This window comes from Spermophilus citellus (assembly GCF_964194105.1).
Source record: "Spermophilus citellus genome assembly, chromosome: X".
Lineage (NCBI taxonomy): Eukaryota > Metazoa > Chordata > Mammalia > Rodentia > Sciuridae > Spermophilus > Spermophilus citellus.
The window spans coordinates 87,360,476-87,423,098 of record NC_138190.1 but is presented as its reverse complement, the minus strand read 5'-3'; the positions used below and the strand labels follow the sequence as shown (position 1 = coordinate 87,423,098).

At 36.6% G+C, this 62,623-nt stretch overlaps 1 protein-coding gene across 1 annotated transcript; it reads right to left on the bottom strand.

Moving 5' to 3' along the window:
- Nucleotides 1-3,859: 3,859 nt before the first annotated feature.
- TAF7L (TATA-box binding protein associated factor 7 like) lies at nucleotides 3,860-39,545 on the bottom strand (the record flags this gene model as incomplete). Its single annotated transcript, XM_081277719.1, has 12 exons — nucleotides 3,860-4,060; nucleotides 23,609-23,668; nucleotides 24,819-24,931; nucleotides 25,127-25,384; nucleotides 25,818-25,928; nucleotides 26,269-26,413; nucleotides 27,505-27,546; nucleotides 32,842-32,897; nucleotides 33,107-33,233; nucleotides 34,118-34,251; nucleotides 38,607-38,685; nucleotides 39,480-39,545. The coding sequence occupies 12 exons, from the start codon at nucleotides 39,543-39,545 to the stop codon at nucleotides 3,860-3,862; spliced, it is 1,392 nt and encodes a 463-aa protein (XP_081133845.1).
- Between the last annotated feature and the right edge of the window lie 23,078 nt (nucleotides 39,546-62,623).

The following is a 62,623-nucleotide window of genomic DNA, read 5'->3' as shown; positions in this document are numbered from 1 at the left end:
CACAATTTCACACAGTAACTAGTCTTGATGGAAAAACCAATGTTTATGGCCAGGTTGAAGATTCTTCTCACTTCTTCAGAAAATATTTCAATTGCTCCTGTAGGGAAATGAGCTATAAGGAGAAGCATAAAAACAGAAAAAAAATCATCTTAAATCTTAGGTTCTACTACTTCGTCAAATATTTACTTATATAAACCATAAATAACAATTGTCAGTTGATATTTATAAGGTTATCTTACAATGTTCCAAAGAACAGTTCCACAGTAAAAAAAAAATGCATGTCCAATATTTTAGTCATGATGTTGCCCTTTATTATGCCAAACTTCAAAAGCTTTAAATTGAATATGCTTTTAAAAATTGAATATGCTTGCTGTTAGGAATCTACGTTTCTGTGAAGGATATACAGAGGCCATAGTTCAAGGAGAAATGAGATGGGGGTTCATTGTAGCCATATTCTAGGTGTCAGAAGATAAGGCAGTTTGAATAGTCTCTTGTCCCAATGAACATGATTAATCTTATACTAAGTCTTATCTGCTGCTTCTTGACATGTTTTAAGAAACTAAGAAACCCAGTCAGGGTCCTGACCATCCTGACTAATCAGCAACCTGATGATGTTCTACTTATGCTTTCTAAATCAAAAGTCATGAACCTTTTGTGGGTGTAGAACGTAATGTTTTTTTTTTTTTAACTTGAACTGTACTATGACCAATTATATTTATAGATGTATACTGTTTTTGGGACAAAGGCCGTTTTTTACATTATCCAATTTAGGTCATTCCATATCAGCACAGATTTTTACTCTGTGAAGTGAAAGGAAAAGAGCCGTATAAAACAAGCCTGTGCTGCACGATACCTAAAAACCACTCTATTTGCTATTTTCAGTAATTTATATATTATTCTCACTCAGATGCTGAGTGACTCTAAAGGACCATGACCACAGCTAGTCATTGCTCCAGTTCTTTCTCCTTTGTGGGCTCTTTTTCCTACTTCCCACTAAAGGTAGTTTTTTCCCTTAAGTCCAGACTTCTTGCTGAACAATGAACCCAACCAACTTATCTAATCCCACACATTCAATGATTATTTCTGTGTATGGGCCTCTCAGATCTCCCATTTTCAAAAGCACTTTCAAGAACATTCATTATCTTTTCCATCCCTCATGCCCTCCAAATCCTCTTCCTGTTGTCTTAATTTCAATTAACAGTACACCATTTTCCAATTATACAGTCTTTAGACTCTTAGACTATTTTTCCCTTTGCCCTATAAGTCTGCTAACATTTAGATATGGAATGTACCCCACAGGCCCAAGTGTTAAAGGTTTGGTCCCAGTTTGTGGCACTACTGAGAGGTAGCAGAACCTTTAAGCAGTGGAGCTTTGCGGGAGATTTTAGGTCATTTGGGGCATGCACTAAAAAGGAATCATGGGACCCTGGTCTCTCCACTCCTTTTTTTTTTGCTTCCCTACTATGAGGTGAGTGGCTCTGTTTCACCATATGCTCCCCACTGTGATGTGCTGCTTCACTACAGACCCAAAAGCAAAGGGTCTCAATGGCCATGGACTGGAACCTCCAGAACTGTAAGCCAAAATAAACCTTTATCTTAATAAGTTTGTTATCTTGGGTGTTTTTTCAGTAATGGAAATCTAACATAATATCTAATGAATTCTTAAGTTCTGGTTCCTTCTATCACTTGCACCTCCCCATTCTAATTTTTCCTACATGCTGCTAGAAGATAAATCTTTCTGAGTTACTCTCCAGGTAAAACAAACCAAAACAAAATATGTTGGCTCTTTATGACCTCCACCCCAAATCTAAACTCTTTAGCCTGGTATCACCAACTTTGAGCCACTGTACATGCTACCCAGTCATAGAATGCCCTGCTTTCTTTATGCCCTTATTAAAACTCTACCTAAATTTTAAGGTCCCAAGTAGATACTATCTTCTCCATAAAGTCTTCCCTAATCTCCATAGACAAAAGCAAGCTCTCATTCCTTTAAATCCCCACCACTCTTGTCAATAAATCTATGTTGAATATATAAGCTAACATAAAGGTCTCTGAGTAAATAAACTTTATAGCCACATTTCTACATTGAAAATAGCACTCCCCACTACTAACTACTTACATGCAGTAATCTTTGTATTAATTGCTCACCTGGTTGACTACAAATAGTACTCGTATACGTAATTTGCTGAGAAAAAGGGAATATATAGAACATAAGAACACCTCTGGCCTTGTAGGGATGGGGGAAGGGAGCAGTTCCTCTATCTTAAGAGCTCTGAGCTAAGCCTATTGTCATAAAACAAACACTGGTTTCTTTAAAATTGTTACCTGCAACCATATAGGGCTGGAGTTAGCATACATTTTCTATACAACTACTTTACCTTCATTTATCTCACTTTTCTCTCTTCTCTTTTCACTCTGCACACTTTCTTGTGGCTTTGAATACTAATCATTCAAGTTAGAAATCTGACATGTATCCTTAACACTTCCTTCTCCTTCACCAACTAGTAACTGACCCAAGTCCTGTCAATCCTTTTAAATATATTCTCTCGTATGTAAATGTTCATGGTAGCATTATTCATAATACTCCAAAAGTAGAAATGACTCAAATGTTCATCAGTGAATGCATGCAATAAATAAAATGTAACATATCTGTACAATGGAATAATAGAAATATGGACAATTATTTAGTCTTACATGGAATAAGGTACTGGTACATACCACAACATGGTTGAATCTTGAAAACATTATGTTAACTAAAAAAATCCAGGGAGAGAAGATGGTGGATTAGAGGAAGTATGTACTTCCTAGCAGTTCCTTAGCACCAGACTTAAAAAGCAGAAGATTGCTCCTTGAGGTAGGTAACTAAGGGAACTCACTGAAATTCAATACTGGACAGTAAAAGAAATCATGGAGACACAGAAAGTCAGAAACTTCAAACATAATAAGAAATAATACTTTAGAGAAGCAACAGCTAGGTTGATGACTATGGCTGCATCCCTGGCTGCTGGCGGGAGGGAGTACACAGGCAGAGAGAGCAAAGTTCAGTGAAAAAAAATAGCTTGTAGGGTAACCTGTGTAATAGAGAGGGAGGGCGATCTTAATGGACCCAGGGTCAGTGGGGGAAGCTGTTGAGTGAAAAGTGCTCAGCCATGGGCAGACAGTTTGGAAGGAACCAGTGTCACCTGTGCAAGAATTATTTATAAACACTGTGTGGCAGCAAGCAGAAGCAAGAGATTGGGAACTCACAAAAAATTTGCAAGCAGTCACCTATATGGACCACGAGGGTGTCTAGGTCAGTGTAACTGAAACAAGTGCGAAAGAATTGTGCTTAGAAAATCTAGGCTTAAGCTACCAAGAAGACAGAACTCCCTTTATTGTTGACAACTGATAACAGCTACTGGGAAGACACCAATCACAGCCAGATAGGAATATCTGCACTCCAGGGCTGATACTGGGTAATTCACATCCACATCAGTGAATGTGAAACCTGTGGAGGTTTAGACTTTACCCCTAAAATAGAATTTGCAGAAGGCATCTGTGATCCAAATGTCCTGTAGAGATTGGCATATTCCCAGCAACTGTGGGTGTGGATCAATCTCAAATACCCATCAACAGAGTTCCTACAGGAGGAGTGCTACTTCTATGCCAATCACTCCGGTATCATCCAAGACAAGATCAAGAGACTACAAGAAGACCTTAAAACCTGTTGGAATGAACTGCAATCTAGATTTCTAAGGACTGGGCTAACGGGTGGGTGGCTCCCTTATCGAGCCAGAGCTGTTCAACTGATGGTGGTCTGGCAGCAACACGCTGTCTTACAAAATACTGACTGGGAACCCTATGAGGTTGGTCATGGCCCCTACCAGGACATGCAGGTGTAAGCCCGGAGCAGAAAGGTTTCCTTCATAGGTGATAGACATCTCCCTTCCTTAAAGTTTCCCATTGGGTCTGCCAACCCTGCAGGTGAACTGCCAGAAGAGCCAGAGTGGTAGTCAATGATGGGTAAGATCCCCAGAGGGGGACGACCTAAGACAGGCACACTCTCAAGTAAGGCAAACACCTGCTAATAAAACAAAATGAGGGAGATGTAGGGCATAATGTAACGTGGGACATGTTGCATTAGAAAAGAGGAAACTTAACTTGCTGGCTGCTCCCCGCTTCCCAGTCCTGGGGCCACATTGGCTAAGAGAGCACCTGGCGATCAGCCAGAAGAATTGCCATGGGTTGTGATGAAGAACTGGACCACCTCTAAGATAGGCTCAGAACCCCTCTGCCCTCACGGACATTACTGCCTGTAGGATGGGTGTACACGTGAACTCTCCCCACCCTGCTGACCTTTATCCTGACTGGCTCCTGTATATTATATTAGCTGTGTATGTTTTCTCATTAAACAAGATCCTGCTTTGACAGTTCTCCCTGGCGTGTCTGATTGTCCTCCAGGAAGGGAGGGCTGGGTGTGAGCGGCCAGTCGACCTTTACCTTACTTGGCATGCTCCCCCAATCTCTCCCACAGGTCAGGAGGGAACGGGCGGGGGGGGGGAGCTAAAAACCCCAACAAGAGCCCATAATACAAAGAAAGAAAATCTATCCTTGCCAACAGTTTTGAGCACCTCTGGAAATAAGCCCTTTATTTCTCATTACGATTTATCATATTTTTCCACATGCCCCCTTTTTAATTTTTAAATTTTTAATTTAATTTTAATACACATATACATATATATTTATTCTTTTTTTAAAGAGAGACAGAGAGAGAGAGAGAGAGAGAATTTTAATATTTATTCATTTTAGTTTTCGGCAGACACAACATCTTTGTATGTGGTGCTGAGGATCGAACCTGGGCCGCACGCATGCCAGGCGAGCACGCTACCACTTGAGCCACATCCCCAGCCCCATATATATTTATTCATATGAATTTACTTTAATTGCTTTCTTCATCACCCATTTATTATTTAGCTTTGGTCTGAATTAAGTGGGATAAAATTATATGTGGGTTTGAGTTGATCTTACATTTGTCCCTATTATTAGGCCTACTATTACTGCTTCTTTACTCTCTTCCCCCACTAGTAACCAAATTTTCCTGTTGCCTCTTTCTCGCTTTCAGTTTTTTTTTTTTTAAACCGAGGATTGAACCCAGGGGCCCTTAACCACTGAGCCACATCCCCAGTACTTTTTATGTTTTATTTAGAGACAGGGTCTTGCTGAGTTATTTAGGGCCTTGTTAAATTGCTGAGGCTGGCTTTGAACTCACAACCCACCTGCTTCAGCTTGCTGAGCTGCTGGGATTACAGGCATATGCCACTGAACCCAGCCCTTGCTTTCATTTTTAAAATTACTTTTAGTTATTTTTTACTCCTTCTTCATAGCCATCATCTGCTACCTATCTCCTGCCTCTTCCCTGTTAGTATTTTAAATATCTCAAACTTTATCTTGCCTTCCTACCCTATTTTCTCTTCATTTAATGAACTGTAATTGTAATATCTGATAAAATAATACAGTTTTTATAATTCCTACCCCATTTATGTTGTGATTAAGTGGATGTTGTAGTAGACACCTGGTGTATAATGCTCGATCTAGTTTAGTTTTCTTTTTTTTTTTTTTAATGTTGGAGCTGATATTAAATGCTGACCCTACCATTCCTATGCAGGTAGCAGTTAGTGTTATAGATATCAAAACAGACACCAGATATTTATCTTAAGGCTGTACATCTGTTGCTAACATTAGTGCTATTCCTGGCTCCCCTCTTCCTCTAAGAGGGGCTAGGAAGGGATTGAGACATTTCAGTTTTGTTAAGTAGAGATCCTGCTGCTGAGCAATACTCAAAACTCAGTCAAGTAACAGCAAATCTCACCCCACATGATCTAGCCACACCTGAACCCCAACAATATTTCAACACAGAACAGGGAAGACAAAACCCCTAAACTAATAACCAAGCCCCAAGGAGGAACAACCAGAGTGGGACCTCAGGTCTCATTCCTGGATACATATTCATACATCAAAAACAGGGAGAAATCTCAGAACAAAAAATATAACTACATATAAAAGGACATATGTATGAAAGAGAAAGAGGAATCCATTTCAATTGATGCACAAGTCCAGGACCTCTGAAAACATATGAAACAGGCAAACAAATACTCTCCACACAAAACTTACAATCTCCAACAAAGGATCCCACATATACAAAAGTGGATGAAATTCTAGATAAAGACTATGGAAACTGTTTATTAAGGGGCTGGGGTTGTGGCTCGGTGGTAGAGTGCTTGTCTAGCATGTGTGAGGCCCTGGGTTCAATCCTCAGCACCACATAAAAATAAATAAATAAAATTTAAAAAGAATTGTGTCCAACTACAACTAAAAAAAATTTAAAAATTGATTATTAAAATGTTCAATAAACTAAAAGAAGTTCTAAGGAATGAATTAAGAGAGCAAATACAGGAGATGAAAGATCATTTCAATAAAGAAATAGAGACAATGAAAAGAAACCAATCAGATTTCTTGGAAGTGAGAGACACAATGAATCAAATTAAAACTTCACTTGAAAGCATCACCAACAGATTAGATTGTGTAGAAAATAGAACATCAGGTCTTAAAGATGGGGTATATGAACTTGAATACCAAGTATACAATAAAGAACAAAAAATAAAAGACCATGATCAGAATATACAGGAACTCTGGTACAGCATCAGAGAATAAATTCAAGAGTCATTGGAACAGTAGAGAACATGGAGATATAGGCTAAAGGCATAAAGAACATCTTTGAATGAAATGGTAACAAAAATTTCCCTATATTAGAAATGAGATATACATCCACATACAGGAGGCATATAGGACCCCAATTAGACAAGATCAAAAGAGAACCTCTCCAAGACATACCATAATCAAACTGCTTAACATAGAAAATAAGGAAAGAATATTGAAAGTGTCAAGAGAAAAACATCAGTTCATATTTAGAGGCAAACTAATAAGGCTCTTTTCTGACTTATCAATTCAGAGTCTAGAGTCAAGGAGGACCTGAAATGATATATTCCAAGCTCTAAAAGAAAACAATTGCCAGTGAAGATTGCTATATCCAGCAAAGCTATCTTTCAAAACTGAAAAACTTTCCATGACAAGGATAAACAACACCAGCACTACAAATATCAGAGATATACTGCCATAGAGAAACAACAACAAAAAAACCTCAAAGATCCCCCCAAAATGAAGACCATTAGAAGGACAACAACTAAATGAAAATCAAGACAGATTTAAATACAGCCATCAAACCAAAATGTCAGGAAACAACACATACTCAAATAACACTGAATGTAAATGGTCTCAACTCCCTAATTAAAAGACATAGATTTAGTAACATAGGTTACTAAATGGATTAAAAACAAGATCCAACTACATGCTGTTTGCAAGAGACTCATCTAATAGGCAAAAACAACCACAGGCTGAAAGGAAAAGGATGGAAAAAAATTCCATGCAAACGGAAGTCCAAAAACAAGCAGGATTAACTAATCTCATATCTGACCAAGCAGATGTCAAGCAAAAATTAATCAGAAGGGACAAAGAAAGCCAATACATACTGGTAAAGGAAACAATGAACAAGAAGATGTAGCAACAGCAAATATATATGTCCAATGTCAGTGCACCAAATTACATTTAAAAACCCACTTCTTGACATTAAATCCCAGATATGCCCCAATACAATAATATTTGGTGCCAGGAACAGTGGCACAAACCTGAAATCCAGTTGCTCAGGAGGCCGAGGCAGGAGGATTGAGAGTTCAAAGCCAGCCTCAGCAATTTAGTGAGGCCCTAAGCAACTCAGTGAAACCCTGTCTCTAAATAAGATACAAAAAAGGGCTGGGGATGTGGTTCAGTAAATAAGTGCCCCTGAATTCAATCCCTGGTACCAAAAAAAAAAAAAAAATACTGGGTGATTTCCAATCATATATATTCCAAATAATATAAATTATTATTTATAATACTATAAATTTCCAATTTATAGTATTATAAGTAATACTATAAATCAAATGAACCGAATAAATATCTATAGAATATTTCACTCTAAAACAACTGAATTTACTTTCTTCTCGGCAGCTCATGGAACATCCAAAATAGGCCTTATTCTTGGTCACAATACAAGTCTTAGAACAATACAAAAACTAATATTGTCCTATGAGATCATAATGGAATTAAACTAGAAATCAACAGCAAGAAAAATAATAAAAACCACATAAACACAAAAGAGATTGAACAATACTCTTTAAAATGAGGAATGGATCATAGAAGAAATGAGAGAAGAAATCAAGAAATTCTTAGAAACAAATGAAAGCAGAGACACCAAAATCTCTGGGACAGTATAAAACAGTTCCAAGAGGAAAATCTATAGCATTGAGTGCCAAATTAAAAAATATATATATATATCCCAAATAAATAAGTTTATGCTCCACCTCAAGGCCTTAGAAGAAAATTAGCAAACTAATTACAAAACCAGTAGAAGACAGGAAATAATTAAGATCAGAGCCAAAATTAGTGAAATTGAGAGTAAAAAAACAATACACAGGATCAATGCAACAAAGAGTTGGTTCTTTGAAAAGATAAAGAAGATTGATGGATCCTTAGCCAAACTAACCAAAAGAGAGAGAACCAAATTTTAAACAATTAGAGATGAAAAAGGAGATATAACCACAGACATTTCTGAAACCCACGAGATCATTAGAAACTAATTTGAAAATTTATATTCCCATAAACTGAAAAATCTAGAAGACACTGTCAAATTTCTAAATACATATGAGCTCGACAAGTTGAACAGGAAGAGAGAGAAAAATCTGAACAGACCAATATTAAGTAATAAACCTGAAACAGCAATTAAATGCTTTCCAACAAAGAAAAGCCCAGAACCAGATGGCTTTCAGCTGAATTCTACCAGGTCTTTAAAGAACTAACACCAGTCTTTCTCAAATTATTCCATGAAACTGACAGAGAACACTCCCAAATACATTCTATGAAGCCAGTATAACCCTGATGCAAAAGCCAGACAAAGATACAAGGAAAGAAAATACAGACCAATATCCCTGATGAACACAGATGCAAAAATCATTAATAAAATAACATAAGCATTCAAAAGATATCAAGAAGATAATATACAACATGATCAAGTGGGTTTCATCTCAAGGATACAAAGTTGGTTAAACATGCACAAATCAATAAATGTAATTTACCACATAAATAGAATTAAGGACGAGAATCATATGGTCATCTCAATAGATGCACAAAAGGCCTTTGATAAAAATCCAGCACCCAATCATGTTGCAAACACAGAAGAAAATAGGGATAGAAGGAGCTTACTTTGACATTATAAAAGCTGTATATGACAAACCCAAGCCAACATCAAACTGAATGGAGAAAAAAATGAAAACATTTCCTCTAAAATCAGGAACAAGACAAGAATGTTTACTCTTACCACTCCTATTCACTATAGTTCTTAAAACTAGTCAGAGCAATCAGGCAAGAGAAGGAGATTAAATGGATACAAATAGGAAAAGAAGAACTTACATTATCTCTGTTTGCTGTTGACATGATCTTACATATAGAAGACCCCCCCCTCAAAAAAAAAAAAAAACTCCACCAGAAGACTTCTAGAGCTTATAAATTCAGCAAAGTAGCAGGATACAAGATCAATATTCATAACTCAATAGCTTTCCTATATTCCAACAGTGATTCTACTGAGAAATAAATCAGGAAATTTATCCAATCTGTAACAACTTAAAAAATATTTGGGGATTAATCTAACTAAAGAGGTGAATGATCTCTACAATGTCAATTATAGAACAGTGAAGAAAAAACTGAAGAAGACTTTAGAATATGAAAACGCCCATGTTCTTGGATAGGCAGAATTATAATTGTCAAAATGGCCATACTGCCAAAAGCAATATACATGAATCATCATCTAAATACCAATGATATTCTTCACAGAACTAGAAAAAAACAGTCCTAAAATTCATTTGGAAGAATAAGAGACCCAGAATAACCAAAGCATTCCTGAGTAAGAAGAGTGAAGCAGGAGGCATCACAATACCTGATCTCAAATCATACTACAGAGCTATAATAACAAAATCAGCATGGTATTGGCATCAAAATAGAAATGAACACCAAATGAACACCATAGAGACAAATCCACATACTTACAGTCATCTAATACTTAACAAGTGTGTCCAAAATATATATTGGAAAAAAGGTAGCCTTATAACAAATGGTGTTAGGAACTGAATATCTATATATAAAAGAATTAAACTAGATCCCTATCATTTACCTGCTAAATATACCCAATTAAAATGGATCAGAGACTTAGGAATTAGATCAAAAACCTTGCAGCTGCTAGAAGAAAACACAGGGTCAAAAATCTATCATATTAGTTGGGCACAGTGGCACATACATGTAATCCCAGCAGCTCAGGAGGCTAAGGCAAGAGAGTTGCAAGTTCAAAGCCAGCCTCAGCTACTTAATGAGGCCTGAAGCATTTCAGCAAGACCCTGTCTATAAATAAAATGTTAAAAGGGCTGGGGCTGGGGATGTGACTCAGTGGTTAAGCACCCCTGGGTTCAATCCCTGGTACCAAAAAAAAAAAGAAGAAGAAGAAAAAGAAAAAAATCATATTGGTATAGGCACTGACTTCCTTAAAAAGACCCCTACAGCTCAATAAATAAAAATAGGAATCAATAAGTGAGATGACATAAAATTAAAAAGCAAAGAAAATGATTTAAAAGTGTGAAGAGAAAGCCTATAGGAGAAAATCTTTGCCAGCTACTCATCTGAGGAATACTATCCAGAATATATATAAAGAACTCAAAAATCATAACACCAAAAAAAAAACCTCCAAAAAACCAAAAAGCAAATAACCCAATCAATAAATAGGCAAAAAAATGAAAGAGACATTTCTCTAAAGAAGAACTACAAATGGTCAATGAATATATCAAAAAAAATTCAACATCCCTAGGAATCAGGAAAATGCAAATCAAAATTTTTTTTATTGGTTGTTCACAACATTACAAAGCTCTTGACATATCATATTTCATACATTAGATTCAAGTGGGTTATGAACTCCCATTTTTACCCCAAATGCAGATTGCAGAATCATGTCGGTTACACATCCACATTTTTACATAATGTCATATTAGTAACTGTTGTATTCTGCTACCTTTCCTATCCTCTACTATCCCCCCTCCCCTCCCCTCCCATCTTCTCTCTCTACCCCATATACTGTAATTCATTTCTCTCCTTGTTTATTTTCCCATTCCCCTCACAACCTCTTATATGTAATTTTGTATAGCAATGAGGGTCTCCCTCCATTTCTAGGCAATTTCCCTTTTCTCTCCCTTTCCCTCCCACCTCATGTCTCTGTTTAATGTTAATCTTTTCTTCCTGCTCTTCCTCCCTGCTCTGTTCTTAGTTGCTCTCATTATATCAAAGAAGACATTTGGCATTTGTTTTTTAGGGATTGGCTAGCTTCACTTAGCATAATCTGCTCTAGTGCCATCCATTTCCCTGCAAATTCCACGATTTTATCATTTTTTAGTGCTGCGTAATACTCCATGGTGTATAAATGCCACATTTTTTTTATCCATTCATCTATTGAAGGACATCTGGGTTGGTTCCACAGTCTAGCTATTGTGAATTGTGCTGCTATGAACATCGATGTGGCAGAATCCCTGTAGTGCGCTCTTTTAAGGTCTTCAGGGAATAGTCCGAGAAGGGCAATACCTGGGTCAAATGGTGGTTCCATTCCCAGCTTTCCCAGGAATCTCCATACTGCTTTCCAAATTGGCCGCACCAATTTGCAGTCCCACCAGCAATGTACAAGAGTACCCTTTTCCCCACATCCTCGCCAGCACTTGTTGTTGTTTCACTTCAGAATGGCTGCCAATCTTACTGGGGTGAGATGGTATCTTAGGGTGGTTTTGATTTGCATTTCTCTGAAAATCAAAACTTCTTTGTGACTTTAACACACCTCTTTCACCACTGGATAGATCTTCCAAACAAAAACTTAACAAAGAAACTACAGAGCTAAATAATACAATCAACTATTTAGACTTAACAGACACAGAGTATTTTATCAATCATCAAGCAAATATACCTTCTTCTCAGTAGCACATGGATCCTTCTCTAAAATAGACCATATGTTATGCCACAAATACAAAAAAAAAAAATAGAGATACTACCCTGAATTCTATCAGATCTCAATGGAATGAAATTAGAAATCAATGAGAAAATTAAAAATAGAAGCTACTCCATCACATGAAGACTAAATAATATGCTACTGAATGAACAATGGGTAGCAAAAGACATCAGTGAGGAGATTAAAAAATTATTAGAGAACATATCAAAATACATAAATACAACATATCAAAATCTCTGGGACACTATTAAGGCAGTACTAAGAGGAAAGTTCATTGCATTTAGCTCATTCATAAAAAGAATAAAAAGTCAACAAATAAATGACCTAACATTACATCTCAAAGTCCTAGAAAAGGACGAACATATCAACTCCAAAAGCAGAAGACAGGAAATAATTAAAATCAGAACTGAAATCAATGAAATTGAAACAAAAGAAACAATTGAAAAAACTGACAACAAAAAGTTGCTTCTTTGAAAAAATAAATAAAATTGATAAACCCTTAGCCATGCTAATGAAGAGGAAGAGAGAGAAAACTCAAATTACTAATATTTGTGATGAAAAAGGAAATATCACGACAGATACTATTGGAATACAGAAGATAATTAGAAACTAGTTTGAAAATTTATACTGCAATAAATCTCTAAGACATCAACAAATTTCTAGAGACATATGATCTGCCCAAACTGAATCAGGAAGACATAGAAAATTTACACAGATCAATTTCAAGCAATGAAATTAAAGACATCATCAAAAGCCTACCAACCAAGAAAAGCCCAGGACCATATGGATTCTCAGGTGAGTTCTGCAAGACCTTCAAAGAAGAATTAAAAACAATACTTCTCAAATTATTCCATGAAATAGAAAAACAGGGAACCCTTCCACACTCATTCTATGAGGCTAGTATCACCCTGATAACAAAACCAGACAAAGACACATCAAGGAAAGAAAACTTCAGACCAATATCCCTGGTGAACATAGACACAAAAAATTCTCAATATAATTCTGGAGAATTTAATACAAAAACATATTTAAAAGATAGTGTGCCATGATCAAGTGGGGTTCATCCCAGGGACGCAAAGTTGGTTCAACATACAGAAATCAATAAACATAATACATCATATGAATAGACTTAAAGCCAAGAATCATATGATTATCTCAATAGATGCATAAAAAGCATTTCACAAAATACAGCATCTATTCATGTTCAAAACAATTTAAAAACTAGGGATAGTAGGAACATACCTCAACATTGCAAAAGCTATCTATGCTAAGCCCAAGGCCATCATCATTCTAAATGGAGAAAAATTGAAAGAATTCCCTCTAAAAATTCCCTCTTTCACCACTTCTATTTGAAACTCTAGCCAGAGTGATTAGAAAGACAAAAGAAATTAAAGAGATACAAATAGGAAAAGAAGAACTAAAATTACCACTATTTGCCAATGACATGATTCTATAATTAGAAGATCAAAAAAATTCCACTAGAAAACTTATAGAACTAATAAATTGCTAGGAGCCACAACCAAATAATATGATGCATGGCACTTTTGGTTGTAAGGTGACGCCAGCTAGCCATTGAGATGATATGATTATGTTAAGATTTACATTCATATGGAAATTGGACTCCTGCTGTTCACCTTGGCCTGCTACGGGACTCATGTTACGGGACTCCTGGAGAGTTCCCATTGGTTGGGGAAGGATAGTAGGAGGGAATTCTGGGGGAGGTCTGGGCCCCCGGTTCCGGTAGACGTGACCGCGTGGGTGGACCGCCTGGCTTGCCGGACACGTACGGGGTATTGGCGGCATTTTCAAAAATAAAGTTTTGTTCCTGCTTGAGTGGCTCGTGATTCTGTGCCCAGCCAGACTGTGGCAATTGGTGGCCCGGACAGGGAACGCCTGAAGCTTAGAGGTGAGTAAAATTGCTCGCCCCTGAGGGAAGGCGACAGAATGGGTGACCATTTCAAAAAACAATGTGTTCTTGTTTTGATTTATTTTGTTTTTATTTCAAGCTCCCTAGCCCTAGAATTTTCTCAGGCGAACTGGGAAAAATGGTTGGCTCAAGGTTTGAAGTTATTCGGCCCTGAGAAAGAGAAAATTGATGCAACCATTCTCTGCTCCGTTTTTGTTTCATTCTGTTTCAGCTTTGTTTTATCCTATCTTATTGGGTTGTGTTACCTTTATAGTAGATTAGAATCTAGTAAAAAACAAACCGAAAGACTGTTAAGTAAATTGTTAGAGGTCCAGACTATGGTAGAAAACATGTTAGGTCAAGCAAAAGAGAAGGTCTCTCAAGCTAGTCAGACAGAGGAAGATTTGAAGAAAGCAAGCTTAGAAGAAAAACAGCCATCAGGTGGAGAATTACAACAGGAGGCTGCTACTAACTCCGTTCTATCACCAGAGGGCGTAATTCAACCAACAGCTCCATCTACAGCTGAGCGGCCCTCAACTCCCATAGTTGATGGACGGAATCCTGAGGCAGGACCCCAAAGATTAGCATGCCCTGTACTTGAGCAGGCAGAAGGGCAACGAGTTCACCGTGCTTTAGATTTCGAAACAGTAAAGCAATTAAAGGAGGCTGTAACAACCTATGGTCCGCAAGCACCCTTTACCATAAGTATGGTCGAATCTATTACCAACTTGGACATGACACCAGCAGATTGGGCTAACATGTGTCGATCTGTGCTAAATGGAGGACAATATCTGTTATGGAAGGTTGCCAATGAGGAATTTTGCATGGAGACAGCTAGGCGAAATGCAGCAGCCGGTTACCCTCAAAGAAATCTAGAGATGTTATTAGGAAAGGGACCTTATGAGGGTCAAAGACAGCAAATTGAATATGACCCTGGCGTATACGCACAAATTGGCGTAGATGCAGTTAGGACATGGAAAACTTTACAGGGGCATGGGGATTTACAAGGTCAATTATCTAAGGTAATACAAGGAACTAATGAACCTTACGCTGAATTTGTAGATAGGCTTATTCAGACAGCTTCTAGAATATTTGGAAATACAGAACAGGCAATGCCATTTATAAAACAACTGGCTTATGACCAAGCAAATCGTTGCTGCAGAGAAGTCATTAGACCATGGAGACATGAAGATTTAAACACATATATTAAATTATGTAGAGACATTAATGAACAAGGGCAAGTCTTAGCAGCAGTACAACAGGCTTTAGATGCCAGGCCAAAAACATGTTACAATTGTCAACAAACAGGACATTTTAAAAGGAGTTGCCCCATAGGAGGAGGGTTTAACAAAGCTAGGTATCAAAGGAATAGAATACCGGGTATTTGCCCACGATGCCATAGAGGGAGACATTGGGCTAATGAATGCCGTTCTCAAACCACCATAGAGGGTATTCTGTTATCAAAAAACGGACAAGGACCAAGTGTTTACCCACGATATCATGGAGAAAGGTATCAGGCTCCATTTCCAAAAAACGGACTAGAGGGCCCAATGCCCCGGGGCCCCAAACCACAAATATACGGGGCAATGGAGGAACCCAGCAGCACCATCAAGGTAGTGCCCAGGACGCATTATCCATTAAATCCCTCATCAAACTAGAGGGAGCGCAGGGTTGGACATCTTCGCCTCTGCCAGAGCAGTACTAACTCCAGAGATGGGAGTTCAAATCATTCCCACAGGAGTAAAAGGACCTTTTCCCCAGGGAACAGTAGGCTTATTATTGGGACGCAGTTCTTCTACACTAAAATGACTTATGATAAGTCCTGGGGTAATTGATCCCGATTATGAGGGTGAAATAAAAATTATAGCTAGTTCTCCAAGAGGTATATCAGTAATTTCATCAGGAGATAGAATAGCACAGTTATTAATAATACCCAGCCTACATGATAAATTTTCCAGTTGTAATGTAGAAAGAGGTTCCAAGGGATTAGGCTCCACAGGTGTAGATTGAGCTATGCTGTCTTTAAATTTAGATTCTCGCCCAATGCTAAAATTAAATATTCAAGGACATGACTTTAATGGGCTGCTGGACACAGGTGCAGACCTTAGCATCATCTCTCGTCAAGAATGGCCAAAACATTGGCCATTACAACAAGCCACTCAAACGCTTCGAGGCCTAGGAGTGGCAACAAATCCCCATAGAAGTGCTATGGTATTAGATTGGAGGGATCCTGAAGGATGTGAAGGAACTATACAGCCCTATGTATTGGATCATCTTCCTGTAAATTTATGGGGACGAGATGTCCTAGATCAATTAGGATTGACATTAACAAATAACATCAATCCTAACGCGCCCGCTACTAGGGCTAGACAAGACTTTAGGAAAGAAAAAAGATTAAGAGAACAAGAACAAGGTATGACAGCACCTATTCAAATAGATCAAAAAATAAGTAGACATGGATTGGGTTTTCAGAAAGGGCCACTGAGACAATCAAAATTACTTGGAAATCAGAAAGACCAGTGTGGGTTCCTCAGTGGCCCCTGACTAAAGAAAAGATACAAGTAGCCCATGACCTGGACAAACAACAATTAGTGGAAGGACATATACAACCTTCCATATCTCCCCATAATACTCCCATTTTTGTCATTAAAAAGAAATCTGGTATGGGGCTGGGAATGTGGCTCAGGCGGTAGCGCGCTCATCTGGCATGCGTGCGGCCCGGGTTCGATCCTCAGCACCACATACCAACAAAGATGTTGTGTCCGCCCAGAACTAAAAAAATAAATAAATAAATATTAAAAATTTTCTCTCTCTCTCTCTCTCTCTCTCTCTCTCTCTCCCCCCCCTCCCTCCTCTCTCACTCTCTCTTTAAAAAAAAAGAAATCTGGTAAATGGAGATTATTACAAGATTTAAGAGCCATTAATAATGAGATGGTTATTATGGGACCTACTCAATCAGGGATTCCCCAATTGTCTGCTTTACCAAAAACCTGGTATGTTTTAGCTATAGATATTAAAGATTGTTTCTTTTCAATTCCAATTCATCCCGAGGATAGTCCACATTTTGCATTTACTATCCCTGCACTGAATCATGAAGATCCTGATCAGAGATATGAGTGGAAAGTACTCCCTCAAGGGATGGCTAACAGCCCAACTATGTGTCAAATTTATGTTAATAAAGCAATCCAGCCACTTAGAAATAAAAATCCTGAACTACAAATATTTCACTATATGGATGATGTGTTATTGGCACATAAAGATAAAAACACATTGCTAGAATGTTATGCCACACTTACAAACTTATTAAAAAATTATAATCTAGAGATAGCAATAGATAAAGTACAATTAAATCTTCCAATTAATTATTTAGGAGTTCTATTATCCTCAACCATGGTCCGTCCACCAAAAATTCAAATACGAGTAGATCAACTCAAATCACTTAATGACTTTCAAAAGTTATTGGGAGACATAAATTGGATAAGGCCTTATCTAGGCATACCAACAGGAGAGTTGGGACCTTTATTTGATATTCTAAAAGGTCCATCAGATCCAAATTCACCCCGCATGTTAACACCTGAAGCAAGAAAGGCATTAAAAATCATTGAAACATATATGGAAAATATGCATTTGGATAGAATTGATATAAGTTTGCCTTTATTATTTATTGTACTACCAACAAAAAATATTCCTACAGGAGTATTTTGGCAAGAAGGTCCATTATTGTGGATACATTTATCTTATTCTCCTAACACTATTCTTACTAGATATCCTGAGGCTGTAGGACAATTAATACTCAAAGGAATAAAAGCAGCAAAGGGAGTGTTTGGGATTTCTCCCAATAAAATTATTACTCCATATACTATGGATCAAATTGATGAGTTAGCTAATGAGTTAAATACTTGGGCAATAATCATGTGTAAATCTAGTGTTTCATTTGATAATCACTTGCCATCGAATCCTTTGTTGTCTTTTTGGTCTAAGCATCCTGTAGTTTTTCCAAAAATGACAAGAAAAACCCCTATCATGAATGCTCCAAATATATTCACTGATGGGTCAAACAATGGTTCAGCAGCATTAGTTACTCCTGATCAAACTTTTACATTTTTAGTACCCAAACCATCAGCTCAAAAGGTAGAGCTTAATGCAGTATTACAAGCTTTTATGATGTTTAAAGATTCTGTATTTAATTTATTTTCTGATAGTCAGTATGTAGTTAATGCTACAGTATCCCTTGAAGATGCTGGTAGGATTTCACTTTCTTCTACTGTTTTCTCTTTGTTTTCCACTATACAAAGTCTAATCTGGGACAGAAAAGATCCATTCTTTATAGGACATATCAGGGCACATACAGGATTACCTGGAGCCCTTAGCTTGGGCAATGAACTAGCAGATAAATCTACACATGACATACATATTTTCTCCACAATAGAAGAAGCTATAAATTTTCATAAAAGGTTCCATGTCAATGCTAATACTTTACAAAAGCGTTTTAAAATAACTAAAGAACAAGCCAGACATATAATAAAACAATGTCAAAATTGTGTGACATTTTTACCACAAGTTAATCTTGGAGTCAATCCTAGAGGACTGATACCTAACCATATTTGGCAGATGGATGTCACACACTTGCCAGAATTTGGAAAATTAAAATATTTACATGTTACAGTTGATACTTCTTCCAGATTTTTGATGGGCTCCCTTCATGCCGGAGAAAAAAACTAAAGATGTTATAGCTCATTGCTTACAAAATTTTGCCACTGTGGGCGTTCCAAAACAGTTAAAAACGGATAATGGTCCTGGTTATACTTCTACCTCTTTTAAACAATTTTGCTCATCATTTGGCATTACTCATATAACAGGAATCCCATACAATCCACAAGGACAAGGCATAGTTGAAAGAGCTCATCAAACTATTTAAATGTACTTATTAAAACAAAAGGAGGGAATTGGAAAGGGGTATATATCCCCCAAAGATAAACTTAAAATAACCCTTTTTACTCTAAACTTTTTAAATTTGGATTCATCAGGGCTTAGTGCTGCGGAAAGACATTTGTATCCAAAAAATGTACATAAGCCTAAGGTACTTTGGAAAGATATTCTAACAGGACAATGGAAAGGTCCTGATACAGTGATAGTCTGGAGTCAGGGCTCTGTCTGTGTGTTTCCACAGGGAGAACAGCAGCCGATTTGGATTCCAGAGAGGTTAACCAAAACAATTTCTACAGACCAAAAGGAAGATGATTTGACTCAAATCCATAACAGCTGATATCCAGAACTCCAGCTTGGCTATTCTTACATCTGTGACAGTGATCAACCAGGATGCTTTTTTCAATATCTATTATTGCTTTTTCCCACATCATAAAGTTCCATTTTATTTTTGAGCTCATACAGACATAAATTAATGTTTTTCTGATCAGTTTTATTTTTTGACTATGGAGTTTTTAAACATTGCAATGGAGATTTCACCTAGGTAAATCTAAAAGGCCTTTACTATTGTCTTATGTGTTGTATGTTACGTGTGCACATTTCTGTTTTGTGTTGTATGTCTGTATGTGCGTATGTCCATATATCATAAATGAGGAGCGCTCATAAAAATATGGATCCAAATTTTTTTTATTATTCACGTGATTTTAATGGTTTAATTTAATTTGGGTAAACAGCTGTTGAAGACTGTTTTAATATGTGTACAAATAAGCAGGTTAACAGATCTGTTTGTTTACTTTCACCTTTCCTTTTCATTATATTTAATAATTCTGTTCAGGATAATGTAAATTGTTCTAAAAATTATTTTCTTAATACCTGTTGAAATGTTACATTTTTTTTTTTCTTAACATCATTGTCAAAATCCCTATTTTCATCCCAGTGCCGGTGAAGACAAAGATGAAACCAAACTACAACTTCTTCAATAATTATCAAAACAAACTATATAAACTGATGCATCAATGAAAAATAACTCAACAAGTAATGCTCAATCACTGAGTCGATTTATTTTGGGAGGAAATGGACATATTGAGAGATTCCTCCACTTTGAACTGCTTACAAAACTTGCCTGGACTATGTATCACTTGTATGCATTGTGCTCTATTTGTTGATACAGCGAATTATAGTAGTGCTGGCGTATCTTAGCTGATGTGTCACCAGTGTTACAATTTTTCCTAAGGAGCGGTCAATTGACTTGATGTCATGGCATTTCTGTATCCTCCTCCCTTCTACTAGTGATGGTCTAATTTTGGGGGCCAACTGAGGTGAGGCAAAGAACCTCACCGCCCCACCGGCACCAAGGCCAAATTCGGGGGCCAACAGAGGTGAGGCAAAGAACTTCACCCCCCCCACTGGTGCATAGGCCTATCCACAGGTATGGCTATATACTGGACCGGTAGTCAGTGATGGGTATGATTCAGTTGCAGTGGTATCAACCTAAGACAGGAGGCTGACGCCTAGAGGTCAGTTTTCCGATGACGGGTAAGAACCATATGTTGAATTGGACATACCTAACAGGCATGGTCCCTAGCCACATTGCCTGTTGCTTAATTAAACAGAAGGGGGCAGATGCTAGGAGCCACAACCAAATAATATGATGCATGGCACTTTTGGTTGTAAGGTGATGCCAGCTAGCCATTGAGATGATATGATTATGTTAAGATTTACATTCATATGGAAATTGGACTCCTGCTGTTCACCTTGGCCTGCTACGGGACTCATGTTACGGGACTCCTGGAGAGTTCCCATTGGTTGGGGAAGGATAGTAGGAGGGAATTCCGGGGGAGGTCCGGGGCCCTGGTTCCGGTAGACACGACCGCGTGGGTGGACCGGTTTGCTTGCCGGACGCGTACGGGGTATTGGCGGCATTTTCAAAAATAAAAGTTTTGTTCCTGCTTGAGTGGCTCGTGATTCTGTGCCCAGCCAGACTGCGGCAATAAATGAATTCAGAAAAATAGCGTGATGTAAAATCAACACCTATAAATCAAACGCATTTCTATAAATAAGTGATGAATCCACTGCATGAGAAATTAGGAAAACTACCCCATTCACAATAACCTCAAAAAAAAAAAAAAAAAGAAAGAAGGAAAGAAATACTTGGGAATCAATCTAACAAAAAAGGTGAAAGATCTCTACAATGAAAACTACAGAACACTAAAGAAAGAAACTAAAAAGACCTTAGAAAATGAAAACATCTCCCATATTCTTTGATAGGCAGAATTGATATTGCCAAAATGGCCAAACTACCAAAACTGTTATTTAGATTTAATGCAATTCCTATTAAAATCCCAATGACATTCTTCATAGAACTAGGAAATGCAATCATGAAATTCATGGAAAAATAAGAGACCCAGAATAGCCAAAGCAATCCTTAGTAAAAGAGTGATGCAGGAGGCATCCAATACCAGACCTTAAACTATACTACAGAGCAATAGTAATAAATACAGTATGGTATTGGCATCAAAATAAACATGTAGACCAATGATACAAAATAGAAGACACAGAGATAAACCCATATAAATACAGTTATCTCATAGTAGACAAAGGCACCAAAATCATACATTGGAGAAAAGATAACCTATTCAACAAATGGTGCTGAGAAAACTGGAAATTCATATGTAGCAAAATTAAATTAATCCTGTCTCTCTCTCTCTCTCACCCTGCACTCAACTCAAAGTGGATCAAAGACTTAGGCACTAAAACAGAGACCTTACACTTAATAGAACAAAAAGTAGGCCCAAATCTTCATCATGCTGGCTTAGGACCTGACTCCCTTTACAAGACTCCTAAAGAGCAAGAAGTAAAATTAAGAATCAATAAATGGAATTGATTCAAATTAAAAAGCTTCTTCTCAGCAAAGGAAACAATCAATAACGTGAAGAGAAAGCCTACAGGATGGGAAAATATCTTTACCACATGCACATCAGATAGAGCACTAATCTCCAAGATATATAAAGAACTCAAAAATCTTAACACCACAAAAACAAATAACCCAATCAATAAATGGGCTAAGAAACTGAACAGACACTTCACAGAAGAAGAAATACAACTGATCAACAAACATATGGCAAAATGTTCATCATATCCAGCAATTAGAGATATTCAAATCAACACTACTCTAAGATTTCATCTCACTCTAGTTGGAATAGCAATCATAAAGAATACAAGCAATAATAAATGTTGGTGAGGATGTGGGGAAAAAGGTTCACTCATACCTTGCTCATGGGACTACAAATTGGTGCACACCACTTAGGAAAGCAGTATGGATATTCCTTAGAAAATTTGGAATGGAACCACTATTTGACACAGCTATCCCACTCTTCGGTTTATATCCAAAGAACTTAAATTCATCATACTACAGTGATGCAGCCACATCAATGTTTATACCAGCCCAATTCACAATAGCTAAACTATGGAACCAACCTAGATGCCCTTCAACAGATGAATGGATAAAGAAAATGTGGCACATATACTAATGGAATAATAGTTAGCCTTAAAGAAAAATGAAATTATGGCATTTGCCGGTAAATGGATGGAACGAGAGAACACCATGCTAAGTGAAATAAGCCAATCCCCCCAAACCAAAGGCCAAATGTTTCGTCTGATAACACTCTGTGCTATGTTAAGCAGATGCTGATCCATAGTTGGGGGGTGGGCTTAGGAAAGAATGAAGGAACTTTACTTTGAATCTTGCAGAGGGGAGTGAGGGCAGGGGTGGGGCTAAGGGAATGGGAAGTATGGTAGGATTAGACAGACATTATTACCCTATATACATGTTTGATGACACTACTGGTATGACTCTGCACCATGTACAGCCAGAGGAATGAGAAATTGTGCTCCATTTGTGTACACTGTCATGTTTAACTAATTACAACAAATTTTAAAAAATGGAAGGGAGGACCAGTAGAATAGAAGAACAGGATAAGGGGAAGAAGAGTATGTAAAAAAAAATCCTTATCATTCCTGCAAGGGACCATACACTGCAGCTTCTGCCACTTCTCCAACTTTATGTTAAGCAACTCTCTTCCTTGTTTAAATATTCCATAGGTCCTCAGAGAGGCCAAATTGTTTCCCAATGTGAAAACTTATGTTTATTCCACCCAAAGAATCTTTTTATCCCAGTCTTGGCTTGGACTTATTCTTCAGGTCTAGGCTTAAATATCATTTTCTCAGAGAGGTCTATCATGATCCCTCAATTTAATTTAGGATTCTCTTTATTCTAATAGCACCACTAACTTTTTTTCCTTCATAGCACTTCCTTACAATTTTTACCCTTATATTTGTATGATCATTTGTTTGCTGTCAGTATTTCCTGCTAGAGTGTTGGCTCCATGAAAACAACATTGTAACCCAATGCTTTTTCATTCCATAGGCCATCACTGTTAAATGAGTGAATTTTCACAAGGACCTTGATCTATCCTGATACCCTTATTAGAAGATTTGTTCACCACTATTCCTTTGAGAGTAATAGCCAAAAATAATAATAGAAATAAGATTAGTTGTAGGGTGGGCAGTTCTTTGTATCAAATGTTTTCTGGTTAATTTAAAAACATACTTATCACCTGATCATTTTTTTGTTTTTCCTGTATCTTAAGCCTCTCCAGCACAGAGTGTAGATGACTCTGGAAAACAAAATTGTATGAATGATTACTGCTGAGTCTCAAAGGAAAAGAGAACCAAGGGAAACACTTCGTTAAATGATTTGATAAGAAAACTTTCAGTTATATAAAATACACTCCTTTTCAAGAAATTAGTGTGTAAAAACTACTCCCTAACTATGTGCTACCTCTTTGATTTCATACACTCTACACAGCAGAGTAGTTTAGCATAAATCATTTGGCAATAGGGACCTATTAAAGAAGCGGTCTTGGATTCTGGTGCTAATTTCTCCTCCACTTCTGATTCCTACTCAATTTCCACTCACTACAGCAGAATATTGCTAATCTTAAGTAATAGCACTCATAGTAACAATAACCATAATAATACCACATACGTATATTTTTCGGAATATGTTCATAGCTATTATCTTTGGCTATTCTAAAAGAAAACTCCCATAGTGGGTACATTTTGTGTAAAGTTGCTCCCCTTCTATGACTACCGTTCTACAGGGAATGAAATCTCGTAAATAATTATCCAGATGCTTCAGAATTTCTCTCACTATCATGAGGAAAGCAAATGTTGCCTAAACACACATTTTCCTTTTGTTGATGCTCTTAAATATGTAATAATAAAAATAAGGCAACATATTTGTTCTTATTTAAGCATGCATCAGAAAAATTTAAAAATGAATTTAGCTAATTCTTTTCACTGAAATGAGTACATTTTGGTACAAATAACAGGGTTAAATCTATGCCCTACCATTTATTGTGATTCTTAGTTACTTAAACCTCTTTGAGGTTCAATTCTTTAATTATAAAATGGGAATGATGAATGTATCTGTTTCAGAGCTCTGAAGATGAAATGAGATGATACAAAGCTCTTTATGTAAAAAAAAATAAATAAAAGCTCTTTATGTGCTAATTGCATAGTAAATGCTCAATACTGGCATTTCTTTTGTCAAGTCACCTGTTACCCTCTATGAAATGCTTACATTAGATGACCAAAATTATGTAGGTAAAATGAAACAGGGTTTTATTGGAAGTTTCTAAAAGTTTTTTTTTTATGTTCATGAATGAATAAAAATACTGTAGAAATATATGTGTGGAAATACAAAGATAGAGATTTTGAAAGTAAGATATCAGGATTTCTTTATACCAGCCATCAATAACTTACCTTGAGAGTCAGGTTTTCCACTTTTCTGAAGAGATCCTTTTGTCTTTGTGCTTTGCTCTGAATCAGCTGGAGCTTTTTCTCCTTGTAATGAATGTGCTTCTGAATCTCCACAACTAACAGAAGTAGAGAGAGACTTTATATGTTTGAATGTAGCCTAAACTAATAGACTGAGATTCAAGTAAAGTAAAACCACTAGATATCTAAGCAAGTACTCTCAAATTTGGTCTTCCATCTGTTGTGTATTTAGCCTTAGGCTTTAGCACTGCCACTCATCTCTATCCCATCCCTTGTCTTTTCCTCTAACTTACCTATTGAATTGACACTTTCCTTTGTCTCATACTGGCTACATTCAAAAATTTTGGCCTGTAGCTCCCTTTCTAGAGCCTCTTCAGAATCATCTTCCTCGACCTCTTCCTCTTCCTCCTCATCATCTTCATCTTCATCATCTTCATCATCTTCATCATCATCTTCCTCCTCTTCCTCCTCCTCCTCATCGTCATCCTCATCCTCGTCATCATGATTATTACTGCTGGAATCACTGAACATCTCCGGAAGCATATCATATTCTATTGGTTTTAAACAAAAGGAGAATGAAAACTCTGAAGCTTTGCAAATGACTCCCACTCCAGATACAATTATTCTCCTTACCCTCAAATCCACTGGGCAATCAGTGTATTTTATAAATGTATTTTTTTCCTTGCAGGAAGATTATTCCCTTCATGAAACAAGGAGAGGAAATACAAACACTAACATTCATTCATGTATTCCATGACCAAGACATTTAGAGAATCTAAGGGTCCATAGGAAGTTGAATACCAGGGATGGATGAGAGGTAGAATTCTAATCTAGAACACTTAAGGCACTGGAGAACCAATAAAATGGAAGAAGGACAAAGGTATCCTTTTTCTATGACTGGCCTGTGAATCTCTGAATAATGATCTGGCATACAGTTAATGCCTGCACCTATCTGAAGCTCCCGCTCTGTCTTTACTAAAATACCTGAGATATGGCCCTGCTTGTAGCCACTCATTCCTGGGGATATTGGAAAGCCTGGAATGCAGCCTTGACTTTCTATTTCCTTGGTTTCATCATCAGCAATGACTTCCCATCCTGAAAAGAAGAGGCAGTCAAGGGAAAAACAAAGGGAAGGGAGAAGGCACTGTTGAAATGGAAGAAGCTCTTTGCTAAAAGTGCTATTTAATTTTGTCCAACTTTAAGTCATTTGTATCTGTATTCCTAGTGTGGAGATGTGGCTTATATTAAATTACACAATAAATAAATTTCTATTACATGTATTTACTGTTCCTATTTATTAAGTAACATTTCTCAAAAATCTCAAGTACTGTATATATACTTCAAAATTGGTTCACAAATACTGGAAGTGACATTTGTCAGCACATGCACATGGGGTGGAATAGACTATACAGAAAATATTTGGTACAAAGGATACGGGCACTGACAGCTTCAGCATCTGAACACAGCAGTCTCTTCACTTCTTTCTCCACATCTGGAGAGTCAATGTACTGAAGCAAAGTACAGGAGGGAATACCAGTGGCTTCATTTGACAAGCTATGCTTTGCAGGATTGCTTTTTTCCTATATACCAAGGAATTGAAATGATTAGTGCTCATCACATGCTCATCCTAGATGCTCAAAGTTCTATTTTATTCATTGTTATTTAAAAAATATATATATTTTAGTTGTAGCTACAATACCTTTATTTATTTATTTTTATGTGGTGCTGAGGATCAAGCCCGATGCCTAACACATGAGAGGCAAGCACTCTACCACTGAGCCACGACCCCAGCCCTTCAATGTTCTATTTTAAATAGTGATATTTATCACGAATTGGTGTGAATATACTATGTATACAACCAGAGATATGATAAATTGTGCTCTATATGTGTAATAAGAATTGTAATGCATTCTGCTATCATATATAAATAAAAAATAAATAAATTTTAAAAATAGTGTGATATTTATGAAAGAATCTTTAGCCAGGGTCTATATATTTGTAAAGTAAGCTTATTATTCCCAATTAAACAAATTATTTGAGACATTTAAACTTTTCAGCCTGCAATTCTATAGTAAAGACCTCCTTCAGAGGTACAATCCTTAGGCTCAGTTATTACTTATTTGCCCTGATTCTTACTGGCAAAGAACTATAATACCTATTAGTTATTTAGAAATAATTTGGTTTAAAGATCCAAATTCCTAGATTTCACCTCCCTGTATCTTTATTATTAGAGATGTTCCTACAAAAACTTAATCCTAACTACATGTTCTCCCTTTAACTCAGTTTTAGACAATTATCTCCACAGCAACCAATTTGTCATGCCACAAATAGAAATCAAGAGGAAATAAGCAATTAATTGTAAATAAATATTGGTAAGAGTGAATCCTGGCTTCCAAGGAGTGGCTTTTGAAATACAATCACATAAAAAGCAGACTGGAATATACAGGGCCACTGGCCACACTGTATCTTTTCATTTAGGAATTACTGGACATTCAACAATGAATTCATTATTCAGGAAATCAAATCTAGTATATGTATATGGGGAGTGGGTGTTAAAAGTGAGAAGGAAGGCTCAGAAGTAACCTTTATAATTTATATTATTTGTTTGAAACTAGTGAGCTATTTAAACACATTAAAAGTAAATGATGATGTTACATTATGATTTTTCTACCTCAGTAAAGGTGATTTCTTCAACTTGCTTGAAATCAGCAGTCTATGAAATAAAACATAATAAACAGTGAAGTTATTTTATGATTGCTCTATTTCAGTAAAGCTTCAAGAGTGCTATAACTATTCTTTTTTTAATATTTTTTTAAGTTTAGTTGGACACAATACCTTTATTTTATTTATTTATTTTTATGTGGTGCAGAGGATTGAACCCAGTACCTCGCACATGCTACGCAAGTGCTCTAATGCTGAGCCACAACCCCAGCCCCATACAACTATTCTGAACTTAGTTTTACATTTAGTAGGCCCTCAATAAATGCTGCTGACTAACAAGAGTATAAAGCCCAGGCAACACATGGATTGAAAAACTCAAGAGTAAAGATATCAGTTCTCCCCAATCCGATCTATAAGTTTAATGCAATTCTGATCAAAGCAAGGCTTTTTGTAGATACAAACAAGCTTATTCTAAAATTTATACAGAAATATATAGGCTCTAGAATGGTTTAAACCATCTTGACAAAGAAAAATGAAGTGAGAAGTTTTCTGATTTTTAAAACATTGCTTTGAGATGTGCTGGAGAGATTGACACATGGATCAGTTGAACAGAATAAAGAACCCAGAAATAAACACTCACAAATACGTCCAACTGATTTTTGGCAAAGGTGTGAAGGAAATAATACAATAAAGGAAGAATAATAAATGGTGCTGGATCAATTGAACATTCTTAAGCAAAAAAAAAAAATGAACCTGGAACTAAACCTTATACTTTTACAAAATGAACTAAAAAATGGATTGGAGACTTAAGTATAAAATGTAAAACTTTTAGAAAAGAAAAAGGAGAAAGTATTTGGGATCTGGGCTAAGAAAGACTCCTTAGATTTAACACAAAATGCAAGATCCCTTAAAGAAAATAAATTTAATAAATTAGACCTCATCAAAACTAAAACTTTTGCCCTTCAAAAGATCCTGTAAAGAGGACGAAAAGACGAAGCTACAGTCTAGGAGAAGATACTGGCAAACTACACATATGATCAAAGACTTGTATTCAGTATATAAGGAAAACTCTTCAAACACAACAATAAAGTCATTTCAGAAAATGAGCATAAGGCATGAACAGATGCTTTACTAAAATGTATGTATCTGTGCAAAATGAACACATGAGATGTTCAATATTGTAGCTATCAGGGAAATACATACAAATTATTATTGCAATGAAATCACTATATACCTATCAGGATGGTTAAATTTTTTTAAATTTTTAAAAATGGTGATATTATGGCTTTTGGGGAACAAAGGCAGAATGTTACGGTTTAGATGTGGTATACCCCCCAAAACCTCGTGTGTGAGACAATGCAAGAAGGTTCACAGAGAAATGATTGGGTTGTGAGAGTCTTAATCAAATTAATGAATTAATCCTCAGGGATTAACTAAGTGGGAACTGAAGTTGTAAGGTGTGGCTGGAGGAGGTGGGAATTGGGGGTGTGGCTTTAGGTATATATTTGGATCTAGTGAGTGGAGTCTCTCTGCTTTCTGATCACCATGTGAGCTGCTTTCCTCTGCCACACTCTTCCTCCATGATGTCCTGCCTTACCTCGAGCTCTAAGGAATGGAGCTGGCCTTCTATGGACTAAGACCTCTGAAACTGTGAGCCCCCAAATAAACCTTTCCTCCTCTACAATTGATCTGGTCAGGTCTTTTAGTGACAGCAGTGGAAAAGCTGGCTAAAACAGAAATTGGTACTGAGAGTGGGATTTGTTGCTGTGATTAGCCTGACCGTGTGGTTTTTGATCTTTTGGGAATTGGTGAGAGGAATTTTGAGATGTGTGGCAGTGCAAGCTGGAAATGCTTTAGATTGTTGTAAGTGGAGTTTACAGGGCTATTATAAGGGAGCTCAGAAGACCAGAATGCCAATAGGATTGTGGTCAGTGAAGACAGGGCTCAAGAGGGTTCAGAAAAGGAGAACTCTATTGGAATTTGGAATAGAGGCCATTCATACCATTCATGTTATGTTCTGGCTGAGAAGTTGTCTACATTTTGCCCCTGTCCTGAGACTTTCTGTGGAGATGATTTTAAAAGCAATGGACTGGGGCTGGGGATGTGGCTCAAGCGGTAGCGCGCTCGCCTGGGATGCGTGCGGCCCGGGTTCGATCCTCAGCACCACATACCAACAAAGATGTTGTGTCTGCCGAGAACTAAAAAAATAAATATTAAAAAAATTCTCTCTCTCTCTCTCTCTCTCTCTCTCTCTCTCTCTCTCTCTCTCTCTCTCTCTCCTCTCACTCTTTCTTTAAAAAAAAAAAGCAATGGACTTACTTTTTTAAATGTTTTTTTTAGTTGTTAGTGGACCTTTATTTTTTATTTATGTGTGGTGCTGAGACTCAAACCCAGTGCCTCAAACATGCTGGGCAAGCACTCTGCCAACTGAGCCACAACCTCAGTCCCCAAGCAATAGACTTTATAATCTGGTAGAAGAAATGTCTAGGTAACATAGCATTCAGATGTCAGCAAAGATATTGCTGGCAAATTTTAGCCAAATTTATTGTGATATTCAGGAGCAGAAAGCAGAGCAGAAATATTTGAAAAACTTGAACTTGAAAGGCAGGAGTAAAACTGGAGCTAAGAAAGTTGCAGTTGTTAAAGACATTACTGACACTAAAGAAATGCTAAGGACTTTGCCTAGAGACTATTAGAAAGATGGCTTAAGGGCATCTCAGGAGCTGGCAAGACCACACCTCTCTCAGGCTCAAGGGAGTAAAAGTGAAAATTCTCTTGAGAAGAGACCAGTGAGGAATCCTTCTGTACAAGGGGACCTGGAAAGCTTTTTCAATATGCTCAGCCACCCAGACACTGAGAGGCTGCTGCAGCTAGGGTCCATGGAGGCTTGGTACTGCTCAAGATGGCAGCAGACCTTGGCGTCAACCACATGGTGCTGGTTCTGCAGGAATGCAGGATGCTGGAGTTAGGGGGTCATGGAGGCTTCCACCAAGATTTCAAAGGAAGGCCTTGGAAGCCAGGCAAATTGCAGCAGGGTCTGAGTCCCTGCAAGCACTCTCTGAGAAAGCAAGGTATGGAGATTTGAGGAGGAAGCCAAAGCTGCCGTGGAGACCCCCGAGATTAAGAAATGCCAGTGACATGGGATACTGTCCTAGGAAAGCCACAGGAATTGAGCAGAGACAAGCCAAAGAAAAGCCACTTGCATTGTAACCAACATGGCCACAGGGGTGGAGTTATAAAAGCCTTTTGGAGAGAACATCACAATGCCATGTGCCCCAGATGTTGGACATAGAGCTACAGGACTTGTGTGCCCAGCTGGATTTCCATTTTCCCTTGGTCCTATCCCTTCTTTCTATGTCCCTAATTTGGAAATGGAAATGTTTACTCTGTACCATTATATACTGGGTACTTGTAAATCGCTTTTAATTTTACAGGAGCTCAAAATGTGAGTTGTCTTGAGCCTCAGAAAAGACTTTGGACTTGAATATTGAGCAATCTCTGAACTATTGAGACTATGGGGACTCTTTGGAATGGACTAAATGTATTTTGCATCATCAAATAAGCATGAGCCTTTGGGGGCTTGGGATGGAATGTTATGGTTTAGATGTGGTATCCCCCAAAAGCTCATATGTGAGACAATGCAAGAAGGTTCACAGGAGAAATGACTGGGTTGTGAGAGTCTTAACCCAATTAGGGAATTAATCACCTGATAGGGATTAACTAAATAAGTAGTAACTAAAGTGGTAGGGTAAGGCTAGAGGAGGGGGAAATTGGGCATGTGGCTTTAAGGTATATATTTGGATCTGGTGAGTGGAGTGTCTCTCTGCTTCCTGATCACTATGTGAGCTGCTTCTCTCTGACACACTCCTCCTCCATGATGTTCTGACTTACCTTGAGCCCTGAGAAATGGAGTCAGCCTTCTATGGACTAAGACCTCTGAAACTGTGAGTCCCAAATAAACCTTTCCTCCTCTACAACTGTTCTGGTCAGGTCTTTTAATCACAGCAGTGAAAAAGCTGACTAAAAGATGACAACACCTAATGTTGATGAAGAGGTAGATAAACTGAATCACATTATTGGGGTGGAAATATAAAATGGTACCTTCCTCTGAAAAAAGCATGGCAGTTCCTTATGAAACTAAATATGTAACTGCCATACAACCCAATAATTGCACACCTGGGCATTTATCCCAGAGAATTGAAGATTTATGTTCACTCAAAAAACCTGTTCACAGTTTTGCTTGAAATGGTCAAAAACTAGAAACAACCCAGATGTCCAGTTAAACACATTGGTACATTCATATTAATGAATACTACTCAGCAATAAAAAGGAACAAACTATTAATGCATGCAAAAGCTTACATGTATCGTAAGGGCATTATGCTGAGTAGGGAAAAAGCTACTCTCAGATATTATATACTGTATGTTTCCACATAGATGATATCCTAAAAATTACAGAGATGAAAAACCAGGAGTGTAAGGTAGAAGGGAGGTGGGTATGATTATATGAGGGCAAGTTGAGAGATCCTTGAGGTGATGGAAGTATAGTATTCTAACAATGTAGGTGAGTGCATAAACCTTCACATGGGATAAAACTGCATAAAACTAAATACATGCACCAAACACATGAGTACAAGTAACATGGGATTTGAATAAGACTGGTGAACTGTAATAATGTTAGTTTCCTGTTTATAATTATTATATTATACATTTGAAAAATGATATAATGGGGGAAACTGGGAAAGGGGCATATAGTAGCTCTCTTTTATTTCTTAAAATTACATGTGAATCTAAAATTATTTCAAAATAAAAAGTTCAATTGAACAAAATAAGTCAAACCACAGTACTCCTGTAGCTTACCAAAGTTTCTGCAAGCCTGAAGTAATTCCCAAATCTCAGGTTCTACATGGGTTCATTTTAAAACTATATCTTGAGGGCTGGGGTTGTGGCTCAGTGGTAGAGCACTCACCTAGCATGTGTGCACCCTGGGTTCAATCCTTAGCACAACATAAAAATAAGTAAATAAAATAAAGGTATTGTGTCCAACTACAACTAAAAATAAATATTTAAAAAAACCTATATCTTGAAATCCAAAAATAAAAACATGAGTTTCAAATTCATGGTCTTTTCCAGACCCCTAACAACTAGCCTTAAAAACAGGTCTATTTTTATTCATTGCTATATTCCCAATGTCTAACACACAATGTCAAACATTTAGCCCACTTTCAAATGTTTAATGAACATAAATGAATGAGCAAATTAATTTTTAACTGACTTTCTTCCTTTTCTTCCCGCTCATTATCCTCTTCTCATCCACCCAGCAGACACACAAATAGCATGAGACTCACCTTTTGTTTTGTTTTCCGGAATCTTTTCTTTCTGACATTCTTAAGTGGTGGAGTAACTAAAATAAATACAACATGGTGAAACATACTTATAACTGAAGGTATCTACATGTCTATCAAAATTTGATAGAGGGATCATACTATAAGCTACTGGTTCATGACATGCCTTCCTTTAAGAATGTTTGTGAGTCTAATAAACCAGGAAAGGGGTCCCTGATTCAGCAGATAAATACAGTCAGCCAGAATGAGCAAGGGGCAGGTGACTTACTGCCATGCTTCCAGATATATTTTTTTTCTGTTTCCCTTTCGTTATTCCCTGTTATATTGGCATCAGTAGAGGTAATTGGTTCTTCCGGAGAAGAGTGAAGATCACCATCAGCACTGCACACAAGCATCTACATGCAAAGATAAAACATAAAAATAAATAAATAAAATAAAGGTATTGTGTCCAACTACACAATACCTTTTAGTAGCAAAGATAAAAAGTTGACTATAGCCACAAATCTTGGGTTAGTAATGAATCATGAACATTCTTACCACCATATATCCTGGAGCACAGAGGAGACTGATACTTGGTATTTCCAGAAAACCTAGTATTATGTAATATACATTCATATTCTCTCTCTTGCTTTCAAATTCTTTCTCACTCTCTCATTCTTATTCTTTCTCTCTCTCCCCTCTCTCTCCTCTCTCCAACAGCACTGTGTATAGACTGTGAACTTTTTTTTTAACTGGAGTGTTTACCATTGCAGAGAGAATATGTTAAAAATGCATACATCTTAGCATTTTGATCTAGAAAAGAAATTAGAAAGCAATAATAGAGATGATGAATAAGAACCAATTTAAAGCTCCAGAGTTAACATACTACTTTATGTTAAAGTTCAGAAGATTCCAGCTGTTCGTATTTTTTATTTTTTTTTAGTTGTCAATGAACCTTTATTTTATTTATTGATATGTGGTGCTGAGAATTGAACCCAGTGCCTCACACATGCTAGGCAAGCACTCTGCCATTGAGCCACAACCCCAGCCCCGTATCTTTTAATTAATAAAAGTCACTATAAATGGCAAGTAGGTGATTATAAAAGATATTTGAATGAAATAAGGTAGGGAAATTTCAAGATAAAACACTAAATCAGAAGTTAATTTTTTTCCTGTGCAATTTATCTGGAAATCAGAAATGGCAAGTAATCTTTCACCAAGTAGAAAGGAGTAATGGGAGAAAACAAAAGGGATTCTTGAAGGATGTGAGGGCTAGAATACTAAGACAATTAGTTCATACCTGGGAAATATCTGCAGTTTTGTAAAAGTTTTTTTTATCAAGAGTTTTCAGGCTTCCAATGACACAAGGCAAATCAACCAGCTTAGCAGATAGTGCGACATCTTCTACCTCAACAACTGCATGACGTCTATCAGCTAAAGAGAAGAAGAGAAGATTAAAGTTGACATTTTCCTGATGAATTCCTAAGCCTCCTAGGTTTTAAATAATGAAGACTTATGTGGGACAGATTAGTTTTTCAGTGAAACCCACTATTTCTCAAAATGTTAGAACTATGTACACAATTGGTAAATTCTGAGAGAAAAGAAGGGAGAGTACATGGAGTTCATTATCCCAGCATATGTCACTCATTCAAAAGTAGCTAAGTTTCTTAGTAATGATTGTGAACTAAATTTGGTTGAAGGAGAAAATTTATCATTTTCATCCAGAAAGGCAAATTCAATTCATTTAAATAAATTCCTTATTTTATTTATTTTTAATTTTTTTCATGGATCACTTTCTTTTTATAGAGAGGATAGAATATCATATATATTCTTTTTAGCATTCCTCTTTTAACTTTAACAGTGTATTCTGGAAGGCATACCATATCAGTTCATTGAAATCTTGATCATTCTTTTTTTAATAGATGCATAGTACTCCTTGTGGATTTATCGTAGTTTATATAATCACTCACTTAATCTCTCTCCCATATATCTACATTTATTTCAAAACTTTACAATTACAAAGCATTTTATAATGAATAACCTCCTGCACACATATTTTTGTTTTATTGACGAAAGTATGTCTTTGGGGTACAGGCCCACAAAGTCACTCGTTGGACTGAAAGGTAAATGTACCTGTAATTTTATTAGGTATTGCCACATTTCCCAACAGAAGGGTTAAACAATTTGCATTCCCACCAGTAATGTATGGAAAGTGCCTGTTTCTACACAACTTTTGACAACAGATACATTCTTTATTTAAAAAAAATTTTAGTTGTTGTAGATGGACACAATATCATTATTTAATTTATTTTTATGTGGTGCTGAAGATCAAATCCAGTGCCTCACACATGTGAGGCAAGTGCTCTACCACTAAGCTGCAGTCCCAGTCCCACATTCCTTATTTTTTAAGAGACATTCAATAATGTCATCATATATGTGTTTTCAAAGGGTTGGATGAAGAAAGAGTGTGATCTTACATTGATGCTACATATCAAGTTAAAATCTCTAGCTGGGAGCGGCTGGGGTTGTGGCTCAGTGGTAGAGCACTTGCCTCGCATGTGTGAGGTACTGGGTTCGATCCTCAGCACCACATAAAAATAAATAGAAATTTTAAAAAAAATTCTAGTTGGCTTCACAATGATAAAACTCTATACTTCAGAAATGTTCTGAACTCTAAGTCATGCTCAAATGTCTCCAATATGAATAAAAGAGGATTTTGGTATAATTTTCTAATATTAAGTGAAAACAGAAGATGCAGAACCATGTTTAACAAAATCTTTTTGTGTGAATTAACTTTTAAAATACAGAGAGATAATTTATAGTATTATATATAAAACTTTCTCTGTAAGAAAACACAAGAAGAAAGAATTAATACTGGCTATATTTGGTATCAAGGTTGGGACACTGAAGCAGGCAAGCTTCATTTTTCCTTTTGAATTTATCTGTTTTAAGTTTTCTAACCATGAACTTGTATCATCTTTTATTTTTAAAGTGAAAATAGAGTTAATAAAGTTAAATAGAGTTAAGTGAGTAGTGGGATTATTGGCCACATTTTATTTTCTTCTTTATACACTTTTCTGTATTTTAAGAAAGCTAACAAAAATCAATCTATCTATCTATCTATCTATTGGTACTGAGGATTGAACCCAGGGGCACTTAAACACTGAGCCACATTCCCAGCCCTTTTATTTTTTATTGTAAGACAAGGCCTTGATAAGTTGCTTAGGGCCTTGCTAAGTTGTTCAGGCTGGCCTTGAATTTGCAATCCTCCTGCCTCAGCCTCCCAAACTGCTGGGATTACAGATGTGCGCCACCACACCTGGCTAACTATTTATTTGGTGTGTGTTTTAAGCAAACTCTAGATGAAAGCATTTATTTACTTTTTCTTTGGGCTTTTTTTAGAATTAACATGATTTTTAATTGACAATCATATTACATTTATGGGGTACAATGTGATGCTTTGATATATGTATACAATGTGGAATGATTAAATCAACGTAATTAACATAGCTTTGCTTAATAGTTTTTGGAGTGATACATTTGAAATTTACTTTTTTGGGGAGGGTACCAGGGATAGAACTCAAGGGCACTCAACCCCTAAGCCTCCACCCCAGCCCTATTTTATATTTTATTTAGAGACAGGGTCTCACTGAGTTGCTTAGTGCCTCGCTTTTGCTGAGGCTGGCTTTGATCTCACAATCCTCCTGTCTCAGCCTCCAGAGCTACTGGGATTACAGGCATGTACCTCTATGCCCAGCTGAAATTTACTTTCTTGCTAGGCATGGTGGTGTGGCCTATAGTTCTAGCTACTTGGGAGCAGAAGTATTGATTAAATCTAGGAGTATAAGCACCTTGGCAGCATAGCAAGCTCCTATCTCATAAGAAATAAAAAGAAGAGAAATGAAATTAACTTTTTTGTTATTTTGAAATATATATTATTACTGAGTATAGTAACCCTGCTGTGAATGGATCTGAAAACTTATCCCTTCTGTCTAGCCAAAACTTTGAACCTGCTGACCAGCAATTCCCTATTCCCTCTCTCTTCCCCCACCAGTGCTCATCAGTCTCTGGTAATCACCAATCAACTTTCTGGTATGAACTCGATTTTTGAGGTCATACTATATTTGTTTTTCTGTGCCTGGCTTATTTGACTTAGCACAATGTCTTCAATATTAATCCATGTTGTTCCAAACGACAGAATTTCACTCCTTTTAAAGACTGAATAGTACTCCCATAGAGTACCAAAATTTTCTTTATCTATTCATTCCTTGATGGACACTTGGTTAATTCAATATCTGAGCTATTATGAATAGTACCACAATAAATATGGGATTACAGCTATCCCTTCAACATACTGATTTCAATTTCAAATTTCAATTTATATTCCCATAAATGGAATTGTGGGATCATACGGTAGTTCTAATTTTAGTTTGTTGAGGAACTTTCATACTGATGGCTGTAGTGATTTACATTTCCACTAACAGTGTGCAAGGGTTTCCTTTTCTCCACATCCTCATCAAAACTTATTTTTCTTGCTTTTTTTCCATGTTTTATTGGTACATTATAGTTGTACATAATGGTGGTATTTGTTGTTACATATCCATACATACACACAATATAATTTGGCCAATATCTTTCCCCAATATTTACTATGCCCTCCCCTTTTCCCTCCCCCTGGTTCCTTTCCTCTACTCTCTTGATTTTCCTTTGATTTTTATGAGATCCTCCCCTTGCACACCTTTCTTTTACATTTTCCTCTCCAGTTTCCACATATGAAGGAAAACATGTGACCTTTCACCTCCTGAGTGTGGCTTATTTTGCTTAACATAAGATTCTTAAGTTCCATCCATTTCCTGCAGATGACATAATTTCATTTTTCTTTATGGCTAAATAAACCTCCATTGTATATATATATACCATATTTTCTTTATACATACATCTGCTGATGGATACCAAAGTGGGTTCCATGGTTTAGCTATTGTGAATTGTGCTGCTATAAACATGGGTATGCATGCATCGGTGTTGTATGATGATTTTAATACTTTAGGATAAATATTGAGGAGTGGTATAGCTGGGTCAAATGGGGGTTCCATTCCTAGTCTTTTGAGGAACTTCCATACTAATTTCCATAGTGGTTGTACTAATTTACAATCTCACCAATGGTGTAAAAGAGTTCCATTTCCTCCATATCTTCTCCAGCATTTTTTATTGTTTCTACTTTTTTTTTTCAGTACCAGGGATTGAACTCACGGGTACTTGACCACTAAGCCACATCCCTAGTCCTATTTTGTATTTTATTTAGAGACAGGGTCTCACTGAGTTGGTTAGCACCTTGATATTGCTGAGGCTGGCTTTGAACTGGAGATTCTCCTGTCTCAGCTCCTGAACTGCTGGGATTACAAGCATGCACCTCTGTACCCGGCTATTATTTATATTTTTGATGGCTAACACTCTGTGTGTGGCTCTCTAAACCATGATTCCATCAAGATAGAGACTATACTCCATTCTTTTTTTTAAAAAAATTTAGTTGTTGATGGACATTTATTTATTTATTTATTTATTTATATGTGGTGCTAAGAATTAAACCCAGTGCCTCACACATGCTAGGCAAGTGCTCTACCACTGAGCCACAACATCAGCCCCAGTAATGGAGTCAAACTCAACACCACAGTGGTGGCTACCTAATCTATTCTTTTTCACATGTTTAGTACCTAGCACAATGCCTGGCACATGGCAACCACTTAATAAATCATTATTCAGTGTATGGTGAATGGATATTAACTACTTACGAGATAAGTCAATTTTTAGTTTATCCTTCATTTTGACAGTTCCAGAATGTATTAAGCTCCTGACAGTAGAAGCATGCTCCTACAAAAGAGGTAAATTGAAAAATCACAAGTGTTAATTGTGTATTCAGCATCAAATAGAAAAGATATATCAAATAGAACCCTCCCTTAAATAAAACCTTACATATCCCAAATGTTTCTAACAATTCCATGTACCAAGAGAGACCATGCATTATATACATTAAATTAGGATAAGGACAACTCCAATTTCATCATTATCTTTTAGTAGCTATAGTTAGTATCTTCTCTCAGCTCTAAATTTCTGCCCCTCTCTACTACCCTTCAGTAGTAGTTGCTAAGAAAAGGCTTTGCTACCATTTACTAGGTATATTAATTAACCCCAACTGGAGAACTATCTTTTTGAGTCCCATCCCTAACACAGCTTCCTAAGCTAAATAATGTTTGAGTATATGTATCAATGGGGGAAGAGATTCAAACACAATGTTTGAGATGAGCTTTGATAGCCTTGCATGGTGATCAATTCTCAGAAGATAAAGTTCTGGTCCTTCTCACTGCCCCTTTTGAAGTGACAAAAACAATTTTAGAAACCTTATTTTGGCTTTCCAGGAATAGGCTGTTAGTGTTTGTGATAAGTGACTAGATATGTCCCAGTTGTTTTGCCAGGGAATCAACCCATGTGATAGCTGACATGTATGCTGCTAGAAGAATACACACAAGAATAGGACTGCTTAGTAGAATATGATTCCTAGGAAATATTCTCAGTTTTTATAGCTTGAAATAGAAATGTTACAGAATCCAAGCAGAACTATACTTTTACACCAAAGATATTCTCTCTGAGACACAAAAGTTTCTTACCGGAGGCAGACGCAATATAAACTGGTTCTCAAGTTCATGAGGAGGTTCATCCTGATTTTTACTCATCTCTGTTTTGGGGTTCATGAAAACAAAAGGAAAAAAAAACAAGAGAAAGTCACTAAAAACTCCTCTTACTCCCTCTGCTGACCACTTTTGATAGTACTGGTTAAATTATACAAGATCTTGCCCATAATCCTCACTGGAATGATGTGTACAGTTCAGCAACATCTTATTTCACATATCTTGATTATATCTAAAATTCCACCATATCTCCCCTCCAAGTATGCAAATTTTCCTAAGTCAATCCAAATTACATGATGTAATCTGATAAACAAATGAACTGAGAACTGTTATGAAAAATGATTTAGTCTTCTTAATGATATTTTTAGACTCTCCAGTAAGGGAGTCAAACTCAACACCACAGTGGTGGCTACCTAATCAAACTAAATTACCTCTGCATGGAAGAGTATACAAACTAAAGACTAAAATCAATCCAGTAATCACTTGCAGAAGTGTTCAAGGATGTTTTGAAATTAACAAAGTTTAAATTTTCAATATTTCATCCACTCTAATGGACCAATAGGAATTAAGCAATCCATAGGAGATTAGTCAGATTTTTATGACTCTAGAGGGAGCATCAATAGCACTAAGCTACCTTGGGGGATTTAGGAGTCCAGCTCTCATGGCTAGACTGTCATTATGAGTATACTTAACTTCGTGGAATGGATGCATTTCTGAAGGAGTGATATGAATAGAATAAAATCTCATTAAGTTTATTCATTGTGAACATTTATTGTGTACATTCTATGTGCCTCGTACTATACTGAGTGCTTTAAACCTATTATTTCATTTAATCCTTGAAACCACCACTTCTTTGAAATACCCCTAAAAGCTATTTAAGTCAATCCTAAGAAGGATCCCTTTATTTAAAAAATACACTTTCAGATCTAAATAGAATGAGAAATTTATCTCTGCAATTTTCTTTTTTGTAAAGTGAATATATATATATATATGGGAAATGCAATAAATTATGAAAAATAAATGCTGATATTAAAATAAAAAAATACACTTTCAGCAAATAAATAATCTTGTCCAAGTAGATAGGGTTTCTGGACAAATAATAATCATATATAATTATGGAGTACTCAGTGATGTTAGTGATCCATGTATACAATGTGGAATGACTGCATTTAGCTAATTAACATATCACCTTATATACCTATAATTTTTTTGAGATTCATATTTTATTTACAAGTTAATGAAAAATGTCCTCTGTAAACTCTACTTTGGGATATGAAAAGCAATATAAACATGTGGTTGCTGGCTGCACAGTGAAGTGTGTGAAAGGATTCCATGCCACTGCTTATTTAAACAATGATTCTGTTATTTAAAACAAAGCAAAAACAAAAACAAAATCCCACATAATTTCTTCATGTTGCATATGTGAAATAATGAAAAATAAAAATGACTTTTCAAAACTCTACAGTCTGTTCAAATGTGTTGGGTGACCAAGATGTCACTTTCATTCAATGACAGTCCCTACTCTCCAAAGCATAGCCTCTGAGCAATTACTTAATACTCATCAAGAGTATCTGCCCGAGGAATGGACAGATCCTGATCTTTAAGGGCTTGAACTTTCAGCTTCTCTGCTTCTAGCTGTCTGCTGTTCAACCCTCTGTTCTTAGATTTCTACAATAGACACTTGCAGGAGAGATGTATCACTCTCCTTTTCCATGTCCAAATTGATCAATGCTTCTTATAAAGCCTCCATCTTGAAGCAGGACCAAGTGCTTTTTGTGAATGTCCTTGATGAGGCTGGCAGTGCCAGGGATATAGTTCATTTTGAGCTGAGATGAGGCTGTAATGTACAGCAGCCACTGCAATTGCAGCCTTGGTGGGACCAGAACAGGAATGTCTTGTCCCAGACCACTACTTCTGCCTGGCTTTCAGCTGCTGGGGTCTGCCCAAATACTTATAATTTATTCCTCCTTGCTGAGTGCTACTTTCTACACTTTAACTAACATCTCTCCATCCCCCCACTAGCCTTTTGTGACTATCACTGTACTCTCTGCTTTTATGAGTTTGATTGATTTAAGGTCCACATGTAAGTGAGAATATGTGGTTTTTCTCTTTCTGTACCTGGCACATTTCACTTACACAATGTTCTCCAGGCTCATCTATGTTGCTTTCAAATGACAAAAATTCCTTTTTAATGCTGAAGAGTATTCCACTGTTATATATACCTCATTTTCATTAATAATTTTATCTGTTGATCAACATCTAGGTTGATTCCATAAATTGGCTATTGTGAATAATGCTCCAATGAACATGGGAGTGTGGGTATCTGTTTCACATACTAAATTCAAGTCCTTAGAATACATCCCCTGAAGACGGAATACAGGATCCCAAGTTAATAATTATTTATAATCTTTTTTCCATTTATTTAGGATGTATCTGTAATGGCTTGCACTTTGAGAATTAGGGCCCTTGCTTCTGAGGAAGGCTTTTTCTCAAAGGTGAAAGAAAGCAACTACATACATGAAACCTGACAAAGGCCTCTTATGTTCTAAGGACATTATGCTATGCAGGAAATTATAAGATCTTATATCTTTAGTTGGAATAAAAACTTCAGCTAATGAACTAATATTAATAATATTAATATTAACTAATACTAATAATATTAACTACTACTACTACTACTACTACTACTAATAATAATAATAATAATAGTATTAGCTAATGAGCTAATACTCTGTAGACCATTAACTGGGATCTGAGTTTTGAATCTGAATCTCACATAAAAGCACTGGAAGCTTCTCTTACCACACAGAAGTAGCTCTGGGACACTCTTAGGGTGAAGAAATTTACTAGTTATGATTTAACTCCTTCAGTATAACTTGAGAAACTATAAGAAAGGTATCAAAAGTATGAAGAAGAAAAAGAAAGCACCAAGTGATCAGCAGCTGAAAAGCAGACACACAGGGCGGGAGTGGATGATACATTATTTGTAATAGTCATTTTTCCTCTTTTTTGCTTAAGTGTGTGTGTGTGTGTGTGTGTGTGTGTGTGTGTGAGAGAGAGAGAGAGAGAGAGAGAGAGAGAGAGAGAGAGGAAAATATAAGGAAAAGTTAATTGAATAAAGTAAATGAAATGATGAATCTTGGAGTTGGGTTCATCGCCTAATGGGAAAAAGTAAATAATAGTTATGGTTGGGAGCAGAAACACAGATTATTCAAAGAACTAGCTACTAAGCAAGATTTTATCTGGTCTGTAGTAACTTTTAGATTTCTCAGAAGAACTAAGATTAGCACATTTTGTTCATTTTATTGCTTTTCTGACAACTGCTCTTTTTTATGAAAGAAAGAATTTAATAAGTGAAATTATTTAAAAATAGTTCCTGTAAATCACCCAAATAAAAGGTCTGGTGAAGAGAAGATGGAAACCCTGATTGGAATGAGTTTTAATTAATTTTAAATTTGTTACCTTCATTAACCCAAAGTACTGTATGGCATTTACTCTAAGAAAGGACATCTACTTTTTCCCAGTAAGAACTGTTTGATGCCTAATTAAATTCACACGTTCACCCTCCACCATCAGCCCTAGCTCCATCTCACTTTAATAGAATTACAATTTGAATTTAACTAGATGGAGCCTGTTTAGCAGCACCCTCCAGGCAGTGCAAGTCAATGCAAACCTAGGTCAGTATTTTTTTTTTTCCACGTTTATGGCCGTAGGCTACAGTTTGAAGGCTGTAACCACTATCTCTCGGTCCTTACTCCTGGAGCACTAAGATTCCAAAGGTAAAGTTCAGCTTACCTTGAAAATCTCCCATAGCCTTCACACCTCACCATCCAGGATTGCTGGAGCGGGCAACACGCCAGAAACCCCTGCCCACTGCCCAACTCACCCACTCCTCCGCCGACTCGCGCTCATACCGGAAAGGCTGTGCGGGTTGGGACCCGCCTCTCTTGCCAGGTGGGTTCCCAGCAAGCCACGAGAAGGCTTCCGCTGGGGCCGTATGGGCGTCGGAGCGGGAGGCACGCGGAAGAAGCAGCCGACAGGGTGAAGAGCCCCGCTTGCGAAAGGAAAGGCAGGCCGCTTCCCGGAGGCAGCCGGCTCCCGCGTGTGGGGCGGGAATGCTTGAAAGGCGTTAAGCATTGAGAGAAAGCAATGACTTAGGGGCCACGTGGAGCAAGACCGAGGCTTTCAAAACAAGTTACTTTTTACACATAAGGGGAACGTCTGGCCGCCAGAGAATTTTTACCAGTACAAAGTACAAAGAATGGTGCATTTGACTGCTTCTTGATTCCGTTAAGTTGGACAATTTGTCACTAGGCTAGGTGACCTCATTTGATGACAAATACACCACCATGCAAACTCATTAAATAAAGTCGGCTTCAAACTCCTTTAACATGATAAGCCACTCCCTTTTCCTCTTCAAAATCATTCTTTTATCTACATATTTTTATGTACATATTTCTACCACAGTGGGGGTGGGGAGCAGTTTGCTTCTCCCAAAGAAGATACCCAGATTGTGGGGTGAGGGGAGAATTTTAAAAACCACTTACCTTTGACTTCCTGTGGGTTTTCCAGAGTAGTTTTGTCAGCTGGTGTGGTGCTACTATCTGCGTCGGTTTTAGCACCTTGATTGGCAAGAATTTCTGTGCCTTTGTTGCCGTCAGTTTCCGCGCTGCACTCGCAAACAATTTCAGCACCATGGTCCACAGAAATCTGGGACTCTTGGTAGTTCAATACTTCCAATGTTGGAGCTATTGTTGAATCATTTTCTGAGGAACTGGGGACCTCTCCTTCAGGGCACTCCATGATCCACTTCGTTGGGGGTTGGAATCATAAAATGGCTTCCAGTTTAGTCATGTGACCTGGAGTGTTCCAGAACTTTCATAAAATGATGACAGAGTTATGTTTCTTAAAGACATAGAGATACCACTAAAGACATTTTGATGCTTGTTAAAGATTGAAGCTGTAAATTCTCTACAGCTGACCTCTGATCTAACATAAGTGTAAGGAATATTTTTGTATAACAATTTCTTATAGATATATGATTTTTTTTTCATTCAGTTATGCTCGACTATTAGAGCTTTAGATCTAGACAAAATAGTTTTGATCCCTTTTAGAACCCATCCACTGATCTTTATTTTGGCATTATACTGTCGGGCTACCAAGAGACCAGTTTTGCATTTAGTATAGAATATGCCCAACTACCTTTAATAATGACTTGAAGGAGAATTCTATTTTTGATTAATAAAATGGCTTAGTAATTGTTTGGAATCATATAAGTAATATAAATAATGTAATTAACGTTCTTTGTGATGGATGCTACGAAGCTCAAAACCAAGTTTGCAACTCTCCTCTAAAAACTATGAGCCTTGTTGGCATCTGTCAACCTTTCCCTTATTTTAAATACTACTTTCTTTAGGAATCCCCTAAATATTTTATCTTGCACAGTAAATAACAGTGAAAACTGCTCAATCCCCCCTTTTTAAGAATAAGATATAAATGTTATAAAATGAAAATAGTGCCCTGACAAAATTGTCTCAGGAAGCATCCCCGTGGGTTAATGAGGACAATACAGTGAGAAACTGTTCCTTAATAAATTCAATCATCCAGAAAATGTTAATTGATAATTTAATGTGCCAGATCTGACTTGAAATACTTATCAAATGCCTAAAATATGGCTTATCATGAGAAGGAGGCAAAATTATCCTTAGGAAATTTACAATCTAGCTGGTCACAGTGTCACATGTCTTTAATCCCAGCAACTGGGGAGGCTGAGTGAGGCAGATGGCAAGTTCAAAGCCAACCCCAACAACTTACTGAGACTCTGTCTCAAAATAAATAAATAAAAGTGGCTGAGGATGTACTTCACTGCTAAAGCACCCTGGGCTCAATTCCTAGTAGAAGAAAAAGAAGGTGGGGGAGAAGAAATTTACAATCTAGTTTGAAATACAGGTATACACGTATGCAATTTTCCACTTATTGCTAGATTTCCAACCACTTCTTAATTAAAAGGGGAATGAGAAGTGGAAGAAAGAATAAGGCAAGAATTATGGTTTCTCTTGGTAGAGGAGAAGTGATCCAAGAAGCAACATGATGTACAGATTTTAAAAGTATCATGTACATGCTATCATATTGTCAAGTCCACATAGAATATATTTCTGGTTGTATTCTGTCATGATGCTCTTTCTTTCCATTAAGTTAATCTACATCCTTTCTCCCTTGGAAAACATTCCTCTCCATCCCCAAGTATAGCCTCAATAAATTTCATCATTTTAGCAAATATGAGTTATGTATGCTGCTTTAAAATAAATTAATTGAGTTATGTACCAAGACATCTTCTAATGTCAATAATAACTAACATTCATCGAGCACTTTTTATGTATTAGGCTCTTGGCTAGGGCTTTATATGCATTATCCAATTTAACCCTCACAATTGCGTCGTGAGTTTGTTTTTTCATATTTTATAATTTCTATGATGACTTAACTGAGATTTCAAAAGATTAATTAACTTGGCACATTCCACACATCTAGTAAATGACAGAATCAATATTTACTTGAAGATAGGTCCATTTGACTCAATGCGTCTACCTACTCAGATCTCTCCTGCATAATTAGATGTTTAGTTATCCCCCACCACCCCCTCACCCCATCCCCTGGTAACTTCTACTTTCAGTCTCTATGAATTAATCCATTCTAGATACCCTTTATAAATGAAATCATGCAGTATTTGTCCTTTTGAGTCTGTTTTCACTCACTTAGCATGATGTTCTCCAGGTTCATCTGTGCTGTAGCATGTATCAGAACTTTATTCCCAGCCAGATGTAATGGAGTGCTCCTTGTAATCCCAATGACTCAGGAGGCTGAGGGGTGGAGGATCACAAGTTGAAACCCAGCCTCAGCAACTCAGTGAGGTCCTAAGCAACTTAGCAAAACCCTGCTTCAAAATAAGAAATAAAAAGGGCTGGGGATGTAGCTCAGTGGTTACATGCCCCTGGGTTCAATACCTGGTACCAAAATAAATAAATAAATAAATAATTTTATTCTTTTTAACATGTCTCATGTTTATGGATTCAGACGATTAATATTATTAAAACGTCCATACTATCCAAAGCAATCTATAGATTCAATGCATTCCTCTTTCAAATACCAATGACATTCTTCACAGAATTAGAAAAAACAATCCCAAAATTCACATGGAAACATAAAAAACCCTGCATATCCAAAGCAATCTTGAGCAAAATCAGCAAAGCTGAAAGCATCACAATATCTGATTTTAAGACATACTACAGAGCTATAGTAACAAAAACAGCATGGTATTGGTGTAAAAACAGATACATAGGCCAGGGGTACATAATAGACTACTCAGAAATAAATCCATGCATCTTCAGCCAGCTGATTGAGAGGTTGTTAATAAAGTTTGAGGAGTTTTATTTTAATTGTTTTAATGCTTTTTTTAATGTTCAAAATGTTTAGGGGAATATAACTTTTTTTAACTGAGAATTGAAACTTATCACTGAGGTGCACCCAAGTCTTTAAAGGTTAGTATAATACAAATTTTAATTTTATTCTAGGGCATTATAGTTATATATAGTAGTAGGGTTCATTTTGATAAAATCATATATACATGGAATTTTTATTAACTCCATTTCAGTTCCCATTCCTTCCACTTTCTCTCCAATTCTCCCTCCCCTATTCTCTGTACTTCCTCTACATTACTGATCTTCCTTTTGTTCATTTATTTATTTTTTTAACATTTATTTTTTTAAAGTAGTTGGACACAATACCTTTATTTTATTTATTTATTTTTATGTGGTGCTGAGGATCAAACTCAGGACCTCGTGCATGCCAGACACACACTCTACTGCTGAGCCACAACCCCAGCCCCTGTTCATTTATTTTTTACTTATTTTTATTTCAGCCAACTGATTTTTGACAAAGTTTCCAAAAACATACATTGAAGAAAGGACAGCCTCTTCAACAAATGGTGCTGGGAAAACTGGATATGCACATGTAGAAGATTAAAACTTTACCTCCATCTCACACCCTATACAATAATTGACTCAAGGGCTGGGGTTGTGGCTCAGTGGTAGAACGCTTGCCTAGCATGTGTGAGGCATTGGGTTCTATTCTCAGCACTGCATATAAATAAATGGGAAAAAAAGGTCCATTGACAACTTAAACAACAACAACAAATTGACTCGAAATGAATCAAAGACCTTAATGTAAGATCTGAATACACTGAAATTACTAGAAGAAAACATAAGGGAAACACTTCAAGACATTAGAACAAGCAATGATTTTCTGAATAGGATTCCAGTAGCTCAGGAAGCAAAAGTAATAATTGACAAATGGAATGACATCAAATTAAAAGCTTCTGCATAGCAAATGATTCAACAACGTCAAGAGACAATCTATGAATGGAAGAAAATCTTTGTCAGCTAGTTATAAAAGAGTGTCAAATTTTGTCTTGAGATGATAGTGTGTTTTTCCCATTAATTTTATAAAGTGGTATATTACATTGATTTTCATATATTGAAACATTCTTTCATTCCTGGAATAAATTCCTCTAAGCCATGGTGTATTACCCTTTGAATAATTTGCTGAATTCTGTTTTTGAGTATTTTATTAGGGATATTTGCATATTTGCAAGAATATTGGTCTGTAGTTTTCCTGTAGTGTCTTTGATTTTAGGGTAAGCTGACCTCATAGTGTAAGTATTTTGGAAGAGTTTGAGAAGGACTGGTGTTGAGTTTTTTTTTTTTAAATGCTTGGTAGCATCTCCTTACTAATTGTAAGCCTGTTGTAGAATCTTAAGCAAATTTACTTTAACCATAAGATACTTGACTTAAAGGAAAGCTAAGTCTGTTTAATTAGGGTAATTTGCCCCTACTTAATGACATATTGCCATACATACAACAGCTATATACAAAATGTTATAAAATTGTTCTAAGTTTTACAATGACAAATGAAAAAAAAAAAACCTTAAAATTCTCCAAACAAGGTATACAAGGATTTTTGCATGCTTTTATTTTTGTTGTTGTTAAAACAGAGAAAAACAAGTTACTGGAATATAAGAAGCTGAATGCTGCCACTAATGGAGAAATGATAATTTCACAGAACCACTGTTTTTCCCCCATTCCATTTTCATTTGATGTCAATCGAAACATACTATCAGCCAGTTAGTTTAAAAAAATACAATGTGCTTGTGCACAAATACCAGTTATTTTATGTACATTAAAGGAAGGGGGAAGGAAAAAAATGAAAGAATAGAAAACACTATTTTATAGTAATCAGGATGTGGCAGAACCAAATTGCAGTTTCCTAATTGAGAATGTGTTTTTGGTCTGTAGTGGGTTCCCATTTTAGTAGACAACTCCTGTCTGCAGCTGGAATATATTGATTGTATTTTTTTTTTTTTGTACCAGTGATTGAACCCTGAGGTGATTAACCACAGAGCCACATCCTAGCCCTTTTTAATATTTTAATAGAAACAGGGTCTTGATGAGTTGCTTAGGGCTTCACAAAGTTGCTGAGGCTGGCTTTGAACTTGTGATCCTCCTACCTCAGCCTCCTGAGTCGCTGACATTATAGGTGAGTGCTACTGCGCCTGGCTATTGATTGTATCTTAATCTTCCATATCCAACTCTGCAGGTGTGTCTGTTTCATTGATTGGTTACTTAACAGATCACAATCTGATGTACCTCATTAACAAATCCTGTTGTTCACATTAAACTTTCCTTAGTTTACTAAGTGATATATCTTAATCTTTTTGTTTTCTTTTTGCTGTTCTGGGGATTGAATCCAAGGGAGCTTTACCGCTGAGATACATCCTCAGCCCTTTCATGTTTTATTTTGAAACAGCATCTCATAAAGTTGCTGAGGGTCTCACTAAGTTACTGAGGCTGGAATTGAATTTTTTTTTAGTTGTAGGTAGACATAATATCTTTTTTTAATTTATCTTTATGTGGTGCTGAGGATCAAACCCAGGACCTTACACATGCTAGGCGAGTGCTCTACCACTGATCCACAACCTCAGCCCTAGAATTGAAAGTTTGATCCTCCTGCTTCAGTCTGCTGTGTAGCTCGGATTACACATGTGTGTTACTATGTCTGGTTTACAGCTCTTAGTTTTAAACTGCACCACAGAACCATCCTGCCTTAGATTTCAAAATAATGTAGTCACTAATCTCACTCTTGACTTCTTCCATGTTTTTTTTTTTTTTCCCAGCCATGGCAAAGCCAGAATGTCCTTAGCTACTGCTTCACAAAAGACCTGCCAGGTCTGCTTTGAATGAGTACTGTAGTAGCATCAGGAGTGGCAGTAGAATTGGGCAGCATCAGTAGAAAGGGGATAGCTGTTGAGATTTTCTATTTCTTTATGATTCACTTTTGATAGATTGTGTATTTCCAGGAACTTGTCCATTTCATGTAGGTTATGTCCAATTTGCTGGCATACAATCATGAGTAATATTCTCTTATAATTCTTTTTATTTCTATAAAATCAGCAGTAATCTGCCCACTCTCTTTTCTGGTAATTTACCTTACCTGTCTTTTCTCTTAATTAATTTGGTTAAAGGTGTCTCAATTTTGTTGCTGTTTTCAAAGAACTTACTTTTGGCTTCATTGATTTTCTGTATTGTTTTGCTATTTATTTATTCCCACTCAACTTTTTCCTTTTTATGCTAGCTTTCGGTTTAGTTTGTTCTTCCTTTTCTGGTCTTAACGTTTAAGGTTAGGTTGCATATTTGAGATGTTTTTTTTTTCTTTTTTAATGTAAGCATTTACATTTATTAATTTCCTTCTTAACACTGTTTTCACTGGATCCCTTAAATTTTGCTATGTTGTGTTTTCATCTTAATTTGTCTTATTTTCTTTTTTCTCTTGTTATTTATTCTTTGACCCAATGATGTTTGAGTATGTTATTTAATTTGTGAACTCTCCAGTTTTGCTTCTGCTCTTGACCACAATTTGACTGTGGTCAGAAAAGATTAGAAAAAAATTCAGCCCTTTTAAACTTATTAAGAATTGTTTTTTGGTGTAATGTATGCTTTATCCTGGAGGACAGTCCATTTTCAATTGATAAAAAATGTGTACTCTGTGATCATTGGGTGGAGTGTTCTGTATATATCTGTTAGGTTTGATGGATCTATAGTGTGCTTTATGTCCTTTATCTCCTTATTGGTATTGTTTGTTTTCCATTGCCGGTCTTCATCCCAGGGCCTTGCACATGCTGGGAAAGTTCTCTATCACTGGGCTATACCCATGGCCCCATTACTGATATTCTTTCTCATTGTTCTACCCATTATCAAAAGTTGGGTGCTATGGACTAAAAAGTATCTCCTCCAAATTCACATGTCAAACACCAAAACCACACTCTGATTGTGTTACGTAGGACTTTAAGGAGGCAAGTAGTTAAGGTTAAATGAGGTCACAAGGGTGAAGACCTAATATGATACAGGATTTGGTAGCCTTATACAAAGAGAAAAAAAGAGAAATATCTCCATGTGCAAGCACTGAGGAGGACACAGAGAGAAAATGGCCATCTGCAACCCAAGGGGAGAGCCTTCACCCAACAACTGACCCTGCTAGCACTTTGATCTTATGTTGTGTTTTCATTTTCATTTGTCTTATTTTCTGATTTCTCTTATTATTTATTCTTTGAACCAATAATTATTTGAATATGTTGTTTAATTTACAAATATTTGTGAATTCAAATATTCTAGAACTATGAGGAAATAAGCTCCTGTTATTTAAGCTACTGAAGCAAATAGGATTTTGTTATTGTAGCCTAAGCTTACTAGGACATGGGGTATCAAAGTCTCCTGCTATTAGTCAAGATCTATTTTTCCATTCAAAATGTCAATCTTTGCTTTATATATTTGGGAGCTCTGATGTTTGATGCATTGTTTTAGTTAGCTTTTGTCTCTGTAACCAAAAGATCTGACAGAAACAATATTAGGGGAGGAAAAGTTTATTTGGTGCTCAGAGTTTAAAAGGTCTCAGGCCATATGAGGTCAACTCAATTGCTCTGGGCACCAGGAAAGGCAGAACAAGACTTCCAAACTCATTCTAAGAGACCAGTATAATCCTGATTCCAAAACCAGACAAAGACACATCAAAGAAAGAAAACTTCAGACCAATATCTATAATGAACATACATGCAAAAATCCACAATAAAATTCTGGAAAATCAAATACAAAAACATATCAAAAAGATAGTGCACCATGATCAAGTGGAGCTCATCCCAAGGATGCAAGGTTGGTTCAACTTACAGAAATCAATAAATGTAATTCATCACATCAATAACTGAAAGAAAAGAATCATATGATTGTCTCAATAGATGCAGAAAAAGCATTCAACAAAATACAGCACCCCTTCATGTTCAAAATACAAGAGAAACTAGGATAACAGGAACATATCTCAACATTGTAAAAGCTATCTATGCTAAACCCCAGACCAACAACATTCTAAATGTAGAAAAATTGGAAGCATTTCCTCTAAAAACTGGAACAAGACAGGGATGCCATCTTTCACCACTTTTATTAATAAAAAAATTCCAATGACATTCCTCATTGAAATAGAAAAAGCAGTTATGAAATTCATCTGGAAAAATAAGAGACCCAGAATAGCTAAAGCAATCCTTACCAAGAAAAGTGAAGCAGGTGATATCACTATACCAGACTTTAAACAATAGTACAGAGCAATAGGAACAAAAACAGCATGGTATTGGAAACAAAATAGACTTGTAGGTCAATGGTACATAATAGAGGACATAGAGACAAACCTACATAATTTGTCAAAAAACATAAGAAAATATAATCCCTTCAACAAATGGTGCTGGTAAAACTGGAAATCCATATGCAACAAAATGAAATTAAACTCCTATTTCTCACCATGCATAAAACCCAACTCGAAGTGGATGAAGGACCTAGGAATTAAACCAGAGACTTTGCAACTAATAGAAGAAAACGTAGGCCCAAATCTCCATCATGTTGGATTAGGCCCTGGCTTCCTTAATAAGACTCTTACAGTGCAAGAGTTAAAATCAAAATCAAGAATCAATAAATGTGATGGAATCAAACTTAAAAGCATCTTCTCAGCAAAAGAAACAATCAGTGAGGTGAATAGAGAGCCTACAGAATGGGAGTAAATTTTTACCACTTGCATGTCAGATAGAGCGCTAATCTCTAGGATATATAAAGAACTCAAAAATCTTAACACCAAAGAAACAAATAACCCCATCAATTAATAGGCCTAGAAACTAAACAGACACTTCTCAGAAGATGATATCCACTCAATCAACAAATATATGAAAAATGTTTGACATCTCTAGCAATTAGAGAAATGCAAATCAAAATTACTCTAAGATTTCATCTTATTCCAGTCAGAATGGCAGCTATTATGAAGACAAACAACAATAAGTGTTGGTGAGGATATGAGGAAAAAGGGACACTCATACATTGCTGGTGGGACTGCAAACTGGGTGCAGCCAATATGGAAAGCAGTATGGAGATTCCTTGGAAATATGGGAATGGAACCATCATTTGATCCAACTACCCCACTCCTCAGTCTATACCCAAAGGACTTAAAAACAGCATACTACAGGGACACAGCCACATCAATGTTTATAGCAGCACAATTCACAATAGCTAAATTATGAAACCAACCTAGATGCCCTTCAGTAGATGAATGAATAAAGAAAATGTGGAATATATACACAATGGAATATTACTCAGCGTTAAAAGAGAATAAATCAGGGGCTGGGGTTGTGGCTCAGTGGTAGCATGCTTGCCTAGCATGCATGAGGCACTGGGTCCGATTCTTAGCACCACATACAAATAAATAAATAAAAGTCCATCAAAAACTAAAAATAAATTTAAAAAGACACTAAATCATGGCATTTGCAGGTAAATAGATGGAGTTGGAGAATATAATGCTATGTGAAGTAAGCCAATTTCCAAAAACCAAATGCCAAATGTTTTCTCTGATATAAAGATACTGAATCATAATGGGGACAGGGGGTGGGGAGCATGGGAGGAATGGAGGAACTTTAGATAGGGCAAAGGGTGGGGGGGGGGGAAGAGAGGGGCCATGGGAGTAGAAAAGATGGTGGAATGAGATGGACATCATTTCCCTAAGTACAGGTATGAAGACACAAATGGTGTGAATATACTTTGTGTACAACCAGAGATATGAAAAATTGTGCTCTTTATGTGTAATATGAATTGAAATGCATTATGTTGTCATATATAACAAATTAGAGTAAATAAATTTTAAAAAAAGCTGCCCATTTTGAGGCCTATGTTTCTCATTGCCCCAACAAGGTGGTAACTCCCCTGGCTGCATTGAATGTATTAGTCAGGTAAAAAAATGGGACTCTTCATGTGGGTCTTCTGTTAATATCAGTATCATTTTTATTGTCTTTCTTTATTCTTAATTTAAATTCTTATATCCCCCCAATTATTTCTGATAGTATTTCACTTGTACTGAGGATATTCTTTAATTTACCTCATTTCTTTGTTAAGGATAACTTTTAAATTTTAAAGTGTTTAGAATATACTGTATATTTCAGTGAATAATTTTCTCATGTAATAAAGTCCAATCAACTAATGTTCTTGAATTGCTACTTCTGTAACAATTTTTGTTTAGCTTAATTTACCTATCTTATGTGCCCTTTGCTGCTTTTTACTTTGTTCCCAGGAGTTGCCCAATAGAATTAAACTGACAGCCATTTTCATTCATATTGAAACACTAGAAAAGTTTCATGCAATACAGGACATTGTAGTGAACTTGGTCATTTCTACCATCTTGTCAAGTGTTGTCTACCCTAAGTCTAGAGATGGAATTCTAGGTTTATTTACCTTTTATATGTTTTCCTGCTGTTAAATTTTATCTTCTTAATTTTTGAATGAGCAATTGAATATTCATAGAAAGATGCTTAATGCATGTTAATTGTTTCACATGCTGTGGTACTGGTGATCTGTGCCCAATAGAGGCACAGATTTCTACCTTGACATGAATGGCTGAGGACCTTAAAAGATCCAGGTACTGATGAAGAAACTAGAACATAGTTTGTATTTTAACATCAGTGTTGAGAAAGCTCCACATTAGGACCAAGAACTACCTTCCATAAATGGAAGAAAGCTCAGACTGAAGAAACAGATGGACCACTCCAGGTTGTTAGATAGTCAAAGATATTTTCAGAGGAAATTTACAAATGAGGCAGTCTTGGGCAATAGCAAGAAGAGTATGTTTCTGTACTTACAATGCATGCTTTCTGCCATGAGAAGAAAGAAAAAGTCACTGATGACATATTAAGCCATCTGGTTGCTTTCCTAATCTATTTAATCTTACTGTTTGAAGGGATCATTTGGGTGCTCTATAATCTGGTGTTCCTAAGGGGATGGGGGTACGATGTTCTGAGTAGCAGCAGAAATCTTGAACTGATGAGTATGCTTTCCTGGTTGCTGCATTTTATAATTGTTTTCCCAATCACATGACCAAAGCATAGTTTCACAACAATCACTTTTTAATTTTTATTTTAAAATCAGTTAATTGAAGTTAGAGTATGACAAGGTACAGTTTATTACAGGAATACAAGAGTGATTACACATAAAATTTATCATCATAATGCATTCTATCAAAAAATTAAAGGAAAATACCCTATAATAAGCACATAAGTAAATGATTAAAAGTAATTTGATAATATCCAACAGGAATTCCTAATAAAAAAATTAAGTAAAATAGGAATTGGAAAAAACTACTTAAATACATCTTTACTAAAATGCAATCACAAATAGTAGCAAAAAAATAAAAGATATAAAGCATAAGACTAAAATCATTTTTATTACAAGCCAAGACTATAAAGACGTACATATTATTTTCATTATTATTTAACATTATTTTGGATTTTCAAGACCTGTGCTATTCAATAAAATAGCTACTAGCCATTTAAATTAATTACTATATTTAAATTAATTAAAACTAAACTTTAAATTTAGTTCTTCAATCTCACTAGCCACATTTAAAGTACTCAATAGGTACATACATTTAATGGCTACTATATTAGACAGCATAGCTGTAGAACATTTTCATCATTACACAAAAGTCTATTGGACAATGCTATTCTTTTTTGCTTTATCTTTTTTTCTGTGGTGGTACTGGGGATTGAATCTACCATTGAGCTACATCCATATACTTTTTTTTTTTTTTTTTTGAGACAGGGTCTCACTAAGTTGCCCAGGCTGGCTTTGAACTTGTGATCCTCTTGCCTTAACCTTCTGCAATTGCTGGGATTACAGGCATGTACCACCATGCCCTGTGACAATGCTGTCCTTAAGAATGAAATAAGGGCCAGGCATAGTGGCATATGCATGTAATTCCAGCAGCTTGGGAGACTGAGGCAGGAGGATCATGAGTTCAAACGCAGCCTCAGCAATGGTGAGGTGTTAATCAACTCAGTGAGACCCTGTCTCTAAATAAAATATAAAGCAGGGCTGGGGATGTGGGTCATGATCAAGTGCCCCTGAGTTCAATCCCTGGTACAAAAAAAAAAAAAATAAACAAACAAATGAAATAAGGTAAGAAAAAATATATATATTGGGTATATATTGTGGGATATATGAGATAAAATGATCTATCTCTTTTTAATAAATGTAGGTGCTAGTCAACTTTTACTTAATGTAACCTAACAAGAACAACCAAGAGGAGGTAAGATTTATTTTGAGCTCAAAGATTCAGAGGTTTGGGGGATGAGTTGTAGTTCAGTGCTAGGGTGGTTTGCCTAGCACATGTGAGGCACTGGGTTCAATCTTCAGCACCACATAAAAGTAAACAAAATAAAGGTATCGTGTCCATTTACAACTACAAATATTAAAAAAAAAGATTCAGAGGTCTCTGTCTATAGTCAGTGACTTAATTGCTCTGTGCCAGAGGTGAGGCAGAACATCATGGTAGAACTGTGTGGCAGAGAAAATCTGCACACAAAAAAAGAGAGAAAGAGAATACATGTGAGGAGCCAGGGATAAGATATAGTCCCCAAAGACATGCCCCCAGTGACACACTTCCTCCACACCTCACCTGCCCACAGTTATCACATTTAGTACAATCAGCTATGAGTGGATGAATCCATTTGCTAGATTATAAGGTCAGAGCCCTAATGATTGCCTAAAGGCCCCACACCTCTGAACTTTGATATGTTTGGGATCATGCTTTCAAAACATGAGCTTTTAGGGGGAGATTTTTATGTTGAAACTGTAACCATACACATAGAAAACCAGAAGGATTTTAGTAAAAACTATAACAAAACAATTTGGATTCAAGATAAATACACAACAATAAACAATGTTCAATATTATAGCTATACATGTCTAGAAAAGTATAAATGAGAAAAATATTATATTTACAATAGCATCAAAAATAAATTATAAAATGCTTTGTAGTAAGTTTAACCAGAAAGGCACAGGGCCAGTATTAAAAGCTATAAAGTTTCATTATAAATAAAAACAATCTCTGAGCTCCTGTGCATTGTTCTTGAATGAGGAAGAAGGATCATAAGTTTGAAGTCAGCTGAGCCACTTAATGAGACACTGTCTCAAAATAAAAAATAAAAAGGGCTAGGAATGTATCTCTTGGTAGAGAACTTACATATTATGTACAAGGCCCTCAGTTGCAGTTCCAATACATCAAAATTAAAAAAGTAAAAAGGTAACAATGGAAAGTCTACTAGACTGTGGGTACAGTGCAGAGACAGAGGAAATCTTTCTAGCAAAGACTACATATCCAGAGTTACATGAAAGAAGATAGACCTATTCAACTATAAAAACATTAAAAGTATAATTTTAGAAAGATAAAATAATAAATTAATACTGATATTTCCATCCAGGCACCATGACATGTGCCTCTAATCTCAGTGACTTGGGAAGCTGAGGCAGGAAGATTGAAAATTTGAGGCCAACCTCAGCAACTTAGGCCCTAAACAATCTAGTGAGACACTGTCACAAAATAAAAAAGGGCTGGGGATGGGGCTCAGTACTAAAGTACCTCTGGGTTTAATCCTCAGTACTGAGAGAGAAAGAGGGTGTGTGTGTGTGTGTGTGTGGAGAGAACGAGAATGAATGAATATCATATTGATATTTCCAGTTCAAAATTAAAATGATTGAATCTTTATCCAACTTCTTTGATATTATATTTGTATCTCTTTTATGCTGAAAAGCTTGGTTACTAGGGATATTAACATAATTATTTATTCTATCTTACGCATCTAATAGTTTTTATAACAATCCCAGTATTATTATTAATAAGCATAATTCTCAAGTATAAATTAAGATTTCTTTGTGATTCTTTTTATATTTGGGGCTTGTCTCACCAGTTTATACAAATTACTGTACTTTAAAGTAATATGGATCCAGGTGCAGTGACACACACCTGTAATCTGAGTGGCTCAGGTATTGAGGCAGGAGGATCCTGAGTTCAAAGCCAGCCTCAGCAAGTTAGTGAGACTCTGTCTCTAAATTAAAAAAATGTATAAAAGGGCTTGGGGTGTGGCTTAGTGGTTAAGTGCCCCTGGGTTCATTCCCTGGTAATATAAATGTATTTTTATTATAATGGTGTAAAATGGACTTATATACTGTTCTATGCCTTGTTTTCCTCGATTCACAGTAGATCCTGGAGATTATACCCTAGTGGTATATAGAAATATTTATTATTTTTATAGCTGCATAGTATTCCATTTTCCAACATTTAATATTTTATCCAGCAAATATCCTAGGATGGACATTCAGGTGTATTAAGACTGGCAAAATATATTTCTGGTGAGCATGAGGGAAAGGGTATTATTATACACTAATATAGAAATATTTAATATTTCAACTATCACATGTAATCTGGTCCTATCAATTGAAAAATTTAAAGATGCATATAATATGCTACCATTTTAAAAAGCAATGATCAAAAAGCATTTATCCATCTATCTGAATAGGAGAAAAATGGAAAGATACATCTTATTTTATTAATTAGATCCTATTTAATATTGTGGCATAAAATTTTACATATAGGAATAAAATATATCGTTTGGCCTATATGAAAAGAACTTTAGCCCTTTGATGAGAAACTTCAAAGAAGACTCAAAAGAGGCATCCTGTATTTCACAAAGGAAAGAATCAATATTTTAAAGTGTGTTCTTAAGTTATTTACAATTATATTGGAATTCCAAAGCATTTTATTTTAGAAATTAGTAAAATAGAATATCCTGATTTTCATGTGAAAGAAGAGACAATTTTTAGAAAGAGTGAGGGATACTTGCCCTACTAGATATTAAGATGTATTTTAAAGATGCAATAGATAACAAAATGAGGCAATGTCACAAAAACATGGTGTAGTAAAAATGACCAAACATTCCAGTTTGCTCAGGATTGAGAGGCTTCCTTGGACATGGGCTTTTCACTACTAAAGATAGTCCTGAGCATCCTGAAATGACAGGTCATTTTAACAGTTAAAAAGAATAGAAAGCCCAGAAACACACCTGAAATAAGTCATAGGGAATCACAGATTTGTGGGGAAAAGATTTTGGAAGACATAGCGCTCAGGGAAATGGTAACTATTTGGAAAAAAAATAAATTCAATGCCTACTATATACCATATTTCAAAATAAATTCCAGATGGATTATTGAATTATATATCAATTTAAAAAGTTAAAAAATATAAAATAATAAGAAATTATATGGATAAATATTTTCTTCATTTTGGCATGTGAGGGACTTTCTAAATATAAATGCAGCAGAAGATATTACAGGAGAAAATACTGATATATTTGAATATAAAATTTTAAATACCAACATATAACAGAAAACAGTGTTCATAAAATGAAAGAAATTATAAATTGGCCACTTTTATGTGGAATCTGGAAAACTCAAACTCGTAGAAACAAAGAAGAGACTAGTAGTTGCCATGGGCTAGGAGATGTGGGAAATGAGATCAGTTAAAGGATAGGCTATGGTTTGGATATGGTTTGTCTTCCAAGGGTTCATGTACTGGAGGCATGGTCCCCAGTGGGTGTATTAGGAGATGGGGTATAACCTTTAAGAGTTGAGACTTTATGGAAGGAATTTAGGTCATTGGGAGCATCACTTTTGAAAGAGATTAATGCTGGTCTTAAGAAGTGGATTCTTAAAATAGCAGGTTTTTATAAAGAGAGCAAAACTGGCCCCTTCCTGGTCTCTGGATTACCATCTTGTAAAGTGACCTCTTACTTCCGCACATGGCTTGTTTCCTTTCTGTTTTTCTACCATGTCATGATACATCCAGGAAACATTTGCTATGCTGTTGAACCCTCCAGCCACTAGAATCATGAGCCAAATAAGCCTCTTTTCTTTATAAAGTATCCAGCCTTAGGAATTTTGTTATAGCAATAGAAATTATAATAAAATGTGGCATTTATACACAATGGAATATTACTCAGCACTGAAAAATAATAAGATCATGGCATTTGCAGGGAAATGGGTGGCATTAGAGCAGATTATGCTAAGTGAAGTTAGCCAATACCCAAAAAACAAATGCAGATTGTCTTCTCTGATAAAGGGGGGTGACTCAAAATGGGGTAGGGAGGAAGAGCATGGGAAGAAGATTATCTCTAGATAGGGAAGAGAGGTGGGAGGGAAAGGAAGGGAGAAGGGAAATTGCATGGATGGTGGAAGGATACCCTCATCATTGTACAAAATACATGTATGAAGATGTGAAAAAAAAGAAAAAGAATTTCTTTCCTTTTCATGAACAAAAAAGAAATTATACTAATAGAAGGTAGAAACTTTCAGTTAAAAGAGGAATAAGTTCCAAGGATTTAATATACAGCACAGTTATTACAATTAATAATGTTATATTTTTTATTTGAAATTTGTTAAGAGAGTGATCTTTAATGCCCTCATTGCTCCCCCAACAAACACTATGACCATGTGTGGTAAAGGATGTGCTGATTTTATTGCAATCATTACAGAATATATATGTGTGTTCACTTTTCATTGCTGTGACCAAAATATCTGACAAGAACAACTAAGAGTAGGAAAAGTTTATTTTAGACTCATGGTTTCACAGATTCAGTCCAAGGTTGACTGACTCCATTGCTCTGGGCCTGAGGCAAGGCAGAACATCATGGCAGAAAGGTGTTATCAGCGGAAAGCTGCTCAGCTCGTGGTAGCCAGGAAGCAGAAAAAGTGAGACAGGAGCCAGAGATAAGATATAGCCCAAGGGTACACCCCCAGTGACCTACTTCCTTGAGCCATACCCCTTTTGCTTACAGTTACCACTCCATTCAAATTATTAATCCATCAAATGGATTAATCCACTGCTGGGGTTACAGCTCTCATAACCCTATCATCTCATCTCTGAACATTCCTGTATTGCCTAAAAATATGAGCTTTTCAGGGTACATTAAAGATCTAAACCAGAGCCAGGAACAATGCCACAGGCCTGTAATCCCAGTTGCCTGGGAGACTGAGTTACAAGGATTACAATTTTGAGGCCAGTCTCAGGAACACAGCAAGGCACTAAGCAACTTAGCAAGATCCTGTCTCAAAAAATTAAAAAAAGGACTGGGGAGATAACTCAGTAGTAAACCACTCCTGGGTTTCATCCCCAGTACCAAAGTAAACAAACCCAACTTAACTTTCTGCCCCAGGTCCCCAAAAGATCATGCCCATCCTACAATGCAAAATGCATTCAGTCTAAGAGCCCCGCAGTCTTTACAAATCCATGACTGCCCCAAAGTACAAGTCCAAAGTCTTCTTTAAAACTCAAAGCAAATTCTTAGTTGTGAGCCCCTGTAAAAATCAAAAGCAAGCTACATACATCCAATATACAATGGCACAGAGTAAGCATTCCCATTCCAAAAAGCAGGAATAGGGACATAGAAAGAAGGAATGGGACCAAAGCAAGGCTGAAATCCAGCTGGGCGAACATTAAGTCCTATAGCTCCATGTTCAGCATCCAGGGCTCATGGGTGAGATGTGCAGTCCTAACCCTTTGGCTTTACTGGCTGCAGCCCACATTGCCTCTGTTGGTCTGGCTCTGCTCACTTCCTGTAGCTTTTCTTGGTAGACATTCCATGTTCCTGGTATCTCTTAATTCCTGAGTTCTCTATTGCAGTTTCAGCCTCACTTTTCACAGCTTCATTCATCACCCATTTAAGGGATACATACAGAGATTCTGACCCTGTTATATTTTAAGTGCCTAGCCTCCCAGGCCTTCCTTTGAAATCTCAGTGGAAGCTTTGGTGACCCCCTAACTCTAGCATCCTGCACTCCTGCAGAACCAGCACCATTTAGACAATGCCAAGATCTCTTGCCAGCTCTAGCAGTAGCTTGGTCTCCTTAGACATTGACTGCAGCTGCATACAGTGAAAGGAATCCTAAGAAATAACTTTCTAGGCATTAGTGATGCTATCTTCTCAAGGCAACATCTTCCAAACATGTTTTCACTTGATAACCATAAGCTTGCAATGGATTTAGTCTTGCTGACTCCTGAGATGGCCTCAAGGCAATCTGTGTGCAAAATACTTAGCTTTAGTGGTGGTAAACTCTTCAGCAACCAAATCTTCCTTGACCCATTTTAAACATGATTTTTATTTGGCCAAACTGCAAGGTTTTTTTGTTTTTTTGTTTTTTTTGGTACTGGGGATTGAACACAGGAGTGCTTAACCACTGGGCCACATCCCTAGCCCTTTTTTGAATTTTATTAGAGACAGGATCTTGCCTAGGTGCGTAGGGCCTTGCTAAGTTGCTGGGGCTGGCTTTGAAATCAAGATTTTCCTGCCTCAGCCTCCTGAGCCACTGGGATTACAGGTGTGTGCCACCATGCCTGGAAAACTGCAAGTTTTTCAAATAGTTCACTCTGCTTTCTGCTCCCAGTTAACACAGGTTTATTGTATTAACCTTCAAGTTCAAGCACCATCATTAGTTATATAATTTTGAGCAAATCATCTAAATCTTTCTAAGCCCCACTTATCTGTAAAATAGGAGCAAAAACAGCTTGTCTGGGAGTTGTGAGAAATAAATGAGATTATTCTTGTGTTCAGCACAGTGGCCTGGAGACAGCAAGTAGTAGGAACTCATAATAATGATGTAGATTTTTACTAC